Genomic DNA, 50,889 nt, shown 5'->3' with positions numbered 1-50,889 from the left:
TAGACTCTGAAATCACATAAATTTTGGGGAAAAAAAAACCCAACAAGGTGTTTCTATAAAGTTATCAATCGTTTTTAGTTTACAGAAAAAAGCACAACTTATTATGCAACCAAAATGTGAAAAAAACCTACAGTACTTAATTTCACTGAAAACAGCAAGGAAACAGTAAAATGGTGAATAGAAAATACAAGTTTTTCAGAGTAGAAATGGAAAAAATGTACAAGCAACCAGACATTCCAAACTTGCAGTGCTTCTCAAAACTACAATTACTCAAAACTTTCTCTCCCAAGGAATACATTTTTGTGACAAGGTCTTTCCTACCTTCACACAGAGTATTGCCCATGCTGCCTGATTCTGTATTTCTCTGGGATGACAGCTGAACAGTGTCACCCCCACCCCACTGCAGAAACCGAAGACCCTAGGGATATGCATGCATTTGATTTCCTCAAAAACTACAGGACTGCAGCTACGTGGTAATGTACAAAGCCCTCCTCACTTCCGGAGAGACTAAAGGACACCAGCTTCTTTGTGCTATGTTAAACGAGCAGAAGCTGATCCGTTCTACTGACTTTTGCTCAGCCTAGATTTAACATGCACAAGAAACAGTATTGCTGTGCTAATAGGACTGAAGCCTAAAAAAAGAACTGTTGCCTCTTTTGCATATACTGCCACAACGTACTTGCTGGGTTTGTTTTCTATACCATGCACATTTCTCTTGTCTTGATGATAAAGCTTATATATTGTTTCAAACCAGATTTGAAGAGAGGCACTTTGTCACTAGAGCAAGTGTTAAAATTGCAAAACACGCACTAACTCTCAGGCACAGAAGCCTCTCTTATAAATGGTACAACGTTGCATAACCAGTAAGAAGCATAACAATAATATGAGTTGTCTGGTCAACAGAATTATGGATAAATGGCATACAAATATTTATTTTGCTAAGTCTTAACTCTCCCTTCATGCAGTAGTAAGTGTTACTTAATATATATTCTAAGATGCAGATATTTTTCAACTATATGAGCTTCATCATTGTGCATGATGGAGGAAAAGAAGCACAATTGTATAAAAGTAGGACAAGATTCAGCTATTACTCATGGCTTTAACAGTGCAGATATTTCTGAACATACATGTATTATAAACATATTTTGGTTGGTTGATGTACTCATTTGGGTAAATGTTGTCAGGATATCTTTACTAGCCAATGAATGAAAAGAAAAATCTTTGCTGAATTTGATAAGGGAGGTAGTTGCCTATGTAAGGAGGAGCAGCAATCCATACACAGGAACCTGGAGTGATTTCAGTTCCCCACCTCCCCATGTTAAGCTGATGACTGCCTAACATGTTACATTCTGTACTCGATCTCCCATTTCTTCTAAGTATAGATTTTTTCCCCTGTAAGTATATCTATTCCTCTCCTCATAGCTCTTCTAGAAAATCCTCCAGAAGAAAAACTGTGTGCTAGAACTACATTTCACAAAATTTGGGGGATGCATTCCTCAGCCTGGGGCTAGGCAGCTGCCCAACACCTTGTGACAAAGTGCAGTAGCTCTGGCTGCATCCCTGCACTTGAGAGGGCAGCTGGAGTTACTGGGCTGGAAGAAAACTCCTTCCTTTCTCCTCCACGGTCAGGCAAGGCGCCAGCTCCCTCAGAGGGCCTTCTGTGCTGGGGCAATGCCCGCATCATGCAGTGCTGCTGTACCAAGGGCCTTCTTTGCATCGGCTGTGCCAGCACAAAGAGGTCACAGGCCAAGTGTGAGTCACAGCTTAAAATAGCAGCAGACACAAGACAGAATTTCAGCCTGCAGCACAAAATGCCGTACAGGGCAGCACAGCAAACGAAAATGCTTTGACTGAAAAAGTGGGTATCTAAACACAGCTCTTGTTAAGGCCAGACATATTATAGCTACAAAATGTTGGCATTTTGAAGTAATTGCAGCCGTGCAGAGCTAATGCAATATTACGATTTAGATGCCTTGCTTTTTACCTCCAAATAATGGGTTATTTTCAATAGGCGTGGCCATTGGGAGTGAACAGCAGTCTCTAAATGGGTAAAAATTATCTGTTTCTGCTCTGTTCCTGTTCAAACAATGGAGGGGCGTTCTGGGTAGTGCCTGTGACAGAGAAGGCAAGAGGGAGTGTTTGCATCGGGGAGCCTAACTAGCACCAGGTGAAGGCAGTGAGGTCTAAGGGTTGTGACACAGCAGCTGCCTGCAAGACAGGCAGGAGGAAGGTCGACAAGGTGTCCAAGGAAAAGTGTGTAAAGGAAAGGTGTGCTAAAGGAAAGTAACTAGTATGAAGGTCAGGAGAGAACAAGGGAAACCAGCAGAGGCAAGTAAGAGCAGAGACCAGGGGAAAAAAAGACTGAAATCTACAGGAGTTTAGTGGAGAGTGCCATTGCCATGCTGCAGGGGCTTTGAAACACTCAAATGGGATAGACGGTGCCCGTGCTTGTCTTCTGCTTGTAATCTTTGTAATATCCTCGCTGTTCTGGTGAGTCACAGGCACCAGCTTCCAGAGGGAAGGTGTGAGAGATGCCTTCACCCACCCGGGAGGCCTGTGTCACACTGCAGGGCAAACCAGCAGGTCACCATCCCCTTGGCCCTGGTGCAGCACAGCACCAGCCTGCGCTGCCTGGTGCTTTGGAAGCACCTCCCTCCAGCCTGGGCAGTTTTGGATGGCAGGCTTTCCCTGTGTCCTGGTTTCAGCTGGATAGAGTTAATTTTCTTCTTAGTAGCTGGTGCAGTGCAGTGTTTTGGATTTGGTGTGAGAACAATGTTGATAGCACACGGATGGTTTTAGTGGTCGCTAAGTAATGCTTATACCAAGTCCAGGACTTTAAGTTCCTCAGGCTCGGGGGGGGGGGGGGTGGGGGGCACAAGAAGCTGGGAGGGGAAACAGCCACGACAGGTAACCCAAAGGGATATTCCATACCATGGGGTGTCATGCTGAGCATATACGCTGGGGGGAATTTGCCGGGGGTGCCGATTGCTGCTCCCTGCTCGGGGGCTGGCTGGGCACGGGGCATCTGGCACCAAGCGGTTCGTGACTCACTTGGGTTTTTTTGTTTTCCGTTTGAGTTTTTACTCCTCTCTCTCGCTCCCTTTCATTACAATTGTTACTATATTTTACTTAAAGTACTAAATCATTCTTCTCTCAGCCCTCGAGTTTTGCCTTTTCCCCGGCTCACCCCTCGGGCGGGGGCAGGCCGCGGTACTGCGCTGCCGGGCGGGTGGGGCCGGGGCCCTGCGCTGAGCGCTGAGCGTGGCGGGGCTGCCCGCTCGCCTGGGGGCTGCCCGCTCGCTTCGGGGCTGCCCGCTCGCCCGGGGGCTGCCCGCTCGCCTGGGGGCTGCCCGCTCGCCTCGGGGCTGCGGGCCCAGGGGAGCCCCGCAGGAGCCAGCTGCGGCCTCGCTTCGCTTCCGTTGCAGGGAAGGTGGAAGGGGGGAGGCGGAAGCTTTTCCGTGTAGGATAACCCCACATGTGCTTAGTTTTCTCCAAGGATGAGGTTTGCGTCTCTGGAATAGCAATTACTTATAAAAACGAGGGAGCTTCCTCAGGGAGCATGACGAGCACCGCGGCGGGACGCGGGCCGTGCCTTGGTGTCTGGCAGGCCCACTATGCACAGGCCCGTGCCGTGTAACTTAGTGAACGTTGGGGTTTTATTTACATCTTACTTCACATACGTATGATGGGCTGAATACAAACGCCAGCGAACGCTATTAAACAAAACGTGCCGCCGCAAGACTTAAAAGCTGTAACTACCGATAACAGCACGATGCTTAAGGCTGAAACAAGTTTAAGCGTGTCCCCGGCAGGGGCCAGGGACTGGGGCCGGGGAAGGGGCGGCGGGGGCGCTGCCCGGCACGTACCACCTCAGGCAGGGGTGGGGGGGCGGCGCCCCATTCCTACCCCTTTGCCTCCCTGCCCTGCCCCCCTCCCTTCTGAGAACTGCGTTGAGCAACCCCATCCGGGTCCTTGTCCCGGGGGCTGCGCCCCGCTCGGCATCACGTGGCGCACGAGGGCGGTGACACGGGGCGTGACGGCGTTGCGGGGGGTGGGGGAGCAGGGAAGTGCGCCCCGGATTCTTGGTGCGGCGGCGGCGGCTCGGAGGTGGTCTGCCGCTGTTGCACTCGCCTCTGCTGCTCTCTCGAAAAGGAGAGTCTGTGTCTAACGAGGCCACCGCTGAGCCTTACTGCCTGGAGCACAAGATTCTGTCCCCCCCGGGGCCCGAGGGCTTGGTACGCGCCGCAGAGCGCGCTTGCGCAGTGCGGGCCGGGCGGTGCCTCTGTGACTCAGGCGCTGCCATTTTGAGCGCTCGGTGCTGGCCGCGCAGCTGCTCCCGCGCTCGCTCCCGTGCCGAGGCACAGGCGCAGACCGAGGCGCTCCTGCTGTCGCCTTCGCGGACGTCCCGGGACCGCCTAGCGAAGAGAGGCTCTCCAGCCCTTTCGTCTTCCTCCCGGCCGTCCCCGTCCGCCGCCGCTCCGGGGTCTCTATGCCCGCCTCCCTCCGTAGGAGCCACTAGCGCAGGGACCCGCCGCCGTCACCTCCTTCCGCTGCTGCTGCCGCCGCCGCCGTCGCCTCTTCCTGCTTCTCCTCTTCCTCTCTCCGCCACCATTTCCCCACTCCCCGGCACCGGGGCGCTGAGCTAGACTATGGGGACCAGGTTGGGGCTGAGCAGCGGCAGAGCGGGCGGCCCGGTCACCGTGTCCACTGCAGCAGGGATGGGGGGGCTCCGCGGCTTCGTGGCTTTATCTTGACATGGCTCCTCTCCGTGCTGCTAGCAGCGCCGCCGCCTCCACTGCTCCTCCTGCGCCCGCCGGCTGCGGGTAGCGAGCGGGCCACGGTCTCGGTCTCTTGTCTGAGTCTCTCAGTCTCTTGCTTAAGTGGGGGGGGAAGTTTTGGGGAGGGGTTCCGTTTTTCTTTTTGTTTTCCTTTCTTTTTTCTTTTCCTCCAGGGGAGGGGGGAATACTTTTCCCCTTGTTCTTAACCTGGTCCGCCGAATTTGCTAACCTAAAAACTTTTTAACCCCGACTAATCAAACACCTGGGGGGGAAAATGTCTGGAGAGAGGAAGAAAATAACCTGATAGTTGGGGTTTTGCTTTTGGGGGGAGGGTGTTTTGGAGGTTTAAAATTGCAATCTAGGCTTGCAATTTAGGAAAAAAAACCCAAAACCTCGCAAAAATTTTGACACCGAAAACCTGTTTCGCGAGAAAAGCAGAAGCAAAACTCCATGTATTCCGAGTCGCGATCATGAAGTGAGAGGGGAGACGCCGTGCTACTGTGGGTGCCCTGGGCACGGGCCGCCCGCTGCAGCCTCTGCCGCCTTGTGTAGAGAGAGGCCTAAGGAGAAGCGAAGAGCACTGGCCATGCACAGCCTCGGCTAATCGTGCTCCCTGTGGAGCGCAGCAGCAGCAGAGAGAGAAGGATCCCCGGGGGATCAGCAGCCCAGGGAGCGTGTGAGGTGTTGGGGGATGTAGGGCTCTCCTACTGGTAAGGAGCCCTGCGTTTGGGGCACTGATTTGGGTTTCAGTCTCTAGGTGAGATAATACTGTCCCTTGAACCCCTGCCTGCCCCTCGTCTATGGCCATCATGATCCCTTTTCTCTTTGGCAGCAGTAGCCTCAGGGCGATGATGTGCCTGATGATGAGCAGGATGAAGTTAGAAATGACTCCGCTGTTTTTTGTCTTTGCTCCCCTGCAAACCAGCACTGTGTTGTCTGTAGTTGATTTTGTTGTTGTTGGCAGAGAAATGTCATATCTCATGGGATGTGCATTCCTCCTTTGCACCCTTGTCTCTGCTCTCCACCAAGTGTAATAATTCTAAAAAAAAAAAAAGACGGGCAACATAACAATAGTGGAAGGCTGAGAATAATAATCAGTAGAGTCATGAATCTGGCTGGGGTAAAACGCAATTTGTAATTTCAGCTTCATCTTTTTTTTTGTAAGCAGAGCAAAAGTACTCCCCCCCCCCCCCCTATGGATTGGGCTTGTGCCAGTTGCTTTTCATTGTACACGTAAATAGTGATAAGATTTGGGTATTTTTATTTTTTTCATTCTTGCCCACTTATTCCTGCGGCTAAACTGTTCAAATTTTTGTCTTTAAAATACTTAAGGTTTCTTTTTTCTTGGTTTATTGTAAAACCTCTTGTCCAGGCATGGCTGGACAACTACTTACTTTGTTTCTTGACCCCTCCAATACGACGTTCTCATAAAATATTGCCTGAGGTGCGGTTTTGGGTTACATTAGCGTTTTATCTATTCAGTCGTATTAGCAGGAATCAAACGACTTGTTTCTGTTGTACTTGAGTCTTAAGAAAAGGTGCCCATAGTTTAGCTACAGTTTCCAAAGGCTTTAGTACCACCTGTATTACAAAATGGGGGACCCAAACTCCCGGAAGAAACAAGCTCTGAACAGACTTCGTGCTCAGCTTAGAAAGAAAAAAGAATCTTTAGCTGACCAGTTTGACTTCAAGATGTACATTGCCTTTGTGTTCAAAGACAAGGTAACTTGGTTTTAATGTTTCTCTCTTGCAGTGTTGTCTGTTGCAATGCATGTTAATTATGCTGTGCAAAGTCTTGCTGCCAGATTGCATGTAATGGTTTATCCTTAACAGATTAAGTTGACTTTTCAACTTTTTGAAGTTGCTCATTGCTGTAATGCTTAGTTCATGTTTGCCATTCTGGCATTTTGTATGTTAGTTTATAATGCAGAGGGTGCCAGTACCTCGTTAAGTGATTACATGGTAACCTCTGTATAGGGTAAATACTTTTCGAAGTTAATACTGTAATTCGTTAAGCCTTACTGGGGTCTGAATTGCTTAATTGTTGACTGTGGACAGTCAAGTTGAAAAGGGAGGCCTGGCTGGAGTAATAGCTAAACTTACTGTATTTATCTGGGTAGAGCAGAAGGGAGGACCTGGCAGTTGAAGGGAGGAGTCGCAAAAAGCAGCATTTAAATGGCCCAAGTATGCAGACATGTGAAACTGTTGCTACCATTTTGAAAGGGAGCGGAGAGGGAAAAGGGGGAGTCTTCATTTGCTTGGCTCCCTGGTCTGCCGCTGAATGCGGTGTGTCTGGGCCGGGTTGGGGAGCCTGGCGATAGTTCTAAAGCTAACTGTAGACCCAGAACTAAGGAGAGTTTCCATCCGCAGAAGGTGAAGAAAGTAGGTGCTTACAGTAAGTGAATGTGCTGAACGAGTGAAGATAGAAGCAAATGCCAACAGAATATATAATGCACAGCAGGCGTGTAGATGAGCACCCAAACTGTTTAATCCCCTCAGATGTCGTATTTATTGCATTCACTGTAGTGGCTATGTGTTTTTTAATGAAGACTCCGTTCTTTGAACTTTTCAATTAAAAAAGTTTCCTTAAAATTCTTCTAATTCCATTTGCTTTTGTTTGTCAGTTCTAGTGCAAACAGCAATGGATATAGTGGGATGCAATTTCTTGGTGCTGTTTCATAGTAATAAAGAGAAGTACGAATGTTTTAAGCAGTGATAGCAAGTAAATTTTTAGGTGATACGATCTTAATGGTTTTAGTTGGAACATTCATACTACTTTTGGTTGCTTTGTAGAAACTGGTTGCAAATAACTGTTTTAAATCCTATAAAACTCGTTTGTATCTAAGTGAACTGAAGGTGACATCCGGTGCCAGTTTGTTTAAAGTAGGAATTCAGCTCAACCTAGCTTGGTCAGCAAATTGTTGCCTCTTATGTATGTTCTTGCTGGGGTTGTGGAGGGTTATTTGATAAAATATGCTTTGTCATATAGTTATTTATATTCTAAAAATGGGTCAAGACTCCCCATGCGGCTTAAGAAAGCTGTTAGAAACAGACTTAAAACTTCTAAATTCCCCATAATATTTTGGCCATGCTTGAGAGAGATTGAAATATTTGTAGTGAGTATAAAAGTTATTTAGCAAATCAAAGCAGTCCTTTGAGGACTTCAGACTGGATCTTGATCGCTCATTGTTACCAAATGAGGACTGGAAGACTTCCCTTCTCATAATATGCTGACTTTAAAGTGTAGCAAAGGGAAGGGGGGAGTGCTGAGATGCAAAGGGAAGCTTGAGGAGGGCTTTTGGTCGACGCAAAGTCATGTACTGTACATGATGAAAAGGCAGTTCTGTTAATGTTCAAATACAGCTTTAATGTTATTGTAGTCTCTAAAGATGCAGATTTACATGCCAGTCTTACAAACATGTTCAGCTTTTTTGTAAAAAGCTGTTGGACTGACTGATTCTGTTCAACTTATAAAATTTTGCATGTAAATTCTAGTGTGGTTTTTGTCAAAGTCTTGATTTATATGATGTGCCCTTCATATATGAATGCTGACAGAAAATGGCAAATTCTGAAATAAACTTACCTATAGCTGCCTAGAAAGGATTGTAATCTTGATGTGACCTGTGCTTTTTTTAGAAGAAAAAATCAGCGCTTTTTGAAGTGTCTGAAGTGATACCAGTCATGACCAATAATTATGAAGAAAATATCCTGAAAGGTGTGCGGGATTCCAGCTATTCTTTGGAAAGTTCCTTAGAGCTTCTGCAGAAGGATGTAGTACAGCTTCACGCACCCCGCTACCAGTCTATGCGCAGGGTAAAGTTCTTCTTTATGCTTGCTGAATTTTAAGTTCTTCAACACTTGTGCTTTTCTTTGTGAATCAAAGCTGATTGTTTTTTTCTTCTCAGCTCTTCTGCTGCACAAGTGTTCTGCGGGCATGTGTTTATGGGGTCTATTTTGAAGGGTGACAGTTCTGCCTTTCATCTGTCTCATTCAGTTATGCCTTGGAAATTGTATCTTGTTGCCTTTCTTGTTCTTTAGTAGGCATGTGTTAAATTCTTGCAAGAATTGTACAACTAAGTGGTTTTGCTTTATGAATATTGGAAGATAGAGTATTTGCTAATGCTTTCTTAAAGTTAAAATTGATATTTGATTAAAACTCTGCATTGAAATACTGATTAAAATTCAGTGGAAGGCAAGGAAGGCTTTAGTTGTGCTGTGAGTAATACAAATGGAAAATTACACAAACATGGTAATAAGTAACACCTTTAAATCGTGTGCCCTGTACAGATAAGTTGCTTATCTGTATCTTCAACTAATGGAGGGGAATGTAAGTACAAAACTTCACTACTTGCAGGATGTGATTGGCTGTACCCAGGAGATGGACTTCATTCTTTGGCCTCGTAATGATATTGAGAAGATAGTCTGTCTCCTGTTTTCTCGGTGGAAGGGATCTGATGAACCCTTTAGGCCTGTTCAGGTATTTGGTTTTGTTTTTTAACTTCAATTAAGAGCCGAGGGATAAGTACTCTTTTATCTTTTTAACCAATAAATTAAGTTACGTGACTTAAGTGGATGTTAAAGTATGCTGTCTGGTTGTTTTTTTAATTTATAAAGCAATCTTTTGAATGCCAAATTCTGCTTCCTGTCTTTATGCACTGTTACATCAACACTTCCAAAATTAAGTGTCTGAAGGACCTTTACAAATTACATCTATGTATAAATCTATATGTCATGTTAGCATTTGTAGAAGTGGTTTAGATGTGGCTCTTGGTACAATTAAATCTTTGTCTAAATATGATGGGTTCTGTGAATATCCCAAGTTGCTGTATTTTTGTTAGACGAAAAAGGATCTGAGATGGCTGGAATTTGTGCATTTTAATTTGACCTTGAAATAAATTTCAAACATTTTAGACTGTTTAAAAATCTGAATGTGAAGAGCTAGAGCTGACTATTGGGAAAAAAAATAATGTTACCTGTATTTTCTGTGCTGGTTCTGCAATAAGAGTAAAGTGTTGGAAGAAATGCGCTGTATTGATGCGCAGGGATGCTCTGCCACAGCAAGCTAAACCCAGTTTTATATATGCAGTTAAAGCTGTACCTTCTGAATTGTTTATATGTCATTGCAATGAGTAATGTCAGTGTTGGCAGAACAAAACTAGGGAATTCTTTAAATTGTGGCAAGACTCAAGTGTGTCGTCACTGTGTTTCCCCCATTTCTGCTTTTTGTAGATAAGGAAAGGAGCAGAAGTGGTTATAAAGCCCCATATTGAAGGAAATTAATTGGTTACTTGTGAGCTTTAGCTTAATAAATATTTTATTCCCCTCCCTCACATAATGCAGGCCAAGTTTGAATTTCATCACGGTGACTATGAAAAACAGTTTCTGCATGTTCTGAGCCGAAAGGACAAGACTGGAATTGTTGTCAACAACCCTAACCAGTCAGTGTTTCTCTTCATTGACAGACAGCACTTGCAGGTAAGCTTAATTTTGTCCCTCTTTTTAACAAGTGTGTTTTAATCATAAGATGCTTTTTCTTCTTAGGAACACTAGTGATTTTGCTGCAAAATACTCAAGTAGAAAAACTGTGCATTCATGCTTGCATTTCAGTTTCAGAGGGAACTTAGGCTGTAAGTAGGATTCGTATGTACAAAAACTAGCTATGGGCCCCCAATGTGTTCACGCAATGAATTTGATGGTCTTGTATTAGTTCTAAAATAGACTTTAACAGTGGTTTTGAAAAGTCAAAATGTTGGCTTAATTTGGAAGTTATTCAAGTGAATGAACAGAATAGTGAAAATATTTTAGGCATTGGAGGTCACGGACTGATTTTTGAATTCATGCTGTTTAATACGCATGGGACGGTGGCTTTTAAATGTCTCTGTTCTTCCACAATCAGCAGCAAGCTAGTAATTGGGCTGGATCTGCTGGGGGTCTGCCTGGTAGTCTTGAGTTAACTTTCATGTTTAATAGCTTTTCTTTGGCTTTTCTTTGTCTCTAGACTCCAAAAAACAAAGCTACAATCTTCAAGTTATGCAGCATCTGCCTGTACCTGCCACAGGAGCAGCTCACTCACTGGACGGTTGGTACCATTGAGGATCACCTCCGTCCTTACATGCCAGAGTAAGGTACTGGCCAGCAAAATGGGGAAGATCACAGAATGCAGCAGTGGATTTTCACTTTCCTCACCACTTTATTCTTTCAGAATTTAGAAGAAAATGGACTCATGTTCAGAACACTATACATTGTGAAACTTGATCATCCTGGATTTGTTTTGTCATTTGTATCTCAGAACTTTACAATTTTTTTTAGATGTTTTCTGCATGGACCTTGTGAAAGAGAGGATGCTCTGCATGCTTCTGCACTGCATCAGCATCTTACTAAAATGTGAAATGAAGGGACTGTACACTGAAACAAATGTATCTGAAAGCACAAGGTGATCATTTGTGGTGGTGTTCCCATTTGTGCTGGTCATGTCCCCTAGCATCTATAATGTTAACCATCAGTGTTTGGAGGGTGAGAAGTGAATGTAACAGGTATAAAGGCCTTATAGCTTTGCTGTTAATGATTGTATCAAAGAGCACTATCATTCATTTTAATGAACAGAAAAGTGGCTACAATAGTAAGTAAATGTGGGAAAGAAATCTTTCTTTAAAGAAAAAAAGGCATCTCATTTAATATGTAGGCATTTTTTGCCTCTTTTATTTTGCTGGGCCATGTCTAAGTTTACTGGCACTTTTGGTTTGGATCTCTTTCCCCAAGTTGCTGTATAACTGTATGAAAGTATTCTTTTGCGTTGGATGCGTTTATACAGATGAGGCAGACCTGGAGTCTGAAGTTGCTAAAGCAGCTAATAATAAAGTAAAATAATAGCTGCAGAAACAATGTTGGTAGAGGATTATTTTTTTTTTTCTTGAGAGTTGAGACTTGTAAACTTGCAGGTGAACTGTGCAGGAAATACTGGTTTCTAAAATGTTTCTTATGGAAAACCCAATGAGGTTTTTTTTTCTTTTGGAATAGACATTATAAAACAATGTAAAATAGTGTTTGGAGTGTCAAAAGTTGGTTCTGACAGAACATTTTAAGATTGTGCAATGATAAAAGGAAGACTACTGTATAGTTTTGATGACAAAGAAGGCTCTGCTTAAGGGTTGAGTACTTTACTGGAGTAAAACGGCATAAGCCTGCTCCCTTTGGATTAAACTAGTGCTTACCTGTTTAAAACTTGTATTTAGCTTCTGTTTGGAATTGGAAAGAATTGGAACTTCAATAAATTAGGTGAAAGATGACTGTTTTATTTATGGAAATCCTATTTAATTTTAGTAATTTCTTGCATCTTGACGGTGTCACCCATTGCAAACACTGATAATGTACAGACTGTTAAATGGTATTAAGATTAACAAAAATAGCTGGCAAAGGCGTTCTGAAATACGTGGCTAATGTTTTGAAAAGTGGCTGTCAGAAGTAATCAAATTCGTAGGATAGTGCTGTATTCAGTACATGGATGGTTTTGGTTCTCTGGTCATGAAGTTCTACAGGTTTAACTGGAGCACCCTAGGAAGACACCACCTGAAAGCTGCAACTTCGCTTTCATAAGTGCCTTAAGTTACAGAGCAGTATCTTAAATGCTGCTCTACAGAAGGCTGTGATTTTCTTGAATATTTAGTAACTGCCATACCTGCTACTAGTACTGTAAATTTCCCAGCTTTTAAGTGCCCTTCTTTGAATGGCCTGTAAGTGCCATACCAAGTGCCCACATTGAAGCTTGGGATGGGTTTTATAGGGTCTTAAATGTCCAGGTTCCAAGAGTTTGGATTTTGCTTCCCAAGTGCGCGATCACTTTTTCTCCTTGTAGTTTTGGACATCTCACAGCAGTGAGAATCTGGCCTTAGGTACCTTGGTTAGTAAGTGGCTTAACAGTTCTTGCATTAGGAATTTTGGTTTTCTTCATTCAGGTTTCTCTTGGAAGAAGCCTCAAGATGTTTGCCTGAGTGGCTGTGTACAGTGCTTTCAAGTGTCAGTAAAGGGTGTCATCCTGAACTCGAGTTCTCAGTGTTACGGGAAACAGCCTGTTTGGTTTAATTGCTTTTTTGATTTTGTATGGGATGTATAAGACACACTCATTCATTCTTTGTGACAGTGATCTGAGTTAAATTACTGTGCTTTCTTGGGAGAACATAGTTGTATAATGCTAATTTTGTTAGGTGTGATCTGTTCTACCCAGCTAACAAATGTTATGCTTTCGCTGTGCTATTAGATTGAGTTGATGGCTGTCTGCATTGTGTAAGCGGTAGAAAAAAAAGATAAAGGGGAGGGAACAACAAGGGCATCAGTGCATGAGAATCTCTTGAGTGTATGAGAGTTTGTTCTTTGGACATCTGAAGGTGTTTCTCCACTCAAACAGGCTGACTTTCAAGGGAAAAGATGAAACTCGAAATTGTCCCACCCTTTCTCAGTGGAGCTTCTGGTTCATTTTCAGAATATTCTGTTAAATTACTTGAGCAAAATGCCCTTCAAAAAGGAATGAAAGCAGTTCATGATACCTGAACTTGGTATCTTGAACTTGGTGAACAAGATACCACTCGGTTTCAGGCCATTTTTATATCAGCTTAGTGGCTTTTTGGTAGGCTTCCTTAACTTCAAAGTGTACATTTTATCTCACAAAACTAATGTTCACAAAGCATCGTTTGTGACCGTAAACCCAATTATTTTGTTCAGTGGAGCTGTTTGTAAGTACAAAAGGGGTCCATAAGATTTTTTTTTTTCATAAGACAAGACTTCTGGTTACTACCTGCTGTCAGTTTGTGTGGCCCCTTTGGAGATGCTAATAGGAAGAACTGAAATACACTCAGTATCTCACCTCAGATTGCAGATTTTACCGGGCAGTTGCCTGGGGATTTGTCATGTGCGCTTGCCAAGCAGAGTGAGCTAGGGATGAATGGGAAGTCAGCAAAATTAAGTAGACAGAGGCCTGTTAAATCTCTTGCATCCAAGTAAAGTGTCTGGTGGAGGGAAGCTTGTGTCAGGTGCTTCCCAGATGGAGAAACTTGTTAAATATCATAGCCTGTACATTGCTGTATAGTTTTCCTTCACTTTTCAAGCTTCTTCAGCCATACAGCTGTGTTACCAAAATATGGCAAGATGGACAGAACTGCTGGTACAAGCATTGCCCAAATGTCATAGGCCTGCAGCTTGTTTGCAGTTGATACCCTTTGTCACATCTGTCTCAAAGCAAAAATTGCTTATCAGGCTATGATGTTAGACTAAAATTGCTGTGTTAAGCAATACATAAGGTACTAGGTACTAGAAACACATTGTGATTATACAGCGTTGCTCTAAAAAAGAAAAACTTGGTTGCTCAAACTAATCTTTGAGCATTGAAAGCTGATCTCTTGCTACAAGTTGATCTTTTTGCACAGTCAGATATTAAGCCTATTAGAAAACAAAGAAGGTGGGGGAAGATGGTAATTTTGCAAGATTCATTTTTTCTGGACATTAAAAAAAAAAATATCCTGAAACCCACTTGGTTTTCATTTACAAAATAAAAAGCAAGCATAGGATCAGTCTTCCTAACAGATAGGTCCTCTGGCCCCTGTGAATGATGACATCTTTTTTTGCTAACATAATAAGGTGTAATGTATTAGTTTTAAAATTGCTTTAAAACCTGATACAAGGGCCATAAGCTTCCACTCCTTGTACTTTGTGCCAGCTTGTGACCTCTCCAGGTGTCCTTCCCTGCCAGTCTCTGTTTTGCAGCAGGGAGAACACTCCATTTTCTTGCACTTGTCCTGTGCTGGGTCATTAGGCTACTTGCAGTTAAGGAACGGCATCTCATGTTAAATCTGGATCTCTGGGGGCTGACCAGTGAGAATGGTCGCTTAAGGTTTTTTTGCTCCCTAACAGGCCATTAGAATAATCTCACACTAAGCTTCATTAAGGTTTCTGCCGCTAGGGTGTTGGTTGTTAAAGTCAAGAATTAATTATTAGACTACATTTACATCCCCTGAGCAGATAGACATGTGGTGTGAATTTACTTAATTGCTGTTTTCTTTTATTAGCCTGGAAAAGCTTCTCCCATTTTTAGTTTTGCATTTATTGCAGCAGCAAATTCAGAAGCGGTATAAGCCATGGGATTCTAGAACAGCTTTCTGGAATGAAGTAACGAGATAAAGGGATTTATTTAATAGTGTTTTACAAAAGGGAAAAAAGTTCAGCATGGATGTTTGTACTAGCCTGAGTGGTGTTCATTCTAGAATTCCTTTTGTGGAATTTTTCATTTTGTTAATCTTTACATATAAACAACTTGCCCAAACCCTAAAGCCAACGTTACTTCTTGTCCCTCTGTGTCACTAGCACACAAAGGATGTTGCTGTGTGTCAGTTTGGCCTTTGTTTGTTCGCAGGGGCACTTCTTGATGCTTGTGCTGGTGTTATGTGAACAAGGCCTCAGCTTGTAGGTGTCTCCTGCATCTGCGAGGCTACTGCACCCTGCAGGGGTCGGGCATGACGCAGAGTTAAAAGCTTCAGGCAGAGCCTTCACACTTGCACTGAAGTTCCCTGAGCTCTTCCCCTGCTGTAGCGCCCAAGGATGGGGTGCTTTGTATTAGTCTGGGATGTGAATCTTCCTTGTTGTCATCTTGGAGTACAGATGAACTCTGCTGTCAGGGAAACTGGGGAGGAAACTGCAGTTCCATCTGCAGTGGTAGCTGGGTGCTGCTTTCCGCTCTGTGCCCCGCCGCTGGTGCGAGCCTGCTGGTAGAGCGCTGAGGCGTGCGTGGGCTCTGCGGGGGAACTGAAGCAAGCTAAGTGGTAAGAGTAACTTCTCTTCTGCATGGCTGATAAATGCTTTTTAGGGCTGAAGATATCTATGACCTAGTTCTGCTTGGAAAGGATTCACATATGGAAAGGTCCTTTAATTGGAGCACAACTACCGTATGCCAGAGCACCCGCTCTACAAGCTGCATTTCTGGACGCTCTGTTCAAGCAGCTACTGCTTTTAAGTGAAAGAACTCAAAGATCCAGAATCTTCCTACAGTGGTGCAGCCCCAGGCACTGCTTTGGTGAACAAATGTAAGGGTTTTTTGTGGTGTTTTCTGGAGGACAGCCGATGTGTCACGTTTGATTAGAGCTTGCAGGTAATTTACCCTGGTTTAGGTGAGAACTGTATATGCTGCGGTGTCCCACAACCACGGCAGCTTGGGACCAGCGGATCTGGTAACAGCAGTCCCTCAGCGAATGCATTACAGAATCACAAAGCTAGTAACTGTCATGGTGCTGTCCCTGAACTCTTAATTAGCAAAACAGGAATCAGAGTGCTTTTTTTTCTTTATTCCCAGGGGTGGAGAGGTAAGGGAGAGGTTTTAGGGTTTCTTTCTACTGGCTAAATAGTTTCTGCAGATAAGAGAAGTCTAAAATGGTTAGCAATGAAACGCAGTTGGAAATTCTTCCGTATGTCCTGGCAGTGGCTCGGAGCCAGTCAATGAAGCTGAACAGAATGGAATTGCTGTTCAGAGCAGTTACTCAACTGCCTAACTCTCCCTGCCTCCCCCATCCCCTTTAGGTGGTAATGCTTGCCAATTTGAGAATTGTAAACCAGATAGCTTGTGATTAAATTGGCAGATTAGCCTAGGTGAAGCAGCTCAGCCATAAGACCCCTGTGACAAGTGGCTCAACCCGAAAGCCTAACAAGGAGGCCTGATAGTTTAATTCTTGTTTCAGCAGCGATGTCCTTCCTTACCCTCTGCTCTCCCCAGTGTTATCACTGACAAGTTCCTTGTCCCAAGAACTGGAATCCTTAACGACTAAATCCCTCCTCACAGCACCTTCATCTGTGTTCAGTATTTGCCCTGATTAGTATCTGGACTCTCAGTTTTACATGCCAGTGGGAACAATTCTGTTTCAATTCCTCATTTTCTCAAGGGACCTGCAATGTGTAATTCTACCATGGTGTGAATACCTGGCTGTCAGTCTGAACGTATTTGTGCGACAGTAGTGATGTGAAACCAGCATAAAACACTTGGCTGGCCAATATATTGCATGAAGTGGGAAGCTGCAGTGACTTCCACTGATGGAGACAAACTGTTCCACAACATGTCACATACGACTGTGTGAGGTGTGCCCCTCCCTAAGGACAGGCCTCTAGACATCAAGGAGTATGGTGCGTTTGGTATGTTTAATAATAAAAAAAAAAAAAAAAAAAAAAAAAGGAAAAAAAACCCCAGCACAGTATGGGAGGGGCAGTACCGTTTGCAGCTGTAAGACGGGGAGCTTACAGATCTCTGTCAGTTACTGGATATGTAATCTGGCACACTAATAAGACTCACAAGATGATCTCAGTGAGTCACTTGATTTGTTTGCTTGTAAGGGAATTATGCCCAAATCTGCAGTGATGGAACTAGGTCAGCCCCACAGGAGATCTGTTTGCTCTGACGCCAGGTGGAACCATGTGCCATTTGTCCTGATTACAGTGATTTTTCCCTCACTACTTCCTTCGAGACTCGGCTAACGTAAGAGGCAGATTTGCCAACGTGTCGGTTAGGGTGAATGCAGTAAAGAACGCTTCCAAATATTAAGTCTGATGTTTTGTTAGGTTACTCCCAAAGCTAAGCAAGCTCAATGGTAACAATTCCTTCTAAAGTCATCTCCGAGCCTGGGTTAAGTTGTGAAATAAATTATGAGGTTAACACGCTGCTGCTGGTGGAGGGGTCACTGACAAGGTTGTCTTAAAATAATCAGTTCAATGAACCGCTTCTAAAATAACTGGCCTGCATATTAATGATGTTCCTCTTTCTTATTAATTAGGCAGCACTAAAATACTGTGGTGAATAGTCTGTTATAAGGGAGAATTCACTTGTTACTTCAAGAAGGGTTTTTTTTTTTTCTGTTTCACTCAGCTTACGGCAGTCCTTGCCAGGCTTGAATGGGAACAGGAGGATACTGTTATTCCACATTGAGGTTTGCCACTTTTAATTTGCCTGGATGCTTTTCAAATTGCAATTACGTAGATATGATGAATGCTAAGTGATAGAATGAGACCACCTACCCATGGTAGGTTCCTGAGGCAGCCAGCTTTGATTGAGGGAAGTCATGTTGAGTTGCAGCGTGACGGTTACACGAGGGCAGAGCACACAGTGCTGAGAGCGTTCTGAATCTTTTGGCACATAGTGAATTGGGCACCTCCTTCGTTCTCGACCTCTGCCTTTTATTTCAGGTAATAGTCAGAATCACTCCTGTGTTTCAGTGAGGGGGGTGGGTTTATAGTAGTTGGGGGAGAAATTTAAGCCTCACTTCTGTTTCCTTGTGCTCTACTACATGAGTAACCTAAGGAAGGAAACCAGTAAACTTGAGAATGAGAAAAAAAAGATGACTGGAGATGCCAGAACACGTTAATAGGAAAATAACTGGAACAGCAACTGCTAAACTCGCTAGGTGTGTCCACATGCTGTGATGGATCCTCTCTGTCTGCTCATTCTAATTGTAGAGGAGGTGGAGGTGCTCAAGGCTCATAATAGTGCTCCAGGCAGAGTGAGAAACAATTTAATACAGCAAAGCATATAGTTCTGCTGAGCAAAGATTTAAAACAAAAAAGATTGCTTCTGTAGTATCTTCAGAGAACTGCTTTAGCAGAGCATTGTGTTTCTATAAATGGGATTCAGGGATGACTCTAAGCACGAGTGCAAGTACTGGGGAAAAAATAATCATGAATGCACTGTTGAGAGAAGAGAGGATGCTACTGTTGAACTTTCAATAGTTCAACTAGCCACAGGCACGTAAGCCACCTACGCTTCCGTGACAGTCTTGGCGAAAAAGCTTTTCTTGACAACATACATACCACAAACAACTGTTCTAAACTTGCACTAAAAATACATGCTGATAGCCAGAGCCCACTGTAGATGCTTTTTTAGAGAACTTCCACTGAGGGGTAAGTTACAGCTATATCACTTGTTTGAAAGTCATTTTGGACAGATTGCTGATATATTAGTAAACTTGTTCAACTTCATATTGAAAATCAGTCTGCATGAACAGGTCATTTAACTCATTGGAAATCATTTCTTTAGGTTTAGGAATGCATAAAAAAAGCCCGAACTGCACATTTAATTCTAAAATTCTAATCGCTGAAGACAGTGAGTCAACTTCCTTGATAAAAAGAATTATGCATGCCCTTTACTAGTGCAGATTAACTTTTTCAAATTTCCCACTAGAGAAGAAAAACTAAGATAATGGCTTACGTAAGCTCACACTGCATATGTAGCATTGCTGGTTTTATTACAGTTTGATAGCCTTGCCAAGGATCATTTGTCATCAGTTTGAAGAAAGCAGTTAAACCTGTCCACAACAGTGCAGAAGGAGACAGGTCTTCAGCTGATGAATAGCAGCTTTACTCTACCACATTCAACCCAGGTCAGACTATCTGCAGCCTTAGCCTGATTAAAGGCTCACCAAATTTATTTTGATACATCTCTTAACTCAGCTGATGATTTTTAAACAAACATAACCAGAACTTCAGGTAGGCAGAGGTCAAAAGCCCTTATGACTTGCATTTTCACATTTAGGAATCACAGGGAAATGATGAAATCTCACGTGAATTTGTGTACAAGGGTTCCATCACACTCTCAACCGCTCCACGCTGGCAAGTTTTTACTTTGTGCAAAGAGATTACAAAACTATTAAATAATCTTTAGAAAGGTAGTTTCAAAAGGCTTTATTGAATATTTCTGAATTTGTTACAGCATTGGTAAACTACATTTTGTATTAGCCTGCTTTATACTTTCAAACCAGTTTTGATATTATATTATAGGTACTCTGTACTACTATCTTACAGAACAAGTAGTTTAGTTTGTAAGCATACATACTGGTGTTTGAATGTGACGGTGACAGCCCTGAAGACAGGGTTGCTTTGTCATATGACAACACCACAGGCAAAGGAACGATCTCTTAAAATACAGTCATGCTGGTAAACCATATGGCTGGTCCAAAGGCTCCTCTCTTCTGCTATCTTGTCCAAAAAAAGCCAGATGCATCCCCATGCTTTCACACTCTGTTGTTCATCCCAAAATAGGCACTAATTTTAGGCTTGTAACAATTCTGGTGGTAATTACCAAATTTGTTCATTTATTATATGAGTGAGACAAATTCACTTTATATAGACTATCAGAACTTTGTGCAAATGATGTCTTAATACATAAATGAGAAATTAATTTGATATGGGGTTCTTAAGCCCAGCATTATTATTTTTTAAATTACTTTCTTAACTTCCTATATACTTTGTGTGTCTACCTTGTGCAATTAACTTTCCAGTTGCTTTATTTGTTAAATCCACGCTGGCAAATGCAATATTTCTTCCTTGCTTCAGAATCTGAGCTGTAATCAGTATCTCTTCTCCAATCTTAGCAGCAGAAGTGTATCTTCAATTAAGAACAAAATGAACAGGTAAGAGACTGTACAAAGCAAAAATCCAAGAATATTTTTGCATTTTTGATTATCATGAAGGGGATCAGCAGAAGTGAGTAATAAAGGCATATCTCTGCCTTCCTGCCTGCTTGCAAATCCCCCTTTCTTAAAGTCCTTGAGTTCCCCTAAGTACTGCAGTTGTAATTCAGCATAAAAATTCTCTGAGAAAATGGAGGGTAGAATGAAACCCATTGGTTTGGTTCTAAGGAAAAGTCCATTAGGTATCAAAGACCGCAGTTCAAAGTTCAGCTACAAGTCCTCTTCCAGCCACTGCTGGCTCACTGCAGCCTTTCTAAACTAGTCTGACTGGTTCAGCTGCAAAAGGTCTCTGTTTCAAAGGCTCCAGAACTGTGTGGAACCTAAGCACGGGTTAACTGCTTTCCATACCCCTGGTCAGAGAAGTCTTGGAAATCTGGGAGGCCTTCAAACTTCCCAGGTTTAACACTGTTTCCATTCATTTGATAACTCTTTGGTTTTATTTATGTAAGTAGGAGGGTGTGCTTTTAAAACACTCTCCAGGGAATAGGAAGAAATTCCCCCACAAAAAGCCTGGAAAGAATTAGGAGGAGCACGATCCAACCATGATCTGGGGTAAGGGGACATTGACATGCAGAATTACAGAGAAGAATGTATAATTGCTGGATATAAATCTTAGTGAGATAAATTTCATCAACCAGTCCATTTCTATACATGACACCATGTCAAAATTATGTAGTCATGCCTAAGGCTAAGGTAGCACAAGCCCCATTAGTTGACAGGGGCAGGGTTTCAGTCTTGTTTCATTCTCAGAGGCTGCTGCCAATTCTCTTCTGATAAAATAAGTTTCTCTGTTTCTGTTTGTTCTTTCCATTACTGAAACACTTTCTTGTGACAACTTTTTAAAAAGCTCCTTCCCCAAAAGGAAAAAGTTGTATTACAGCAATATTTGATGGGCTAAACAAAGCTACTAATATTGCTACACATAACATTTCCCAAAGATTATGCTACTCAATCATTTTGGATCACTTCCAGAGACAGCACTTTCTTAAGATTTTAGCCCTTATGCAATTGGGTAGGCATATTTGAATGTAAATAATTCAGATGCTGGCCTCTTGTTATACTACTGTAGGGAAAAAACATTAACATAGGAGAACTTCAGGTTTTCATTTCCAGTGACTTCCTAGTCATTACAGTGGTTGTATAAAGCTTAAATACATGCTCCAGTCCCACTGGCCCAGTGGAGAAATGAGAAGGTGCTGTGGGGGAAAGGAGGGAACCTGGTAGAGGTACAGATCACCCCACACAGGCTTTTAAAGCTGCTTTTATTTTTTATTTTTTTTTAGACAGTTTTGATGAAGGGTTACTTTTCCAAAATTTTTAATGCTCTGTTAGTTATTCCAAGTAGGATCACTTTAGTTCCAATCATTCATAACCTCTTCAGTAAAAGTAATGAATAATAATAGCATGATCAAAAAAGGTTTCAGAACAACATTTTTTTTTCTTTAAAGACACTGTGCTTTAAATTTGCATTGCAGGAAGTACTATTCTCAGTATAAAACTACCTTTAAATTACACATTTCAAGGTCAAGGGTATCTTCCTCCACTGAGAAATTCTGATTCCATCTGTAATTCATCCTCTATGTGAGCATACAACACCGCTAAACTGTTTCCTGTTTTAACATTTTATGGACTAATACCGAAAAGGGGTTTATAGAAAGCTGCTTACCCTAAAGCTTGGTGTTTGAGGACACACTCTAATACATCTTTGCAAGCAAAGACAAAAGTTGAACCAATTTTGTAAAGCTAAGATTTACCACATAACAACATCCCTTTACATTCTATGCATGAATGGGCACCATCCCTTAAACTCCTGTAACTAGTAAAAGTTTAAGGAAGTCCAACTCGAATTTTGCAACCAAATAGCAATATCCCCAAATACACCCACCCACCCCAATTTACAAAAACAAAACTTCTGAAACCAAACACCTTTTTAAAGTGAGTACTACAGCACAGAAATTATGTACAATGGAGTCAACACCATGTTAGGGGAAGAAAAGTTAGTATGTTCAGATGAACATGCTAGATGATACCTACGTGATGTTCATGTCCACACTGACCCCAGGCGCTGCTCTTTCCGTGTACAGCAACGCTGCTGTTGACACCACATCCACAAGTGTGGCTGTCAAACCTCCATGTAACGTACCACCTCTGTTTGTATGCTCCTCCTCTACTTTCATTTCACAAACAATTTTTCCAGGAGTTGCAGAAAGAAGTTTCATCTGTATAACCAAAAAAGGAATAAAAAGCTTACTGATGATAGTACCAACACCCAATACTGCCCTGAATCAAAATGAAAGTAAATCTTGTTTAATTCTGAGACAAATTAAAACATAGAAAATACAGTAAATCAACTGTCACATTAGGTATTTCCATAATTTTTGAGCAAAGATTGCCGCCTTAGAAAAATCTGTATTTCTAGTGCAGATAAATATTTAAACTGACAGATTAACAAAACTTCAACACTTGCTATGCTCTCAGGAACTGCTTAGGAGACAACATTCTTCTTCAGTTTTCCTTTTGCTTTAATCTGGGACTGAAAAGCCAGATTAGAGGGAACACAAAACTGCTCTATATGAGTGTACCATAGCCATGAATGCATATCTGTTAGCACACAAAATGGAAACAAGACTGACAGTAATTCATAATCATTATACTAGAGCAACCTCAGTTACAAATCAGTATTTTGAACTGAGCGCTAGAAACACTAATCAGATTGGCCTCCCTGCGCTGAAATTCATATTCCTGGGTATAAGTATGCAAGACTGTGTCACACTGTATTACAGCATCATGATTTGTGTATACACTTGTATTCCAACCCACAGGTGTTAAACAGAAAATGACAGTACATCCATGTTATCATGCTTCCCTCTGTACCTATCCAAAAAGCTGGATTTTTGAGACCAAGGCGTTACTGAAATTCAGTACTTTAAAATCTTTTTTCAAGTTTCTTCAGTTAGTAACACTGTATTAAAAATCTGAAAGGAGATGCAAAACTGGGGCAAGTTCAGTGAATATATTTACACATACAACTAAGACTTTAAAGTACCTTAAGACTGTCACAAGTAAAATGTGGACTTAATATTTATTATAATTCCTACTAATTTACTAATTCTTTTACAATTTTTTAACTTACATGTTTCCATACCGTATCAGCTGAGTTGACTTAAATATTTTTAATCTTAAAAGGAATTGATTGAAATGTCTCCAGTCTCACTATTCCTTAATTATTCTGCAGTGTAAGAGCTCAGTTTCAGCTAATGCCCCTTTCTGATAGGCCAAAGTTTATCCAAGCTTTGCAGAGTAACGATCCTAAGGTAAATGACAATGTAGTACACAGTCCATCTATGAATAGAAAAAGCTGGAATTAAGCAGAGGGGAAATCACTGAGGCAGTGTCCTAATACAGAAATAGCAACGTGACCAATGAAAATCCCGAGTCTCAAAGCAGGCGTGCTGCACTGTGCTGCACTGACTGGAGGCCTAAGTTTCTGACAGAATTTCTAACGAGGACTTTACTGATGCTTGACACTGGGAGCAGATGGCTTCCACTACAGTCAGGGAGTTTTCCAATCCACCAGCAAGGCAAGGAAAGCATCTGGCTTCATTTGTCATTGATCTGGCACTAGCTGCATGCTCTCCTTGACGAAAATAGTTCGGTATTTGAACACTTCCAGGGCTTACACAGCTAGAGTTGCTAGTTTGTCCTTCCACAGCCCTCCTGTGCTTGTCCTCCCACACGTCTGTCTCACTGAGCATACCGTATGCTGCTTCAGCTTCCAGCCACTACTGCGATGCACTACTTTGGAGACAGGGCTTTAAAACCCACAGTCATTTAAAGCCCTATATAGATAACACATTGAAATTAAACCTGCAACAAAGTCTGATGCTGAGCTGAAAAGTTTCAAACTAAAATCCGTCTTTTCCAGAACAGGAAAAATCTCGAGTTGTACTCAGTTACGGTAAGAAAGGCTTCAGGCATCTCCCAGAAAGACAGCAGATACTTCAAATTCAAACAAAATAATAACAATAAAAGTACAGTTATGTTCATAACATCATAATTCTAGAAGGAGACTGCAGAAAAAGTCTGAAAAGTATTCCAGAGCAAGGTAGGAAGCTTCCAGCCACTTACCCTTATGAGCTGAAGTACTACATTTGGTAGGATTATAGGGCAAAGGAGAGTGAAGTTACCACAGTGAAGAGGTGACAAAGAAGAACTAGCTGGACTCTGTAAATGAAGGAGCTTCTCAAAGCTTTATAACTTAACTTTTATATACAAGACCAACAGATCTTGGTGAGACAAGACAGTTACTTTGCAAATAGATACTTTCTATTAAATGTATCGGATCACGGAGCTGTCAACAAAAACACTGCTTCCAGTATCACATCCTTTACAATGCAAACCAATTTTTTTATGTGGTTGCTTTTCTTAGATGTATGTACTGCATCACTCCATGTCACAATTACATAAACAGACAGAAACTACACAGAGAATTTTAGCATTGCAAAATTTAATGAGAATACAGAAACTGCTTCACAGGACCATCCTACACAGCAGCTACACTACTGCACACTACAGAATTTATAACAAAGTAATGTCATTTCAACTGTTTTGATCATAACATATGTCACAGCACTATCAAAACTATCAAGCTGCAACAAGGCTTTTATAAACTTTCCCATACCAGGTTAACTTCAAGAAGTAGTTTTAGTGCCTTGCCCTGGCACAGCCACCAACCCCCCACAAGGTTTCAACAGTTCATCTACTGTCCGTGCTGTTTCTTCAGCCTCTTCAGGCCAGTCCACACTGCTTCTTGCCTCTGCTGCGTCCAGATTCTTTCTGCTCCAGGCTCCTCTTCCAGCCAGCCTTTCCTCATCCAGGCACCCTTCTTCTCTCAGGGTGTTCTCTCTCCTCCCTCTGCTTCTTCCAAGTCTCTCTTCATACAGTGCCCTCCTCTTCCATACCCCTTAGAGCCATTTAACTACTTAGCAGGAACCAGCCACAGCTGCACATTATCCACATCAGCCAACCCACTGCCCCTGAAGCAAGCCCACAGCTGTATATCATTAATGTTAATTAACCTGCCTTCATTCCTCTACAATTCCTCTTATTTTCTTAAGATTTCATACCTTATGTATTTAACAATCATCACAACTTCTTTGAAAATAAACTTCTCATACAGTCCAGACAATCTGTCCCTGAATTCATACACATATTCCTTCTTCACTTTTATCTTGGGCTTTTTAGCTTCTGGGGGCTGATCACCTTTCTTCTCATCTGCTTTCTTGACGTCTGGGATTTTGTTTTCTTCAGAGGGAGGTTCTAATGAGCTTATAGTACCTTGCCCTTTCACCTCTTGGGTCACACCGGACAGTAACCTGAATGAGTTTGCAGCAGCAGATCTAGAATACAGCGTTATCACATCATTCTGTGTCCTGAAAAGCTCCTTAACATCCTTGTGGTCACCCATTTCTTCTATGAGCGGAAACACTTTCAACAAGCACATGAACACCAGGAAGAACACCGGCAGGCTGAGCAGCAGCAGCAGCAGCAGCGGGAGCCGGCTGTGGCACCGCAGTGCTCCGGCGCCTGCCCTCGGCACAGCCATCAGCGCTGCCTGGCCGGAGCCACCGCTGCGGGCTGCTGCCACGTCTGGCCGTGCACTCTGCCGCTACTGCCCATCACCCTCAGCCTCTTAACTCCACGGCAGTCAGGCTTCCTTCTCTTTGATCCCCGACATGAAGAAATAGTGCGAAATAGGGACAATAAACATCGATTGTGATTGTATGTGTCTGCTCAAGGAGTGTAGGTGTGGTGATTGGTCACATAACCATATAGTTTTAAGGAAATAACTAATGAAAGAAAGAGTCTGTTCTTCTTCCTCTAACAAAAGGGGCTATTTATAAAAAGGATGAGAAACATTCCAGTGTTATCTAGAGGGAGCACTAAATCTCCTTGCTAAAGAAAACTAGATGGCCGACAAGGACATGAATTAGCTGCAAACTTGCAAGACCACCACATTCCAGGCAAAGGACTGATAAGCTAATTAACATACGAAGCGAGAGTAGGCGGGGTTAGAAAACTAATATGTATAGGTGTTAATTGAATATTCATTGTATAAATATAAGACAGTTACTTTAGACATGCACGTTAGGCGGAAGGATCCCCCGTGCATCCAGCGCTGCCAATAAAGGATCCTCAGTCACTAAGAAATTTTGACTTCGTTCTTTAAATCATCGCAACGGCTCACCTCTACTGGTGTCTGATCCGGATCCCTAGGCTCTCCTCACCTATCTCAACGTGATCTGGATCGCTGGCTATCCCCACCTGCCTCCGCTATATTTAAATCAATCTGGCGACCCAGATGGGACACCCCTCTGCCAGGCTGCAGGGCCCACTGGGAATAGGACTCCCTAGGGTACCCCCGGGAATTCCCAGAGGGACTCCTTGACTCTACAGAACCCCATCACTGTAAGTGACAGTATTCTTTATTTTGGTTTGTTTGTTTGGTAGACCGGTCATTTGGAACCGCCCGTAAGTCAGAAGACAAAAGTTAACTTCTGCAGGGTGGTGTATAGTTTTGTGGCTAGCACCTTAAGTATACGTTTGGTTTTGTTGGCATTCAGCTGCTGTTTGGAGCCTGGCAAGTTCGCCTATAGGGCTCGTTTGGCATGGTCTTGCTTATTACGGTTTTCTGACTTATTGGGTGTGGAAATTTGACTCTGATTATCGTTATTGTGATTTTGGCTATATTCTTGGCAATCTTGCTTATTAAGGTTTCCTGACCTATTGGATGTGAAATTTGACTCTGATTATCGTTATTGTGATTTTGGCTGTATTCTTGGTAATAATAGTGGGTTCTTGGTGGTGCTGTAGAAAGGTACCTGCATGTTGCATTTTGTAAGTGTTAAGTGTATTCTGTTAGTGTGAAGTGGGAAAATGGGAGGAAAACAAAGTGGTGGGATTTTAAAAGAAAAGCCCTTTAGGATGTGTTTTGAGTCATTGGAAGGATATTGGAGGATCCGCTGGTGGAAATGTGAATAGAAAAACATTGATAAAATATTGTAATCAATGGTGGCCGCTTTATAAGCTGGAATGTGGAGAAAAGTGGCCTTTTAATTAATAATTACAAGGTTATTAATAATTGTTATACTCATTTATGCTGGAAATGTGAGAACATTTCTGTATTCAGTATATTACAAATGTTGGTATGTGGTTATTGTCTTGAACATCCGAGGGGTGAATGTGAACCTCTGTATGTTTTAAAGTGTATATGGTGTAAAGAATTATTATATGTATGGTGGCGACAAGAAATTGAATGCCCTGACTGTAAGGTTTGGACGCCTTGGGATAAGAGAGAGAGCTGTAAGTGAAATTAGAGTCTCTGTGGCTGGGATAGCGATTGAGATAATAGTAAGAAAGGTCACTGGAAGGAAATGGGGGGGCAGCTGGGGGAAGCGTGAATAAGAGAACTTTGGCTAAGTACTGCAATCAGTGGTGGCCCCTGTATAAGTTAGGGGACAGAGAAAATGGCCCTTAAACGGCACACTGAATTATAACGTTTTGCTAAAATTAATGTTATTTTTAAGGCGAGAGGAAAAATGGGATGAAGTAATGTATGCTGGTATGTTTTTCACTCTGAGGAATCACCCAGAGTGGCAAAAGAGTGTGGTATTAACCTAGCTCCACAAGATCCCTTAATATTAGCAATGGAAAAGGATCAGAGGGGAGGTTGTGGTTCCTTCTATGGAGTAACCAGAATTAAACACGTTGTAAGATAAAACTTGTACTAATGTATGTAAGACCTGAAGCGGGGCGGGGGGTGTGGAGAATCAAAGACCCTGTGAAAGTGTTAGAAGTATTGGGGTGAGTTTGTACAAACCCCCGTACCCCCTCGAAGGTGCGGCTGAGTCCTGCTGGACGCATGGCAGGGTGTTTGCTGTTTCCCTGCAAAGGAGTGATATGATACGTAAGAACACAGACTTAAAGCAGCAAGGAGCAGATTTGCATTCAGGGTAAGAAAGAGTTAAAGCAGAAGTGCTGTTGCAGAGGCAGGCTTGTGTAACCTGCAGAGCAGGAAGAGCATCTCCTGTCCCAGTCCTTCTCTCCTGCTCCAATCCTTCTGCTGGTGAGGAGGAGGGGGTTGCTGTTGCTGACAATGGAGCAGAAGGACCTGACAATGTCACCCCAAGTGCTGCAGCATTTGCAGTACAACAGGACCCGTAACGGCCCCTTTAGGGCAGGCGATGGGTTTGAGGAGAATAAAGGTGAATCTTTGATGGGGAAATTTAGATGTTTGAAAGTTGGTTGTGAATAGGACTGGATAAAGGTTCGAGTGGATTTTTACTAGGTAATTGTGATGTAGAAAAGTTGATAGAAGGAATAGGGGACGTGTACAGAAGCTAAGAGAAGAGCTGTGTCGTGCTAAACCGGTAGAGGAGATGAAGCAGAGACAGAGGAAGAATATCAGGCAGAAGTGAATGAGCATATTGTAGGGAAAGTGGGCACTGGAAGCGAGATTGCCCTAAGCTAAAGAACCAGCAAGGGGTTCTGGTGAACTAGGGACTAGGAAAAACGAGGTGGAATTTTTAGTGATTACAAACCCAACTTATTTGGTGTTAAACTTCAGTGAAAAGAATTTGTTACAGTTGTGGGAGCTGCTGGCCACCAGGAAAACATCCCCAAACCTTTAAGAAAACAAGAATGCCAAGTTCACCAAAATCTTTGTTGGGATGAGATTTATTAGAACATCTAGACGTTTAAAGAAGGAGAAATGAACCTAACAGTTGAAAATGATCAATTAATTGAAATCTTGAGCTTACCTTTAATTCAACAAAAAGGTGGAAAAGAGGACCTCCCTGAAGTAAAAGAAATTTTAACCTGGTGTATCTGGAAATAAATTCCGGGAAAGGTGAAAAATGCTTTACCTGTTACAGTAAAAATGATAAGGGGGAGGCTTGCCTAGTTCAGATAAAACAATATCCCTTGGTCAGCAAGGCTGTGGGGAATATTGGCAGAAAAACTGAAATAAAATACACTTTGTAGTAGTTCTACTAATGTAAATCTGTGTGTTTTACCATGACAGTGACTTGTTATGGGATGTGCAGATGAAACTCTGCATTGACAACAAAGTACAAGGAATAAGGTTGGTCAAGTACCTCCTACCACAATCAAGGGCAAGACTGGGTTGGCCTCTGTTTGCCACCAAGAAAGATCTTGAGCTCCGCTGCTGGCTGCAACCCAGTAGGTGCTGAGTGGTGAGAACATACGCCATGCTAGACCTTGATGTGAGGAATGGCCCCCTCCGTTATAAGAGGGTCATCCAGGAAGGAAGAACATAAGATGGCCCATTGAGGCACTGATTTGGAAACTGGAAACTGCCTGGCCGACCATGAGGCCATACAAGTAGCAGAGGAGGTAGGAAAGGAGGAATTATCCTTAATACCAGATGGTAAAATCCAAACTGTAAGTACAGATCAGGAGCCAAACTATTCTAAAGAAAACTTAAAGGTAATTCAGGACATGAATGATGAGATAAGTGGACTTATTTGAGGGATGGTCATATAGTGGTACCATCCCATTTAATATGGACCACAGCCCTAACAGAACAAAATAAGACGCATTGGGGAGCTGATAATTTATATAAAAGTCTAAATCAGAAATTGGTAGGGTGAAACTTGTATACTGTAATAAAACAGGTGACTCAGCAATGCAAAATGTGTTTGAAAATTAGCCAGGGCAACAGTGGCAAGTTGATTTTTCTGAACTCCCAAGAAAAGGGGGGTACCGATATTTATTAAATGAATGGACACCCCAACGTATCATACAGTATTATGGACCTGCAACTTGGAATCCTAATGAACTCATTAGTGGTGCTCGAGAACCAATCTACTATCTGAATCGTATCATTCGTCTACAGGCTGTCTTGGAAATTATTACTAATCAAATAGCTAAAGCTCTTGACTTATTGACAGACCAAGCAACTCATATACGAAATGCAATTTATCAACACAGGATGGTTCTCGATTACCTGCTAGCCGAAGGAGGAGGTGTTTGTGGTAAAGTAAATGTTTCCAGTTGTTGTTTGAAAATTGATGACAATGGTGAGGTAGTTAAACAAATCACATCAGAGATAGGGAAGTTAGCCCATGTTCCCATCCAAACTTGGAAAGACTGGAACATTGACTTGTTTTTCTGGCTTCCCGGGAGCCCCTGGGTAAAACGAATCCTATTTTATTTGTTATGTGGATTAGCCACCTTATTGTTTTTGCCATGTGCTGTTCCATGTTTTATAAGATTAATCCAACACGTTATAACTAACATGCAATTTGCTACTATGGTTTCACCCAATGGCATTAAACAAATTCGAGTAGTACGCCAAAATGTACAGTCAACAATACAGATTATATAGTTAACACAGTAACAGTTTAATAGCAAACAAGAATCTGGGAATAATAACTATTAACAATTCATATAACAATGTAGGCTGATTAAGAATACAAATAGAATAGCAAACAAAACCATCAGGAATGCACAGACAAGGATGTGGCAAGGTCTTTTATACTTTTCCACCTCCACCATAAGTTCTTGACGTGTGACAGTAGAAAAACGCACCCTCTGCCTAAACAACAACAAAAAAAACCCAGAAAAGTTTTGATTTCCCTTTATAATGAACCATACAGGTTAGACGTTTAAAAAACACTCACCTTATGGGATGTTCAGAGGGGGAAATGCGCACTCCAGACCCTTCCTCCCTGGCAGGCGACATGGCGGTCTGATGCATTGAAAGCAAGGACCTGTCATTTGGCCATAGTGCCATAAATGTTACCATTAACAGACTTACTGGAGTGGTAAGCTCGGGAAATGGGTCCGGGACTTCATCTGGGCACACAGCAGCCATCTTTTATCGTGTATGCCTCTGAACGTGCGCATGCGCAATTTTAAACCCCACAGAATGTATTGGAAAAATCCGGAAAGACCGCGCATGCGAAACCCCTATAGTCTAGACATGATAGTGACGCATATATAAAAAAAAAAAGAAAAAAGGAATGTTTAAAGAAACTATAGTATTTATAGTTCATTTATTACTTAAGTGGAATGTATAGTTATAAGTATTGTTTTAGGTTTTGTTTTTATAGGTTATATGTATTACCCAACCTTTTTAATTTAATTTGAAAACTGTGTGTTGGACGCAAAATAAATTTAGTCACAATAATGCAAAGGCTGAACAGCAAAACCGTGCAGAGTGTGTCATGTTCTGCCCATCTTTTTCAAGAGATCAACATTTTCCTTTTGTTTATATAGCAGTCTCTTGCACTCTGCTTTGGTATCCCACGAGTTCCACTATTTGGGACAAATTGCAAGGAGGAGATTGCACTCTTCTATACCGGTGTGACCAAAAGCACTCACAGAAATACATACTGATGGTTACTGTAATCCAGCAAAGTCTCATGTAATGTGAAAAACAAACTTCTTCCCTCATGAGTCCAACACAGTCCTGAATAATGTCGGGGTGGTAACTCCATCTGTTCCCTCCATGATAGTCTGTGCTGGTCCTTGGTATTTTTCTTCACGAGGTGACGAAGATGAACAGAAACGAATAACAAGTCACATGGTAACTTTGCCGAGCTTTTTATTATTGGTTATGCGGTCTTGCTATGCTGATGTTTTAGGAATACTGATATGTATATTACTTCAATGTTCTGTTTGGTGCTGTCAAAGAATGATCAGAGAGCGTAATGATCAGAGAGCATAATGATAGTTTTTAGAACAGGGGGGATTAAACAATGAGTGATGAATGGTATACTACTTTTCTAGAAAATGATGTGCTTATATATAATTATCCAAAGTTGGGAGGTGTTCAAGGACCTGATGTGAATAAGCTGTAAATAATATGGTCAAGTTTGTATTCATAAACCAATATTCATTTTAATGCATAAATAAGCTTGTAATTGTATAGCGACAAAGGGGTTAAAATGTCTGAAAGATCATATAGACTGTTCTGGCAAGAAAGTTGCAAATCCCTGCAAGGGGAGCTGTCCTCCTTATCTGCAAAGCAAGCTGCCCTACCAAGGAGATAACGGGACAGCTGGATGTCCTTGAGTAAAACTACAAGGGGTATTGTAAAAACCCTGGGAAAGATTTCTACAAGTCTGCCAGCTCATCACTTTTGAGACCTAAGGTGAAAAGTACACCATGAGGAAGACCTACGGCCTTCCTCCCATAGACCACTGCCCACATTCTAAAGACCCCGGCCCACAATTTTTGGAAGAATCTGCGCAAGCGTGAAAGACTGATAAGCTAATTAGCATACAAAGCGAGGGTAGGCGGGTTCAGGTAGTGAATATGTATAGGCGTTAATGAAATATTCATTGTTTCATTATATACATATAAGATAATCTGCCCCTCCGGGTGTGTACGATTGGTGGAAGGATCCCCCGTACACCCGGCGCCGACAATAAAGAATATTTAGTCACTAAAATCTGCTTTTGGACCAGTGAATCACTACAAACCTGCAAGACCACCACATTCCAGGAAACTGACTGATAAGCTAATTAACATACCAAGCGGGGTTTAGGTAACGAATATGTATAGGCGTTAATTGAATATTCATTTGTTTTATTGTATAAATGTGAGATGGTTCGTCACTTCGGGTATGCATGCTTGTGGAGGAGCGATCCCCCGTGCATCTGCACGCAATAAACATACCTACTTTATAACTTTCGAGTTACAGAGTCTAATTCCACACGTCAGTTTTGGCGAGCCAGGCAGGAGGATTTCTGCTCGGCTGAGGGACCAGCTGCGGAGCGGACGCTCCTAGGCACGCCCCGGGAGATTTCCTCGGAGGAGCCTCCTCTTCTCAGCTGTTCACCCGGGAGCAGAAGAGAAACCCCTGGATCCACGGATAAAACGGTATGTTTAGTAACAGGGCGGCTAGTGAGACGCATGGAGACGTCCGGCGCGCAGCGTAGTCCCCAGGAGGAAAGGTACCTTGGGAGGGGGTTTGCTGACCAAGGGGTGGCCGCTAGCGATCTTGAGGGCAGATCGAGCAAACCCGAGGTTACTGCCATTCCTAAAAGCCCGGAGGCCTCGTGACGGAAAGCGGGGGGCGGGACGGAATAAGGCGGAATCTCACAGGAACAAGAGGGACCTCACAGCAAAAGTAAAAGGGAAACTTGCGTAGGAAAAAGAGGAAGCTAAAAACTTCCTTTAGGTTGTCTTAAGAATTGGGGAATTCCTAGAATGTAACAACTGAAATAGTGCTCTGTGTCTTGTTTGTTCTATGTGTTGTCTTGTTACATGTTCAAAACTTGGAGTTAGGAAATGTATGTTGAAAAATAATAATATTCTGGTAATTCGTGGCAAATAGCGGAAAACTTAACACTCTGTTTAAGACCAGGAAAAATTGTTTTTTGTTTGTTGTTTGTTTTTTGGCAATTGTTCATTGAAATGCATACTTTGTGAACTGTTAGTGTTCCTAAAAGTTGTACGTAGGTGCACGGTACCGTATAACATACTGCTTGTGTGACTGCGGGCTGCCCGGAGAGTGTGAATGGTGTGATTGAGATGCACATTTTGATTTTCCATGTATAGCTTAATTATTTTGACTGAGTGTGAGTGCAAGAGTGCTTGAGACAGGCGTTTGAGCGCAAAACGAGTAAGAAGCTCTATCCGCGTTTCCGACCTTTGGTGGCTAAGGCGGCCGGAGAAAAACAAAGTAATTAAAATTGCAAAATGGGAAATGGAAGGAGTAAGCCCTGTGAAAAATCGCCCTTGGGTTGTATATTAAAACATTGGAGTGATATCATAGGACATGGTGGTACCGAAAATAGAAGGAAATTGGTTAAATATTGTAATCAGTGGTGGCCTTTGTATAAATTGGAGTGATGCGAAATGGCCTCAGGAGGGAGGAACGTTAGATTATAACACTCTCCTGCGATTAATGTTGTTTCTGAGGAGAGAGGGAAAATGGGACGAAGTATCGTATGTAGACATGTTCTTCGTCCTCCAGGACAAACCTGAGTGGCAAAAGGACTGTGGATTAGTACCCCCTCGGGATCCTATGGTACTAACACTAGAAAGAGTGGGGGATTAACATCACCTGATCTTTGATTATGGCTCTAGAAAAGGATGGGGAAAAAAACTGAGACCTAAACTAGAAAGATGTTCTTGTTGAAATTTTGTGTTTAAAGGCTCAGGTTGCGGTTCCTTCTGTGGAGCAACCAGAATGAAAGACATTGTAAGATAAAAACTTGTACTGATGTATGTAAAACCTGAGGCGGGGGTGGGTGGAGAATCAAAGACCCTGTGAAAGTGTTAGAAGTATCGGGGTGAGTTTGTACAAACCCCCGTACCCCCTCGAAGGTGCGGCTGAGTCACGCTGGACGCATGGCAGGGTGTTTGCTGTTTGCCTGCAAAGGCGTGATATGATACGTAAGAACACAGACTTAAAGCAACAAGGAGCAGATTTGCATTCAGGGTAAGAAAGAGTTGAAACAGAAGTGCTGTTGCAGAGGCAGGCTTGTGTAACCTGCAGAGCAGGAAGAGCATCTCCTGTCCCAGTCCTTCTCTCCTGCTCCAATCCTTCTGATGGTGAGGAGGAGGGGGTTGCTGTTGCTGACAATGGAGCAGAAGGACCTGACAATGTCACCCCAATTGCTGCAGCATTTGCAGCACAACAGGACCCGTAAGGGCCCCTTTAGGGCAGGCAGCGGTTCTGAGGAGAATAAAGGTGAATCTTTGATGGGGAATTTAGATGTTTGAAAGTTGGTTGTGAATAGGACTGGATAAAGGTTCGAGTTGTTTGTTACTAGGTAATTGTGGTGTAAAAAAGTTGGTGAATACAAAACCAACTTATTTAGTGTTAAACTTCAGTGAAAAAAATTTGTTACAGTAGTGGGAGCTGCTGGCCACCAGGAAAATATCCTGAAACCTTTAAAGTACAAACTAAGAAAACAAATAAGAATGCCAAATTCACCAAAATCTTTGTTGGGAAGAGATTTATTAGAACATCTAGACGTTTAAAGAAGGGGAAATGAAACCAAAAGTTAAAAATGATCAATTAATTGAAATCTTGAGCTTATCTTTAATTCAACAGAAAAATGGAAGAGAGGACCTCCCTGAAGTAAAAGAAATCTTTAACCAGGTATATCTGGAAGTAAATTCCAGGTAAGGAGAAAAATGCTTTCCCTGTTACAGTAAAAATGATAAACGGGAGGCCTGCCTAGTTTAGGTAAAACAATATCCCTTGGTCAGCAAGACTGTGGGGGATATTGCATAAAAACTAAAATAAAATACACTCTGTAGTAGTTCTACTAATGTAAATCTGTGTTTTACCATGACTGTGACTTGTTATGAGATGTGCAGATGAAACTCTGCATTGACAACAAAGTACAAGAAATAAGGTTGGTCAGGTGCCTCCTACCACAATCAAGGGCAAGACTGGGTTGGCCTCTGTTTGCCACCAAGAAAGATCTTGAGCTCTGCTGCTGGCTGCAACCCAGTAGGCGTTGAGTGGTGGGAACATATGCCATGCCAGACCTTGATGTGAGGAATGGCCCCCTCTGTTATAAGAGGGTCGTCCAGGAAGGAAGAACATAAGATGGCCCATTGAAGCACTGATTTGGAAACTGGAAACCGCCTGGCCGACCATGAGGCCATACAAGTAACAGAGGAGGTAGGAAAGGAGGAATTATCCTTAATACCAGATGGTAAAATCCAAACTGTAAGTACAGATCAGGAGCCAAACTATTCTAAAGAAAACTTAAAGGTAATTCAGGACATGAATGATGAGATAAGTGGACTTATTTGAGGGATGGTCATATAGTGGTACCATCCCATTTAATATGGACCACAGCCCTAACAGAACAAAATAAGACGCATTGGGGAGCTGATAATTTATATAAAAGTCTAAATCAGAAATTGGTAGGGTGAAACTTGTATACTGTAATAAAACAGGTGACTCAGCAATGCAAAATGTGTTTGAAAATTAGCCAGGGCAACAGTGGCAAGTTGATTTTTCTGAACTCCCAAGAAAAGGGGGGTACCGATATTTATTAAATGAATGGACACCCCAACGTATCAATACAGTATTATGGACCTGCAACTTGGAATCCTAATGAACTCATTAGTGGTGCTCGAGAACCAATCTACTACCTGAATCGTATCATTCGTCTACAGGCTGTCTTGGAAATTATTACTAATCAAATAGCTAAAGCTCTTGACTTATTGACAGACCAAGCAACTCATATACGAAATGCAATTTATCAACACAGGATGGTTCTCGATTACCTGCTAGCCGAAGGAGGAGGTGTTTGTGGTAAAGTAAATGTTTCCAGTTGTTGTTTGAAAATTGATGACAATGGTGAGGTAGTTAAACAAATCACATCAGAGATAGGGAAGTTAGCCCATGTTCCCATCCAAACTTGGAAAGACTGGAACATTGACTTGTTTTCCTGGCTTCTCGGGAGCCCCTGGGTAAAACGAATCCTATTTTATTTGTTATGTGGATTAGCCACCTTATTGTTTTTGCCATGTGCTGTTCCATGTTTTATAAGATTAATCCAACACGTTATAACTAACATGCAATTTGCTATTATGGTTTCACCCGATGGCGTTAAACAAATGCGACTAGTATGACAAAATGTACACACAAAATAACATTTTAATAGCCAACAAGAATTTGGAAACAGTTGACTCTTAACAATTCAGATAACAGCGTAGGCTGATTAAGAAAAAAAATAGAATCGCAGCAAAAACAACCGCCAGGCACGCAAAGACGAGGATATGGCAACGTCTTTTATACTTTTCCACCTCCGCCGTAAGTTCTTGACGTGAGGCAACAGGAAAACGCACCCTCTGCCTAAACAGCAACAGGAAGAAAAAGTTTTGATCTTCTTTCTAATGAACCATATAGGTTAAACGTTTTGAGAACACTCACCTTATGGGATGTTCAGAGGGGGAAATGCGCACTCCAGACCCTTCTTCCCTGGCAGATGACGCGGTGGTCTGGTGGTGAGAAAACATTACATTAAAACAGGGACCTGTCATTTGGCCATAGTGCCATAAATGTTACCATTAACAGACTTACCAGAGTAGAAAGCTCGGGAAATGGGTTTGGGACTTCATCTGGGCACACAGTAGCCATTGTTTATCACACAAATGATCCACGTATACCTTTGAACATGCGCATGCGCGATTTTAAAGCCCCACGGAATGTGTTGGAAAAATCTGGAAAGACCGCGCATGCGAAATCCCTATAGTCTAGCCATGATAGTGATGCATGTAAAAAAAGGGAATGTGTTAAGAAAAAGTGTTATTTTTAGGTTTTGTTTTTGTAGGTTATTATTATATGTATTACCCAACCCTTTAGATTTATTTTGAAAACTGTGTGTTTGATGCAAAGTACAAACATGAACTAAAAATTGAATAGCAGAATAACAGTCCAGCAAAGTCTCATGTAATGTGAAAACAGACTTCTTCACTCGTGAATCCAGTATTTCTCTTCAGGAAGTGACGAAGATGAACAGAAAAGAACGAGCCGCTTGTATCCACTATTCAAGAATAAAGAAAACTCCTGAGAAATCATGGGCCGTCACTCCGGCAGGACCCACAGGACTACAGTTCTTCAGGTCATAATTATAGTCAGATGTTTGCCAAATTTGTACTTAACTCTGTGGAATAAGAATGTACATTTATCCCTGGTACAAGGCATATCTCAAGCTCTGAATAAAACTGATTGTTGGATATGTACACATATGCCTGAATATGGAGGAAAGGGTATATAATTGATTAGATTTCCATTACCTAGGAATAAATCTTAGGAAAGACTGTAGGAAAATACCTCTTGGAGTATTGAAAATGATGAAATTTTGAAATTAGAGATAAATAGTCCTAAGGTACAAGAGTCATACTATATGTGTGTTCAGAGATGTAATCCACCTAAAAGAATGGGAATTGTGGATTGTAATCCCGTAATGTATGTAGGAAATCAATCCTTTTGTAATAACGCTTTAAACATCGGTACTTCACTGTCTGTTAACTCTACTGCTTGGCCAGTGCCCAAAGGGAAAGGATGGTACTGGCTGTGCAATGATACAGCTCAAAAGGTTTTACCTAAAAATTGGAAGGGAACTTGAACCTTGAGAGCAGTAGTGCCTAATATGACAGTACATGATTCGTTCTCACGAGGATACTTAAACACAAATCCTATAATAGAGAGGCCTACTACATTCCGTAATTTTGCTCGATTGTTTGTCCCTTGGTTAAGTGTGAGTAAATTGAGAAAAAAACCATAATCAATATATCTGCGATAATAAAGAAATTAGAAAACAGAACAATTGATGCATTGAAAGCCCAACAAGAGGAAATATCTAGCCTCTCACAAGTGGTGTTACAAAATAGAATAACTTTGGATTTGCTGTTAGCTGATCGAGGGACAGTATGTACAGTTATAAATACTAGTTGTTGCGTATACGTGGACCAAAGTGGAAGAGTTTGCACTGACTTAGAGGAAATATGGAAACAAACCAAGGTATTACATGAAGTAAGTGAGGATGATGTGTCTTGGGATTTTGGAAATCTTTGGACAACTCTAACTTCCTGGTTACCTAATGTACAATGGTTAAAACAGATGTTAGCTGCCATAGTTTTGTTGACTGTTTTAATAATACTTGTGTGTGTTCTGTTCAAATGCTTATTCTATTGTACTTTTGAAAGATAAAATAGCAAAGGAATTTGCTTGTATCAAGAAAAGGGGGGAATGATGTAAATAAGCTGTAAATAATATGGTCAAGTTTGTATTCATAAACCAATATTCATTTTAATGCATAAATAAGCTTGTAATTGTATAGCGACAAGGGGGTTAAAATGTCTGAAAGATCATATAGACTGTTCTGGCAAGAAAGTTGCAAATCTCTGCAAGGGGAGCTGTCCTCCTTATCTGCAAAGCAAGCTGCCCTACCAAGGAGATAACGGGACAGCTGGATGTCCTTGAGTAAAACTACAAGGGGTATTGTAAAAACCCTGGGAAAGATTTCTACAAGTCTGCCAGCTCATCACTTTTGAGACCTAAGGTGAAAAGTACACCATGAGGAAGACCTACGGCCTTCCTCCCATAGACCACTGCCCACATTCTAAAGACCCCGGCCCACAATTTTTGGAAGAATCTGCGCAAGCGTGAAAGACTGATAAGCTAATTAGCATACAAAGCGAGGGTAGGCGGGTTCAGGTAGTGAATATGTATAGGCGTTAATGAAATATTCATTGTTTCATTATATACATATAAGATAATCTGCCCCTCCGGGTGTGTACGATTGGTGGAAGGATCCCCCGTACACCCGGCGCCGACAATAAAGAATATTTAGTCACTAAAATCTGCTTTTGGACCAGTGAATCACTACAAACCTGCAAGACCACCACATTCCAGGAAACGGACTGATAAGCTAATTAACATACCAAGCGGGGTTTAGGTAACGAATATGTATAGGCGTTAATTGAATATTCATTTGTTTTATTGTATAAATGTGAGATGGTTCGTCACTTCGGGTATGCATGCTTGTGGAGGAGCGATCCCCCGTGCATCTGCGCGCAATAAACATACCTACTTTATAACTTTTGAGTTATAGAGTCTAATTCCGCACGTCAGACCCTTATTGTCAACATGATGAATACACCAAGACCCTTAGTGTCAGCACCATGGATGTACTAGACGCAAGGTCCTTGGATTCGTTATCTTTATAAGGGCCATCTGGTCCTAAGTTTCTGTCGCGTATATAACGTGGCTAAAACAAGGACTTTGAATCACGATCATTAGTCGATCGAGGAACAGAGTCTGCGCAGAAACAAGAAGGTAAAAAAGGTTCACTGGAGGAAGACTCCTGATCTTCATCCTGAAGACCCCAGACAACCACTCCTCAAGAACACTGCACAGGAGCAAAATATGTAAATGAATTCCTGGAATTGTAATGAATATGTAAATGATTTCCTGACAGAAACCATAATTGGTGGGATACTCTCTTTGGCTGGTCACTTTCTGCAACAGAAATTCTTAATGCTATGGTACACCCCATTGTGATCTTATTGAGCAGTTTAGGAATTTCCTTAATACTAACCATTATGTTATATTTGTGGGTCTGAAGAATGTTTAAAAGGGTAACACTTATGTGTGATGCTTTATATCATTCGGGAAGACTGCTTAAGTAAAAGAATTTACTTAGTTTGATAGAAAAGGGGTGATTGATATGAAGAAATAGTGCGAAATAGGGACAATAAGCATCGCATTGATTGTGATTGTATGTGTCTGCTCAAGGAGTGTAGGTGTGGTGATTGGTCACATAACCATATAGTTTTAAGAAAATAACTAATGAAAGAAAGAGTCTGTTCTTCTTCCTCTAACAAAAGGGGCTATTTATAAAAAGGATGAGAAACATTCCAGTGTTATCTAGAGGGAGCACTAAATCTCCTTGCTAAAGAAAACTAGATGGCCGACAAGGACATGAATTAGCTGCAAACTTGCAAGACCACCACATTCCAGGCAAAGGACTGATAAGCTAATTAACATACGAAGCGAGAGTAGGCGGGGTTAGAAAACTAATATGTATAGGTGTTAATTGAATATTCATTGTATAAATATAAGACAGTTACTTTAGACATGCACGTTAGGCGGAAGGATCCCCCGTGCATCCAGCGCTGCCAATAAAGGATCCTCAGTCACTAAGAAATTTTGACTTCGTTCTTTAAATCATCGCAACGGCTCACCTCTACTGGTGTCTGATCCGGATCCCTAGGCTCTCCTCACCTATCTCAACGTGATCTGGATCGCTGGCTATCCCCACCTGCCTCTGCTATGTTGGGCACTGCCAGCACCGCTCAAAACTTCAAATGTCCCCCAGCACAGCCATTACTGCTGTCACTGCTCATTACACTCAGTCTCATAATCTGAGGATCATGAGGTCAAACTTCACACGCGGCACCAATTGTCACAGCACTATCAAAACTATCAAGCTGCAACAAGGCTTTTACTTTCCCATACCAGGTTAACTTCAAGAAGTAGTTCTAGTGCCTTGCCCCGGCACAGCCACCAACCCCCCACAAGGTTTCAACAGTTCATCTACTGTCCGTGCTGTTTCTTCAGCCTCTTCAGGCCAGTCCACACTGCTTCTTGCCTCTGCTGCGTCCGGATTCCTCCTTCACCGGCTCCTCTTCCAAGTCAGCCTCGGCTCATCTGAACCTTCTTCTTCTCCCTGCTTCTCTTGGGGCCTGTCCTTGTCTCTCCTACATCCAGGGCACTCTCTCTCCTCCCTGCTTTTTCTGGGTCTCTCTTCATCCAGAGGAGCTCCTTCTCTTCATTTGGTACTCTCTCTTCCATACCCCTTAGAGCCATTTAACTACTTAGCAGGAACCAGTCACAGCTGCTTTAACGCACATTATCCACATCAGCCAACCTACCACCCCTGAAGCAAGCCCACAGCTGCATATCATCGATGTTAATTAACCTGCCTCCATTCCTCCACAGACACAGAGCTGGACCAGTCAAATACATTCCTTTAGACCTTGTGCAGAAACTCATAGAGCAACTGAAGTGCTTCTGCTTTCAGCCTGGCTTCAAGGTGAGGTGTGAGATGTTATAACAAGCTATTTTTTTATTATTATTTTTAAACAGAGAAAAGTAATAATTTATCTTGAAATTTCACAGTCCTGAAAGTTAGCTTAGTCAGAGGTACCAGGAAGGGAAGAAGAGCTGTTACTAAGCAACTCATGGACGGTTATTCAGCACAGTCCTCATCTGCAGAGAGGCACTCGAAGGCAGCTCTAACATTTAAGAAGAGTTCAGTAACACTTGTAGCTTCTACCGTGTGTTACCCTCACAGACACACAGTCCCTTAGGGGACCTTGAATACGTGGAAAACAGCACCAGGCCCGCACTGCCCGCGGCCATGCCCCGGCCGCCAGGGTTCAGCGAACCCACCGCAGGCCTCCGCCTGCTGCCGCTCCGGCGGCCTGGCCCCTGCGCAGGGGGGCCTGCTGTCCCCCGCCAGGGCAGCGCGGCTCCGCAAGGCCTCTGCCGAGCCTCCGCCTGCGGGGCTGCGCCTGAGGAAAGGCCCGGGCCTGGTTCAGCCTTTTATTCTGGGAAGGGAAAACCCAGGTTTTGAACGAGCAGCCCCGCCTCGGGCGACCGGCCACCTCTCCAGCCGGGGGCTGCCGCCAGCGGCCAGCCGCCCCCCGGTCTGTACACCAGTATCGTAAGGGCGAGTGTCAGGAGGACGGGGCCGGGCTCTTTCCAGCGGAGCCCAGCGACAGAACAAAGGGCAACGGGCACAAACCAAAGGAGAAGTTCCACCTGAACATGAGGAAAAGCCTGTTTGAGGGTGACGGAGCTCTGGAACAGGCTGCCCAGGGAGGCTGCAGAGTCTCCTTCTCTGGAGACATTCACAACCCACGTGGACGCGATCCTGTGCCACCTGCTCTGGGTGACCTTGCTCTAGCAGGGTCCTGGACCAGGTGATCTTCAGAGGTCCCTTCCAACCCCGACCGTTCTGTGACACTGTGCCCCTCCTGGGGGGCCGCGCCGCCCGCGAACCTCCCCCTGCGGCCCGCCCGTACCTTGCGGAGCACCCGGTCGAAGCCCTGCGACTCCACCATGTACTTCATGGCCTCCTTCAGACTCTCCATCGTGAACACCATCTTGCCCGCTCCGCCGACGGCCGCGACTCCGCGCCCCGGAACGGCAACCCTGGCGGGCGGGGCTCGGCCCGCCTTCCGCCCGCAGGAGCTATGGAGGCGGCGGGGGAAAAGCGGGAGGGGGGAGAGGCGGCCCGTTGCCTGCAGGCGGGGAAGCCGCTGCCGGCGGAGGAGGAGGAGGAGAAAGAGAAAGAGAAAGAGGAAGAGGAGGAGGTGTTACACCAGGCCAAGCGGAGGAAGGTGCTGTGCTCCGAGTTCGCCGCCATCACCAGTAGCGACGCGGCGGTGGCGCGCAGCTTCTTGGCCGGCAACGGTTGGCACATGGAGGTAACACGCGGGGGGTTGGCGGCGGGGGCGAGGGGGGGGGCAGCCCCGGCGGCCCTTTCTCTGCCATCTGCCTCTCTGTGTTTCAGAGGGCGCTGAACGCCTATTTCGAGCCGCCGCTGGAGAAGAAGGAGGAGGAGGGGGCGGCCGGCGGGGGGGCTGTTAACTGGTAGGTGACCCCCGGGGTGGGAGGGTGGCCGGCGGGGTGAGGGGAGCGGGGCCTGCGACCCGGGAGGTGGCGGTCCCCGGCTGCGAGGGCCCTGACCCTTCCAGCGGGGGGGGACCCCCCCGCTGGAAGGGTCAGGGCCCTCGCAGCCGGGGACCGCCACCTCCCGGGTCGCAGCGGTCCCGCTCCGCCGCACCTCGCCCGTCTCTGCCCCGGTCGTTTCTGCTCCTCACGCTGAAGTTTCCGTGCTAGTTCTTGTTTCCCACCCACCCCCCCCCCCCCCGCCTCTTCCCGGGGTGTCCCAGCCATCTAACTCAGGGCTAGTGGGTTTACGAGCCCAAGGGCTCGGCTTCATTTTCATTTCCACGGCCTTGTATCGCGCTGCAGTACCCGTGCAGGTGGTATTCCACACCTTTGTATACGTGTTATACACCTAATGCAAAAAATAATGCAACAGATATATTATACACGTTTGTGTATGCGTAAACCGTGCATGTAAGCGGTATACTGGACGTATGCATATTTGTATTTCTTAAAGGAAGTTGGCGTGGACATGCACACCTTGTTAAATGGACCTGTGGAAGTTAGGGCCTAAGATCTGTGGTCTTAGATACGCAGACAATCGCAGAGCAAATCCATGGGGTGTACCGAGGAACTTTTACAGACCCCGGCCCCTCACAGTCCTGAGGGAGGCATTTTTCCTGTGGACTTACTTATTACGGTCTCACACATTATATAGAAAAGCCCTTATGATCTTTATAGTTATGAATAAACTGCATTTGAAAACAGCATGCCTGTTTCTGCTTGATATGTGCGTATGAAAAAATGCGAGCCTGCTGAACATTAGCAGTGGTCTCTAGGTCGTCCGTGATGAGTCGGAATACGGCTGTATCAAACTGGCAGCAGCTTTTTCTTTTCCAGCCTCTCTCTGTCTTTGCACAGAGAGTTCTGTCTTGAACTGTTGTATGCAGGTTGTGTTGGGAGAGAAGACTGTTTGAAGACCTCCCTGTCAGGGGAGGATTCATTGCAGACTACACAGACTTTGATCTTTCATCTCATAGTCCTTCAGGTTGCAGTATAAATATAAAAAGTCATCACGAAAGTAGTGGAGGCATATACCACTGCTTACAACAGCCAGTGCATCCTTGTGATATCGACACTGTGTTTGGGTCACAAGTCCAAAACACAGCACCTTTGAGCTACTATGAAGAAAATCAACGCTTATCCTAGCAAAAAACAGTACAACCATCTGTTAGCAGGTACAGTGTGGTTCTCTTCAGCAACGCAGTCCCCAAACAGTTACTAGACTAGGCACTCAAACTTAGTGTTGTTGATGTTAGTCTGTATGAAATCAACAGGGTAGACGGGGCCTGTGTTTTTGAAGTGGCATTTGAGGTGAATATTCCCAAGGAAAAGGACTGTCAATCTGTCACAGAGTGAGTCTGCCCATGTACCTCCCCAGGGGGTTTGGCAGTTGGAAGAATCTCAGCTGTACCACAAAGACAGCATGTAAAAGCAAGTCCTGGCTGCAGTTGTTTGTTTCTAATATGCTGGGAAGTGTTTGAAAAGCTAATATACACAGCCTGCCTCTAGCATGGGGAAAGAGTTGAGTTACTCAGGTGCTTCGGATTACTTTGGTTACTGTCCGATTAACTTAAATCAGAATGGTAAATGTTATAAGGAAGAGGAAGAACCACTTACTTCACCTGCGTACTAAGGCTCTGTATGACTGAGGTCTATATTGTTTTAGTTGCTGCACTTGTAAATTATGTTGAGATCAATACATGTGAGCTTATTTCTTGGGAAAGTTTTAAATGGCCGCGTGTAAGTTCTCATGGGTCTAAAATATTTTGCTTTAGGAGATAAGTGGGAGTAATTGCAGGAAGAATAGTATTGTGCATGTTGACAAACAAGTAAACTCTCTCTTTTAGTATTGACCTCACAGCAGATGCAGCTACTACTAGTAATGCTGGTGTCAATAGCGCAGACTCAAGGCAACAAGAAGATGACAGCAGCTTCTCCCTGATAACTTGGAACATTGATGGGTTGGATCTGGGAAGTCTGAAAGAACGAGCTGGAGGAATTTGTTCTTACCTGGCATTGTAAGTGTAGCTTCACCTTTGTATTGTTGTGTACCCAGCTTTAAAGGGAAAAGCAAACTTCTTGGTTTAGATATTTACAAATCTTCATGCCCAAATTATCTTAACGTTAGATGCAACAATACAATCACTATAAATCCGAAATAGCTGAATAAAAGTTGTTAGAGGTGTGACCCTATGCAGCATCTCAAAGGTTAAATATTTTGCGATGACTACTTTACAAAGCTTTTCATGATTAACATTATTGTTCCAGTTGCAGTCATACGTCAAAAGCATACTTCATACTTCCATCTTGTACATAAGAGAAGGGTGAAAATGCAAGAAACTTGTTTGTCTCATTTGGGTGGTATGAATAACTTCGTGCTAGAGCAAACTTTGAAACAACAAAAAAGACTTTTAGTGAAATGTGAAAAGTGGCTCTCTAGCCGTTACTGTCTATCCAAAAAGAGAATGTGCAAGGTAAGATAAAAACAATAGAATCTGTGATTGCCTTTTATAGTTCCATTGGTGGAAGCCTGACGTGAATATATTTATTTATGAGCACTTTAACAATTGCATATGTTGATTTATCTTAATACAGTAACTTAGCAGTGTAAATTAAATGTTTTAAACAAGTAATAATAATTTAAGATTCTCTTAAAACAGCAGAAACCTCTTAACCAAAATTTTCACTTGATGTTGTTAATCTGGGGTGACAATATTTTTCTTATGTAAATAAAGCCTTAGGTTTGTCCTTCACCTACTTAGAGCAGGGCTGTTCAGCAGTGTAGCAAAAATAGGGGCAGCTCTAAAGTCATGTCTAAATGGGCATTTCCAGGTCTGCTGGCCCACATGAACTGTTAGTGATTGCGCAGCTCTAATACAATAGAAGAGCTTGTCGTTGATGAGACTGGAGAAAATGAATGGCAGGTTACCTGAGAGGATCTGTTGTAAAGGAATGAGGTGGTGGCTGGAATCCCCTGGAGAACTTAAATTGGGGAGAACATGTTCCACAGCTGCTTTGCAGCTGCTTATGTTTAATTCCTCATGTATGTAGTATATGAAACCTGTGCAAATGTGTGTGAGATCAAGGTATAGGGAAATCATGCATTTTATTACCATGACAGTTCCATGTCCATAATAATCATTGTTTCCTCCCTTTTAGCAATGGTGATGTGTCTACGTGCTACTAAGTATGATGGAGACAGTTTTTCGGTTTTTTTGAAATACAGATTCTTACTATATCTGGGAAGATGAGAACAAGGTGCACCTGAAATCCCTGACCCTGTTCCATTTGGCCTCAGAGTGTAACAGTAGCACCTTTAGGTAGTTAATTTAAAATCTTTTCTCACCAATTTCAGATACAGTCCAGATGTGGTGTTTTTACAAGAGGTCATCCTGCCACAACTCTCTCTTCTACAGGTGAGAGCAGGCAGCTACACTATTATTCCAGGTAAGAAATAACCCTCAGTTTCTAACTACAGAAACTGGAAAGTTAAGTTTGGTTTTATTCTGTCTCCCTTACCGAGATCTCTGACCGTTTGTAGGAATGAAAAGCGTAAAGTGAAGAAGGAAGCACTTCAATTACTTTCTGTGTTTTGATACAGCATATAGTTTGATGCTCATTATGCATGTGAAAAGCTTTCCTGCCTGGTGGTTTCCTTTGTATTTTTTCTGCATTTTGAAAGGCTGATAGTAAGGGTAGCCAAAAAAGTGCCATAGATAGCAATTTCTTAAATATTTTCATTTTAAAAATCTGAAAAATTAACCCTGCTATTATATAACTTTTTAACTGATGACTTCACATCTAACGTGATTCTCCCAGATGATGGTGAAAAGGTCTCTTTCAGAACCTTAACTTCTTTATGGCATGGCAGAAGATAATCTCGACCATTTCCTTCCCTGTTCATCTTTAGGTGCCATAGATGGCTATTTCACTGCCATAATGTTGAAGAAATCAAGAGTGAAGCTACTGAAACAGGAGATAATACCTTTTCCAACAACCGCCATGATGAGGAACCTTTTGGTTGTGCATGTGAGTGAGTCAGTATGTACTAAACGGCTGTATGTCTGCCTTCAAAACAAAAATTCTCAGGAAAGGCTGGACTGGCTTTACTCTGTGACAGTCTCAAACAGCAGAAAAACTTCTCCAAACATACAAACACAGTTGCATTTGATAATAACAAACGTAAATCTTTTATGTAAATTACTGGCCACACTTTGTTTTGAAGTCTCATAACTTTTACTTATTTATAACTCTTTACTTTGAGGGTGACAGAGCACTGGAACAGGCTGCTCCGGGAGGTTGTGGAGTCTGCTTCTCTGGAGATACTCAAAACCTGCCTGGACATTATCCTGTGCAACCTGTTCTAGGAGAAGCTGCTTTAGCAGGGGATTGGACTAGATGATCCCCAGAGGTCCCTTCCAACCCTGACCATTTTGTGATTCTGTAAACCTGTGAAAACAAAACTAAAAGCCTGTTATCCTCCTGTAAGCCACTTTTCTCAATGTAAAACTAATATTAACCAGAGCTCTGTCATTCAGTAATTTACTTTGTGATTACATTTTGCCTTTGGACTTTTTACCATGTTGTGAATGGTAACACTGCCTCTTTGTTTCATGCACAGGTGAGCATATCTGGTAATGAACTTTGCCTTATGACCTCTCATCTGGAGAGTACTAAAAATCACTCTAAGGAGCGTATGAAACAACTGCAAATAGTGTTAGACAAAATGCAGAAGGAGTCTGAGTCCACCACTGTTATATTTGGAGGGGATACAAACCTCAGGGACAATGAGGTAAATAGAAATAAGCAACCTTGTTAATTTTGAGAAGGTATTCTGACAAAATCTTCTCAGGCTTTTTTGTTGTCTTTATGAAAAATGACCTGCTTAGGTAGAACAGAGATATGCAACATTTATTCTTAAAAAGTGGAAGCATGACTGAAGTAGAAGCTGTGGCATTGCTATGCTGAAGCATTATTATAGCTGAGGAGATGTATACGAAGAGCTCTCTGCCCCTGAAATAACAAAATACTTTATTGGCAACATTTATAACTGAGAAGAGGCAGGAATAGTTGATGAAATTTTGATTTCAAAAACATCTTCTCATTTTGAGAACCTGATCTTTACTCGCTCAGTTCTGATTCTCAAGAGAGTTAATGCTTTTGGAATCCATGAAAGAAGAGGATGCTCTGGAGAACCAGATCTTGGGAGCTTAAAATTAATATCTCTTCATAGAGACATTCAAAATTAGAAGTAATTTTTGCCTGCTGATACTAAAAGTGAGATTTGTGCATGATTACCAAAAGGTCAGCGTTTCATCCTTCCCTGTTGTGAAATTCCATTGCAGTGAACTAGAATGGCATTACAACTCTTAGCAGGAGCAGCACAAGTCTTAGGAGGAGCAGCTGAGGGAACTGGGTTGTTTAGTCTGGAAGAGATTTGGGACTTTATTACTCTCTGCAGCTACCTGAAAGGAGTTTGTAGGCAGATGTGGGTAGGTGTCTTTTTCCAGTTAACTAGTGACATGACGAGGAAACAACCTCAAGTTGTGCCAGGGGAGGTTTAGATTGTGTATCAGGAAAAATTTGTTCACTGAAAGGGTTGTCAAGCATTAGAACAGGCTGCCTAGGGAGGTGGTAGAATCACCATCCCTGGAGATGTTTAAAAGACATGTAGGTGCGGTGCTCAGGGACATGGTTTAGTGATGGACTTGGCAGTCCTGGGTTACCAGTTGGACTTGATGATCTTAGAGGTCTTTTCCAACCTAAATGATTCTATGATTCTGTGGCATTGGTTCAGAGAACACGGTGTTGACCCCCAGACCTCAGAATTTCAGAGCTGAACTTTTTTTTTTTTTTGTAACATGTTATAGATTTAGAAAGTACTACAGGAATTGGTCATGCTTTAGAGTATCCTGAGAAATACCACAACTTAGAAACATTTCCAATATCTTTGTCTCTAACAACTTGGTTTTTGCAGAAAAAAGCAATGTTGTGACAACTCTGTTCTGGTTTTGAAGGTAAAATTTGTGAATTCAGTATATTCTGGATTTTCTTCCCTCCTCTTACCTTCAGGTTACTAAACTAGGTGGCTTACCTAACAACATTCTGGATATCTGGGAATTTTTGGGTAAACCTCAACACTGCCGCTATACTTGGGACACCCACTCCAATACCAACCTGCATGCAGAGTACAAGTGCAAGATGAGATTTGACCGTGTTTACTTTCGGCCTGCAGTGGAAGGGGGACATATTATTCCACGAAGCATGGACTTAATTGGATTGGAAAAACTAGAATGTGGCAGATTCGCTAGTGATCACTGGGGTCTTCTGTGTAATTTTGATGTGGTACTATAAAAAAGAAAAAAGGCTTGCATTGTTTGTTTTTAGGTAATTTGTTCTTGATTTACAGAATTTTACCCTCTGTGTTGAAGTGGGGCATATTTCAGTTTTCAACCCTAATGCAGTCTATGCTCTTGACTTCCACTGGAATGGCTTCATTTCAAGCTAGGTTTCCCTTTTTATTTTCCTAATAAAAATATTTGGTTTTAGTAATGAATGCAAATACAAAAACAAATTATGGTTTTAAAATGGGAGAAAGAGACTCTAAATACAAGTCATAAACATAATGGTTTAAAAGACGTTTTTATTTTGGCATGTATTATAATCTCATAATAAATGCTGCTTTTTAATTTTAAGAATACTGTGCTTGCTTTGTTTCTTTTTGTAATAATTTCCATCACCTGTTACAGCCCTCTCTTCTGTAGGGTGTTTTGTTTTAGCTTCTGAAGTTTGTGTTGTACATATGTGTACCTGCAGGCAAGACAATAAAGGAGTTGAAAGAATTACTAGATTCTCATAAAATAGGGGTTTCTTAAGTAAGAATTAAAGTAATACTGAACATAAGAATGATACGCATTCTGTTCGACAAGAAAAGGGTATAGGCAGATGCGTGAGGTTTTTCAGTTGGGATGGCGTATACCTTGCTTTGTTTTTATTAACCTGGATATTTGCAGATTAAAATCTTACCTTTCCAGTGAGCTTCTAGAAACAGTGCTCTTACAAACTGCCGTGCAAAGTCTGAGCAACTCAAGGTCTCACTGGCTTTGCAAAGATCAAACAGACTTTCTTATTCAAAGAACTGTGTGGTCAATCCTATAGAAGCTGTCGTTTGTGCAAAGTACCAAGCTGATTTAAAAGGGAAAGTCTATTAACATTTTGGTGTGACATTCGGTGCACAGGTGTGGCGAGGAAGCCCAGACAACTCATCAATGACACGAGGTGAACACAGAGGCTGACAGCCTAAATTCCTTTAGTTGTTGTTGTTGTTTATCTTCTGTCTTGAGCCTGGAGCTTACAGCGTGTGTTTTGCTGGACC

General features: G+C 42.6%; 3 protein-coding genes and 1 long non-coding RNA gene across 4 annotated transcripts; 3 read left to right on the top strand and 1 right to left on the bottom strand.

Annotated features, from left to right (window-relative positions):
- Positions 1–4,128: 4,128 nt before the first annotated feature.
- On the top strand, positions 4,129–12,064 carry LOC308060169 (uncharacterized protein C6orf62 homolog). Its single transcript, XM_080378556.1, has 5 exons — positions 4,129–6,500; positions 8,415–8,591; positions 9,133–9,255; positions 10,119–10,253; positions 10,777–12,064. Exons 1-5 carry the CDS (start codon positions 6,372–6,374, stop codon positions 10,900–10,902), a joined length of 690 nt encoding a protein of 229 aa, XP_080234682.1. The 5' UTR covers positions 4,129–6,371; the 3' UTR covers positions 10,903–12,064.
- A 7,396-nt stretch (positions 12,065–19,460) lies between these two features.
- On the bottom strand, positions 19,461–42,996 carry ACOT13 (acyl-CoA thioesterase 13). The gene is made up of 3 exons (XM_080378559.1): positions 42,863–42,996; positions 22,298–22,482; positions 19,461–20,178 (listed from the first exon to the last, which is right to left on the bottom strand). The coding sequence occupies exons 1-3, from the start codon at positions 42,941–42,943 to the stop codon at positions 20,022–20,024; spliced, it is 423 nt and encodes a 140-aa protein (XP_080234685.1). The 5' UTR covers positions 42,944–42,996; the 3' UTR covers positions 19,461–20,021.
- LOC308060174 lies at positions 32,123–41,902 on the top strand. The gene is made up of 2 exons (XR_013926631.1): positions 32,123–33,172; positions 40,074–41,902. It is a non-coding gene; the product is annotated as an uncharacterized lncRNA (long non-coding RNA).
- Positions 42,900–50,212, top strand: TDP2 (tyrosyl-DNA phosphodiesterase 2; the record flags this gene model as incomplete). Its single annotated transcript, XM_080378548.1, is given in 9 exon segments — positions 42,900–42,958; positions 42,960–43,025; positions 43,027–43,267; positions 43,354–43,433; positions 45,362–45,532; positions 46,870–46,961; positions 47,425–47,543; positions 48,136–48,306; positions 49,587–50,212. Coding segments are annotated over 9 exon segments (1,281 nt in total). The 3' UTR covers positions 49,869–50,212.
- Between the last annotated feature and the right edge of the window lie 677 nt (positions 50,213–50,889).

This window comes from Falco punctatus (genome assembly GCF_963210335.1).
Source record: "Falco punctatus genome assembly, chromosome: 3".
Lineage (NCBI taxonomy): Eukaryota > Metazoa > Chordata > Aves > Falconiformes > Falconidae > Falco > Falco punctatus.
This window is presented reverse-complemented; position numbering and strand designations above follow the sequence as displayed.

What these genes read in the sequence shown, in the direction of transcription:
- LOC308060169 (XM_080378556.1), top strand. Translation starts at nt 6,372, where the DNA reads ATGGGGGACCCAAACTCCCGGAAGAAACAAGCTCTGAACAGACTTCGT. An exon ending in CCTTTGTGTTCAAAGACAAG is followed by an intron (nt 6,501 to 8,414) that starts GTAACTTGGTTT and finishes TGCTTTTTTTAG; the next exon opens with AAGAAAAAATCAGCGCTTTT. An exon ending in AACCCTTTAGGCCTGTTCAG is followed by an intron (nt 9,256 to 10,118) that starts GTATTTGGTTTT and finishes CACATAATGCAG; the next exon opens with GCCAAGTTTGAATTTCATCA.
- ACOT13 (XM_080378559.1), bottom strand. Translation starts at nt 42,943, where the DNA reads ATGGTGTTCACGATGGAGAGTCTGAAGGAGGCCATGAAGTACATGGTG. An exon ending in TCGACCGGGTGCTCCGCAAG is followed by an intron (nt 22,483 to 42,862) that starts GTACGGGCGGGC and finishes TTGGTTATACAG; the next exon opens with ATGAAACTTCTTTCTGCAAC. An exon ending in AGTGTGGACATGAACATCAC is followed by an intron (nt 20,179 to 22,297) that starts GTAGGTATCATC and finishes TCTTAATTGAAG; the next exon opens with ATACACTTCTGCTGCTAAGA.